The sequence below is a fragment of the Lygodium microphyllum genome, chromosome 3 (assembly GCF_053477565.2).
Source record: "Lygodium microphyllum isolate KBCC chromosome 3, Lygodium_microphyllum_v1.1.10, whole genome shotgun sequence".
Taxonomy (NCBI): Eukaryota; Viridiplantae; Streptophyta; class Polypodiopsida; order Schizaeales; family Lygodiaceae; genus Lygodium; species Lygodium microphyllum.
The window spans coordinates 40,218,345-40,290,433 of record NC_141137.1 but is presented as its reverse complement, the minus strand read 5'-3'; positions in this window follow the sequence as shown (position 1 = coordinate 40,290,433).

Genomic DNA, 72,089 nt, shown 5'->3' with positions numbered 1-72,089 from the left:
GGTGATGCGCAAACCACGGACGCCATGGGGGCATCCCGAGGCGCATAAAACCAAAAACAGGCACGTTCACGTGCGAGGCGAGAAACGTGGTCACACGGAAAAAAGAAAGTAAAATTAATAAAATCCAAACCCTTCATTGGATCAAAAATCCATAAAAACAAAAAATGTATCGAGAGACGAGGAAAAATGATGGAAATATGCAACATCGGGTCTGGGACAAAATCAGGGTGTTCACATGGGAAAAACGCACAAAGGAAACCCGAAAACACTCAAAAAAATTAATATAAAAAAATCCGTGTATCGGAATGAAGTGCAGAAAGAAGGAAAAGTGTGCAGAACAATGTGTGCGACAACGCTATCACAACAAAACACAGTTCCGATTGAGATAGGATGTGTTCACATGAGAAAAACCCCAAAAATGGGTCTGAAAAGAGACTCGAAAATTAATTTGGGAAAAATTGTACGTGAGAATAGCGGGCAATAAAAAGGAAAAAATATCTAGAAGAAAGGGATTCATAGGACTGGCGCATCAAAACTCAGTTTGGGGAAAATTAGGAGGGGTTGACGTGGAAAAACACAAAAATCACACCCGAAAATACTCCGAAAAATTAGTAACTAAAAATCCAACAGTCGGAAGAGGGGGAAGGAAAAAGAAAAAAGTGGGGGAAAGGCTGGCAGGACACGTCTGTCAAATCAAACAGGAATTTTGATGAAAATAGGCAGGTTCACATGGAAAAATGTAAAAAATAGGCACGAAAAGGACTCGAAAACACGTAAAATTAATAACGGATGAACCGTACCTCGAAAGGACACAAAGTAAAAAGGAAAAATGTCAGGGAGAAGGGGTAGGACATGCTTGACACATTAGATCTGGGTTCTAAAGCAATAATGATGCGTTCACATCGAAAACCGTCCCATTTATGGGAATTATTTTAAAAATTAATAACTTAAGAACCATCTGTCGGAACAAGGGTTGGTAAAAAGGAAAAATAGGCAGTTCAAAGGGACGAACAAGGCTGTAAGGTTGGATTGAGTTTTCAATGAACGTAGGGTCCGTTCGTATGAAAGAAGCGCAAAACCAAGAATAAGGACAAATGGTCAAGAAACAACCTTGAAGAAAGGGTGAAATAGAACGGAAGGGTGGGGAAGGGACCCCATCAAGGTAAAATGAAATCATGGCATGGATACATGATCAGAACAGGGTATATGCACGGGGGTATGCAACATAGGCATGTAGGGATGCGTCCCCACACTTAGGACCTTAACAGGAAGGGTAAACCGAACATCAAGGACATGGTACCTCACATTAGACCAACCACGACATCCCCATACTTAAGACATGACCGGTACTGAGAGACAGAAGGTGTAGGGTTAGAAAAACTTGGCCCATATTGCCGAGGAGAAATGTCGACTATTAAGGTTGCGTCTAGTGTCGTCGTCAGCTCCAGGAGGTAACAAGGTATCTTCACAGCACTCATCCAACGTCCTTTATGGCAGGGACCACATAGCAGCACCCAGGGAGGTAGCTGGTTGAAGTAATCACAGGAAATTCGTCAATGGTTGAAGGAATCACAGGAAACTCATGATCACTCAAATGGATTGAAAGAGTAAGCACTCGCCCCATTACGAACATCACTCGAGAAAATAATGATGAAAACCCAGAGCTCACACCCGGTTTAGAAATCGACAAGGGAATGGTGCAAAGAGAGTATGCCAGGGTGCACAATTGATGGTGCATCAGTGCGTCCAACCCGTCTGGCATAGGTGCAAGGAGAAAGGCCAGGGAGCCTTGCACTGCAGTGTAAAGAATAGAGTGTTGTGTTCTATGCTGATGGCAGAAATCCAGCCTGTGGGTGCATAGGAAAACGGGAACGTACCTTGCTCCAAAGGTCATAACATCCCTTGATCCTCACCTCTCGATAATTGATTGAAGAAACACCAGTCACACTCAGCCCACCCTCTGTCTCGCGCTCTGTTGAAAGATACAGAGGGAAGCCCTTTCCTGAAACCCATTGATGTAATCCTCACTGTCACTTGTGCAGAGGTTGTATACCTTGTGTGCAATTGATGGTGCAACTGTGCATCCCACCCTGTGCCGGCATATAGTGCAAGAAAGAAGGCCAAGGAGCCTTATGGTGCAATGCACATGAACAAATCGTGCTTTGTGTATTGAGAGGCCCATCCCGTGCATGCAACACTTTGTTCATACATCTCACCTCTCATTTGATTTAAAGGGAAAGACTAGTCACTCACCCCACCCTCTGTCTCACACTCTGATAGATACAGAGGGGCGCAGCCCATACTCACGTCCCCATCCTGTTAGGATGAAAGCTCACATCACTCAAGGGGTTGGTGATAAAGATCATGTCGGCTATTGTTGTCATGAGGATCTTGAAGACGAGGCATACCTAGGGAGGTAGCTAACAAGTCTCGTACTTCAATGATTTGTAAGAAGAGTCGTATGTTAAGAAGGGCAGACAAACTGATATTGCAGAGACATCGCACCAAGGGAGGTGGCTTCAAATTACTCGCTAAAGAGGTTCTGCTAGTGAGTCAGCTATCCTGAACTGCATGGTGTTACCACATTTTCCACAGTTAGCTTTCCGCCCAAGGGGGTAATTCCAGTTCTACAGGGAAGATGGCTTTTGTACCATACAATAACTAGAAATGGGTCGGTCCTGTAGCTGCCTTATGGGAGGTTTTGTACGCCTAGAGGGCCTCTATAAGTCGATCATCCCAGTCGGATGATGTGCAGCAATCGTTCTTGTCAGAATCGAGCAAAGGATGTGATTGGTGACTTCAACTTGGCCATTGGCTCTAGGGTAATAATGAGTGGACTTACGATGGTGGATCTTATATAGCTCAGTTAACTCCATGATTTTGTTAAGGAAATGAATACCTCTGTCACTTACCAACTCGAGGAGACTGTCAAAACTGGTGATAATATTCTCGTACATGAACAGGGCTACTTTTTTACCATCGTCCCGCTTCATGGCTTTAGCTTCACACCACTTTGTGACATTATTCGTACATACTAGAATGTATCTGTTTTGCTTCTATTTGGTAAGTGGATCAATGGGACCCATAAAATCAATCCTCCACTTCTCGAACGGTTTTAGGGGAAGAATGGGTTGCAGTGGCATGGCATTTGTTTTGGTGGGTTTTCCCATTTGCTGACAAGCATCACATCTCTTACAGTAATCATATGCGTCCTTGTGGAGGGTATAGCCACCAGTATCCTACTAATAGAGCCTTCCTGGCTGTCGCTTCTCCTGCAAAGTGTCAACCAACCACATGGTTCGTCATGGCATGCTTTCAATACTATGCCGATTTCATCCCCTCCAACACATCTTCGCAGCACTTCATCTTTGCCTTTCTTGTACAATGCACCGCCTAGCAAGGTGTAGGGGGTTGATTCTAACAAAAGCTTCTTCTTCTCACGGTTTGAGATGCCACGAGGATACTGTTGAGTTGCCAAGAGGTTGTCTATGTCTGCATACGAGGGAGTAATTGTTTCAACTAGAAACAAGGAAGCATGAGGAAGGTCTGGATCATCCTGTTCCTCTTCTTTTGATTGAGGGATCTGTGATAGATGATCAGCTAGGACATGGGAACGGCCAAGCTTAATGACTACTTCGAAGTTGAACTCCTAGAATAGGAGCAGCCATCTCAGCACTTCCCTTGAACATCGGCTTTGTTTATCAAGAAGGACAAGGCTTCATGATCCACTTAGAACTTGAAATGCGTTGACAATAAATAGTGTTGAAACTTCTCCAGTGCAAACACCATTGCCAAGCACTCAAGCTCTGTCACACTGTGTAGTTCCGTTCCCTATTAGTGACCTTTCGGCTTGTATAATATATTGGTTGATCTAATTTAGAGGGGCCCTTTTGACATAGGACAACACCTAGCCCTTAACTGATGCATTTGTGTGCACATGGAACTCCTTCGCCCAATCAGGAGGTTGTAAAATAGGTGCTTGGATAAGGCACTGTTTTAGGTTATTAAAGGCCTCTTCACAGTCATCAGTCCAAAGGAAATCTGCCTCTTTCCTTAGGAGCTTGTGCACAGGGGCTGCCTTGGTTGCAAAATGTGTAATAAATCTTCTGTAGTAGCCCACATGTCCAAGAAATCCTCTTAATTGCTTGAGGTTTGTTGGTGCTGTTAAGGCGGCAATCTTTTCATTCTTTGCCAAGTCTGTTGCAATCCCTTGTGCAGAGACAATATGGCCCAGCAAAACTCTTGATGAGACACCAAAGACACATTTGTCTGGGTTGAGAGAAATCCCATACTCTTGGCATCTGTCAAAACATTGCTCTAGGTGTCCCCAGTGCTCTCGGATCAAACTATAGACACAAAATTCATCAAGATACACCTCAATGAAATCATGAAGATGATTCTGGAAGGAAACCATCATTACTCGTTGGAAGCTGGCAGTAGCATTACAGAGCCCAAATGGCATCACTCTATAGGCATAGGTCCCCCATTCTGTGGTGAAGGTTGTTTTGGATTGGTCCTCTTTTGCAATTTGGACTTCGTTATATCCGTTGAATCCATCCAAGAGGGAATACAGCTCATGGCCTGCCACTGTGTCCAACAGTTTTTCTGTAAAAGGGATGGGGAAATGATCATTCTTTATCACTTTCGAAAGTCCACACATATTCGAAGTTTCCCGTTCTTCTTGGGTACTACCACAATGGGCGAAACCCATTCTTCTTGGGTACTACCACAATGGGCGAAACCCATTCACTGTTAGCCACCACGAGATAAATGAACTCTGCTTCAAGAAGTTTCAATAATTCGGCCTTCACCAGAGCAGAGTAATTAGGATTCATATGCCTTTGTCTTTGCCTTACAGGTTTGACATCGGGCTCTAGGTCAATATGATGTTGGCATACTGTGGGATCAATCCCCTTTAGGCCTTTATATGACCAAGCAACCACATCTAAGTTCTCCTTGAGTAGGTCTCGCAGGACCACTAGTTCTTCTTCTGAAAGATTGAGACCCACTTTTAGGTGACGTTCAGTATTGTCAGTATCCAAGAACGTTACTTGCCTTTCACCTTCCACTTCGCGGATAAATGTCCCACGGATTGCTTCGGGATAGAGGTCTGAATCTTTCAAGAGAGTAGTATCCTCGTCTATTGTTCCACTAGAATCAGTGTCCTCCTTATGAATAGATGACTCATTCGTTTGTTGAGGTTGCTGGTGGAAGGGTATCAGAGCTTTGTTTGCTTCTATGTGAGTTGTAATTTCTTCAGGACTTAGGGATTCATCTTTAGAGGATGCATCTAGGAATGTCACATAGCACGGACCTGCTGAGGCCGGGGCTCTAAGGGCTTTGGCTTCTGTTGGCAGGGGGCATCATCATTATCTTTTCTTTGGATTGAACAGTTAGGGTGATAGGAGCCACTGGTAAGCTTAAATTTTTTGCCTTTAATCCATTGCTTATACAGATTCTGCATACTTTGTGATCCATTGATCAACCCAAATGGAACCATGGTCATTCCATCCAGTATCCTGATATATTCGGTATCTGAGGTCTCTGTAGGGACATCAACAAGATCATCCTCTATCAAAGGGAATTCTTCATCTGCACTTTCATAACCTGCTTCATTTTCTTCCTCATCATTTTCATCCTCTTCCTTTGGAGGTTCTGTCTCTGTTTCTATAAAGGCTCTGTAGGAGAAGAACAGATCTTCTGCCTCTGCATCTGCTTCTGCTCCTGTTAGAGCTTCTGACTCTGCTTCTAGCTCTGGCTCTATATCTGTTACTATCTCTGTAACTGTCTTTGTATCCGCTCTGTCTCTGCTCTGTCTCTGCTCTGCCTCTGTATTGTCTCTGCTCTGTAATTATATTGTCTCTGTATTTGTACTGCCTCTGCTCTGTCTCTGTGATTGTCATGTAACAGGGAGAATAGTATATCCATGCTTCTATTTCACTATCAAAGGTGATTTCCAAAGTTAATTCTAGTTGAGGTAGGAGATATTCACCCATGGACAAGGATTTTGCTTCCCTTGGTAGTTGGCTTACAGTGCCCATTGTTAGGGACTGTGCCTCTGTTTTCTTAGGAAAGATTTGCTTAACAGCCTCTTCATCTCCTAATGTACCATCTGTTATCTCATTGGAGGAGTCAGTTATGACTTCGATGGATGTGGATCCATTGCCTTTTTGCGATCCATACAGCTTTAACACCGCTTTGTTGGGTCTTCTGCCTAGGGTTAGGGTTCCTTTGAACCAGTCCATCCTGGCTCTTGCTTCAAAAAGCCAATGTCTTCGCAACATCAGAGGGTATGAGGTCCCATAAGAATTTGGTTTGACCATCAGGTATGTCAGCCAATAGTCTCTTCCTACAAGGGCTGTTTTTATGTATGGGAGGATGCCCAACGGTTTGACTATTCTTTGGTCTGCCAATCTGATAAGCCACTATGTAGGGTAATTCCTTGCAACCCTAAGTCCTTCATTTTGACATTCGTCATTATGTTTACTAATGAGCCTCCATCAATCAATGCATCTGAAATAAAGCATCCTTCTATCCATACACTAATCTCTAGGGTTCCAGGATCTAGGAAGGCATTAGCCACATCTACTTTCTTTACAGGCTCTGGGGCCTTATTGGTCTTGGTCACTGTTGAAGGAGCAAACCTTAGTCCACGCCTTCTTCTCAAGATGCTTTTGAATAGCTGGGAGACAACATCAGCAACTTTCAAAAAGTTAAGTTTGGTTTAAAAGTGTCTAGGTCTTTGACCAAGTCATAATCTTTGATAGGATCCACAGGCTTCTCTAGCCGGCTAGGGAATGGGGCTACACCCATTTTCATTTTTCCTTTTTCTTCTAATAATTACAGCATCGGCACTTCCTCTGCTTCTGGAAGTGCTTCTGTATCATCTATCTCCTGGGCCTCTGGTTCTGTCTCTGGGACTATCTCTACAGCTCTCTATGGCGCTACAGTGCTATGTACTATACTGTATTGTTCTATACTGCTCTATCCCTTTGTAGGTAGGTTGAACTTCATAGTCTTGGTAGGAGAGTTATTTTCATTCTGAACCATTGGTTCCTTCTTCTTGGCCTTTACAGGGGTTGAACTGGGATAATCCTTTGCAGTGTGGCCTTCACCTTTGCATTGACTGCATAAGGGCTTATAATCCATAGATCGTCTAGGTTTTGGACAATTCGGGGAGATATGACCCTTTCCTCCACACCTGTAACATTCCACCTCTGATCTCTGACCACCACAAGACTGTCATCCTCTGTAACTTTGAGAGGGAAACCTCCTTGGACCGAAATTAGGACTAAACTCTCTAGGCTTTGGTCCAATATCATGTGTTGTCATATTGGATTCTAGCAAGTTGAATCTTGCATTTTCATCCTTCTGTCTTCGTTTATGCATCTCTTTCAAAGAGCAAATGTCCTCTGTATGGTTCTTTCGCAAACAGTAGGAACAGAAGGCTCCATGAATGGTTGGTTTCTGGGTACATTTAGTGGCTAAATATCCCGCTTGATGACACTTTCCGCACCATGTATTAGAGCACATCACATCTCTTCCAGCTCCCGCAGGAGTGGATATATTGGCAGTATTCACCTTTAGCGTCTGTAACTGCTTTGTAATCACATCTAGAAGCTCTTTCTTGATACTTGCAACTGAGTTGGATAAGTAATCCTTTAAATTTTCACCTCCTGAAGTGCTTGTAGTAGGATTTTGGGAAGCATCTGTGATTATTGCATAAATTGGTTGGGTCAATCCAGAAGGTCCTCTATTCTGGCTCTGATTCAGAGCTCCTGTTGAGACTTGGGGTTGTTGATTCGAGTTGATAGGGTTCCACTATTGTTGAGTCACCATTGGAGGAACTATTTGAGGCCACGGTTGCTATGGTTGAACCATCATTTGAGGAACTGTCATCTATGGTGACTACAGTGGATTAGGTGCATTATACTGCAGCACTGTTTGCATCTAGGGATAGGGGTAGGAAACTGTCCCTGGGATTGCATTTGGTGGGTATACCATTCTAGGCATGGGAGGAGGTAAGACTCCTCTTCCTGGAGTCATTGACAGCCTTGCTTCAACTTCATCATACAAACTTGCACCTTCCACTACAGCTTGCATATTGATTGGTCTTCTCAATTCCATGAACTTGCAAACTTTTGGTTGTAGGCCTCTAAGAAACACTTCTTTTTGGATTCCTTCATCCAAATGATGGTTAGTCCATCTCTTCAGGATGGATTCCATTCGTGAGAAATAAGCTTCTACTCTATCTCCAGAGGACTGACTTAGGTTCATGAACTCCTCTCGCATCTGCTCTTCTAAACCTTCATGCTTGAATTTAGTGAGGAAGGCCAACTTCAGGTCGTCCCATGTGCCAAAAATTCCTGCTACTTGTCTCTCATACCACTGAAATTCCACGCCCTTGAAAGTGGTGGGGAAGATTGCTGACCAATGCTCAGGGGTTCTGGCATTGTTAGCCACAAATGCTACCATGAACTCTGCTACATGAAGATCAGGGTCTTCATTGTACTCTCCCTTAAAGACTGGCAATGGGACTACATTTGTTGGCCTGTCATCAATATTTCTAGGACGAATCTAACTAGGAAGGGGACCTTGAGTTGCCATTGGAACTTCTGTAAAGAGTGCTTTTAGGGTGTCAAAGGAGGGTTCTACTACAAGCTTGTTCTTAGCTTTGATTTTTGCCTTCTCTCTTCTCATGTACCTCTGGACTCGTTCTAATGCTTGCCTCTTTATTGCATCATTCATCAGGGGGTTGGCTCCAACCAATTGGTCTGGACTCAATAGGATAGTATCAGAGGGGGCTTCACTCTTTGAGGGATTCTCTGGCCAACATCTCTTCTACTTCCTTCTTGTCAACATCTCTGAATTCAGCTTTCAAACCACTATAGAGGGGGAGATATTCCATTCTGAAAGTATCAAAACTCATTCTTCTTAGGATCGTTGTTGCGTCATTATAATAATGCCAGCTTCTGAGGGTTTCAACACTATATGTTGTGAAAAACACTTTGTCTACCAACTTCCAGTGGGTTGCTAATTGGACAAACAGAAGATTGTCAGTGCACCAAGCATCCCATGTATCTTGGTGTGGAGCATCCACGAACAAATTCCAACTCTTTTCCTTGTTTTCGTGAACCTCTACAGACCAAGACTCCTGAAGCTTCTTCACAATCTCTCACTTGATGATGTCTGGAAACTTCTCAATGAATGCCAAATCTTCCATAGATGGTCATTCTCTTTGTTTCTGCTCTTCAGTTTGTTCCCAAACAGTTTGCCACTAAGATGTTGCTTCAACAGGAAGATGAAATAGTCCACCACATAGAGCATGCATCATGATGGTGATATGTTTCCGCCATTGTGGGATGAACTTCTTGTGGAAAGTGGCTTTGATTATGAGAAATTCCAACTCTTCAGTGGAAGAAGGAACTTTGCAAACATCCATTGAATTCTCCTCTTCTTGGCAATGCCATTTCCTTCATTTTTAGCCTCTTCTGATGCTTGTTGATGGCAAGTTCCTCGGCTGCGCACCTGATGACACTCAAAAGAAGCATAAAAACAAGGCACAAAAGAATCCAAGCATGCATCATATTTTTATTTTTTGTCAAGAGAATAATACTACATTGTTACAAAATCACAAAAATACACACTTATATGAGAGGGCCACATCCACATCCACATCTATCATAAATAAATGGTATACACAAAAGTGTTACGTGCATGCATTTGTAAAGGGTAGGAATACTCAAAATTAAAGGCCAAAGGCCTTATGATATCAAATGTATCAAAGTTTCAAAGAAATAATAAAAATACGAAGGGGTGTGCTTTTTGGGGAAGAGGTGGGGTGGAGTGCACGAGTGGTTATGTGCCTCTTTCCCTTCTCTCTCTTCTCCAATTTGCATATTTTCTTTTTGGTGGTGCAAAAAGTTGTTTTCTCTTCTCTCTCCTCTGTCTTTTGTGCAGAAATTCCTCTTTTCCCTTTTGTTCTTGTATAATGGTTCAAGCTATGGATGAAGATGATGAAGATAACGAATTTGTTCATTATTAAGGGGAAGATTTATGGTTTCTTTTCAGTTTTGAGATGAACGGCTCAGCCATGTGCATAGATTTTGCACGCTTCTACCTTGGTTTCATGTTCATTTTCTGTCATGGGAGGGTTGCTGTTGGATTCTTTTGTGCCTTGTTTTTATGCTTCTTTTGAGTGTCATTATATTCCTCCCACACTGAAATGTGAAGCGTCCTCGCGAACCTTGTCAAAGAAGAACCACTTTCTAACATAAACAACTTCCAAAATTGTTAGTAATACAACTTCGATCATAATGCCTAGCCATGGTAGGGTATGGGACTCCAAACCATGACCACCAGAGTAAGGGAACTCTTGCCTTGGTTACTCCCACACTGAAAAACTTGTATACTTGTTCAAGGATAGGGTTCAGTCTTCCACATGGATCATGAGCACAACTCCCCCATCCCATGGAGAAAGAAGAACGGCTTCCTCCAACATGTAGCTCAAAAGACTAAGAGAAGAAAGGTACTAGTGTCTATAAATGGATATTCCTAGAGTTGTGTCTCATCTTTTGAAGACTAAGGGAAGCCATCAATGAGATAACGAAGAGAATGGGGAGTGCCCCTTGTTCAAATTTATTTTAATGGTAAATACTATTTTCATTGTAAAACTTTCTTTTCCAAATAGGTGGGGGAACAAGACCTTGTAAAAAGAAAATGTGAGCACAAAAATTCTTATAATTATGTTTGGTAAGGTTAGATAATATTTTAGTCTTAAGATTGTTAAACCTTATCTTTGTTTTTTCCTTTCATTATCATGGATAAGGGAAGATGGGAATATGCATGTGTTGTAAGAACATTTTGGAGAGAGAACTATGTTTCTGCAAGAAAGGAATCTAGTTAAGGGTATGAAAAGGGAGTGTATTGTCAAAAGATGGCTTGATGGGGAGGGAATAAGGAGAAGATGGAGGGATGATTTATGTTGATGCTACGTGGGAGACAAGGTCGATGATGGGGGCATGTGGAAGGAGGCATCACTAGTGGAATAACAAGATAAAACTACTACTATTATGGAATTGAAACGGGGTAGAAGGATGAAGGGAAATTACATGCTCAAGGGCATTTACTAGAGAAATATGTGGAAGGGGTTAGACCAACCATAGGAAAAGGGTCATAGTAAGTGTGGATTATTACATTTAATGTTTATATTAAAGCACTATTTTCATTTTTTAAATGATCATTTTTTTAAAAATGAAAGTAAAGTTTGGGAATAAGAAAAGAAAGAGGAATTGATGAAGATGCCCTAGGAAAAGGGGAAGCGGCACCAAGGAAAGGCCAATAAAATAATATTCTATGATCTATTTCTTCTTCTTCCTCCTCGTTCAATCATCTGAGAATAGACATTGACCATCTCTCCAATATTCATGCAATCTCATAAAGAGAGGAACTTAAGAGCTACACAGCAAGATCCAATTGTTGTGAGGCCTACGTCAGTGACCTGTTTTCCAGAAGGAACTGAACATCCTCCTCTAATGGAAAGCTTTCCAAGCCCTCCCCAAGCACTTGTTCCAACTGCAATAGGAGCCAACCTGACATCCGTTGCTTTCCTCCCTTCTAGACAGCGAGAAAGGTTGCCAACAGCCCAGTGTGATTGCCGTTCAACTCTTTTATCATGCTTAAGACATCTGAGATTAGCTGATAATACAAACTGAACTTCCATATCTCCTTCAGTGTGCTCATTAACTAATTGGAGGCACAATGTCTGCCTTTGTTTGCCCTTGAATGTGTTCCTGTGCATATGACTTTGAAGCATGAGCCAGTGCATGGACACTGAAGCACAAATGGCTCTATCCTGAAAGAAAAATATTTGAAGAAGTAGCTCATCTGGAAGATTGTTAATAAAGTATTTGTTGAAAATTTCATGCTGTCTAACAGAAAAATTGCAATTTGAAACTTTGACTCCCACACCATTGTGCATAGAAGCACTAAACTGATAGCAACCACCATGACCACAAGACAGTGGCCTGATTTCTTGAATTCTAAGAAAGAAGTCATCATCCTCAACCCACTAAGCTCTTTGGGGTGAATCCTGAACAGTTCTGGGGCACACCTGTCATATATAATTGCCATGGAAAGTATCAAATATCTCTAAGAGGTTACTTTGACCTGTGTTTGATGGGTTTGGCACCACACAGCCTCCCTGAGCAATTGCCCATTGCTTAAGATGCTCAGTAGCTTCTAATGGAAAGCAAGCCCAAAAAACATCCACAGGGATTTGTGGCTTCACACCCGCACATCCACTGACAAGCTATTTCTTTGCATTCTTTCTAATCATCTTAGATCAGAGCAGGCAAGGGCGTCATGCGGACCTTCTCTCTCTCTCTCTCTCTCTCTCTCTCTCTCTCTCTCTCTCTCAATATCTCTCATTGTTGTCTGTGTCCATATCCGTGTCAAGAAAAAGCAAAAGACGAAGACGAAGGAAGGGAGGTGAACGAGAGAGGGGCGTCGTGCACAACAGGGGGGCGTGGCATGAAGGCGTGTGGGAACCTCCTTTTCTCTCTCTGTCTCTCACAGTCAACCCCTCCCCTGGGTCGGTCTTTTCTTCTTCTCGCCTTGATGGATTTGTGTTCATTAGTTGGATATTTGGCCATATGGGAACCCGAAGAGTGGAAAAATCTTCTTCTTCCTCAATCTTCTTCTTCTTTGAATGATACATCAATGGGTGTAGCCTCTCACGGGGACGGCTTCACAATCCTCTACTCAATCCTCCTTCTGATGAGATTGTGTCCATGTCGATTGGGGACCCCTGAAGACTCATGATGTGCTATTTCTTGTTTCTTCTCACATCCCCAAACAGACAACTGAGCTCACAACAATGTGTAGAAGAGAAATCAGATATGCATGTGGGAGTTCCTTTTCTTCTTCTTCTCGTTCCTCTTGGAGACATGGAGATGCTGCACTACTATTTCTGCTACACGTCTTCTTCATCTTTCCATCCTTCTCACGGGCTTCCATCTCATCCTGCACTTTTAAAAAAACCCTTTTTGAGGTTTCTTTCTCTCTTGTTATGCCTCCTTTCTTTCTCTTCTCAGACTCTCTATCCCATCGCAATGGCTTCTTTGTAGTTCTTTAATCCTTCCTCTTCACAGCATGTACACCATACAACTATATGATCCTCTTCTATTTCTTTGCCCTCCTGAAATGCAAAATTCCATTGTCTACTTATCTTCTTGTACTTTGGGACACACAATTTCTTCAATGCTTTGCATCAGATCTTCAAGTCTCTCTTTTTTTTCTTCCTTTGGTGTTTTGAGATCATCTTCTTCCCCAGCTACACACCAAAATGATAGCAACCCTCCCATGGCAGAAAATGAACATGAAATCAAGGTAGAAGCATGCAAAATCTATGCACATGGCTGAGCCATTCATCTCAAAACTGAAAAGAAACCATAAATCTTCCACTTAATAATGAACAAATTCGTTGTCTTGATCATCTTCATCCATAGCTTCAACCAATATACAAGAACAAAAGTTAATAGAGGAGTTTCTACACAAAAGACAGAGGAGAGAGAAGAGAAAACAACATTTTGCACCACCAAAAAGAAAATATGCAAATTGGAGAAGAGAGAGAAGGAAAAGAGGCACATAACCACTCATGCAGTCCACCTCGCCTCTTCCCCAAAAAGCACACCCCTTCCTATTTTTATTATTTCTTTGAAACTTTGATACATTTGATATCATAAGGCCTTTGGCCATTAATTTTGAGTATTCCTACCCTTTACACATGCATGCATGTAACACTTTTGTGTATACAATTTATTTATGATAGATGTGGATGTGGATGTGGCTCCCTCATGTAAGTGTGTATTTTAGTGAGTTTGTAACAATGTAGTATTATTCTCTTGACAAAAAATAAAAATATGATGCATGCTTGGATTCTTTTGTGCCTTGTTTTTATGCTTCTTTTGAGTGTCATCAGCGTCCCCCATGGCTAGACGTGGAACCCTTCTCAAAGGGGGATTGTTTTGTACCGCCACGAGGAGCTTTGGACCGGCTCTGATGGTGAGAGGTCATTCCATGAGGAATCCATTAGGCAGGAGGAGGCGGGAGTGCCAGGGGGCTCTGGCTGTAAATTTCTCGATCGCTCTTAGGAACTGCTTGACCCTCACGCGAATCAGGATGTGATCCTGGAGTCCCTGGTACTAGTAAAGGGATGAAAATCTTAGAGGGTTTACTTTCTTCTGCACAGACAGAAGGGATTTTCTAATGAACGGAGGTTTTGTCTTCTGCATAGGCACAAGGGAAAAAACATTGTAAATAACTTTTGAAAAATAATAAATAAATATGTTTGGCCAAAAGATTGTTTTTCTCTATCTTTGTGTTATGTCGTAAAATTACGCAAAGCAACCTATGATAATGGGTTAATTAACGAATAAGGCACATTCACATGGAAAACCGTCTAATTTACGCAAAATGCGTCAAAAATTAATATCTCAAGAATCGTGTGTTGAAACAGGGGTTGGTAAAAAGGAAAAATGGGCAGTTCAAAGGGACAAACAAGGTTGCAAGGTTGGATTTGGATTCTGATGAATGTAGGATGCGTTCATATGCAAAACATCAAAACAAGGGATAAAGGAAAGTAGTGAAGAAACGGATACAAGGGTGGGGTAAAATTAGATGTGTGGGTGGTAAAGGGACCCCATGAGGGTAAAAAAAGGTCATGGCATACATGCATGATCAACTGCGGACATATACAGGGGGTATGCACATCAAACGCGCAGGGACGCGTCCCCACACTTGTAACCTTAACGGACAGAGTAAAATGATTCAAGGTAACCTAAGACTCATCAACCAACTGGACTTTAACGTCCCCACACTTAAAAAATTATATACACTTGCAATCATAAAGATAGGGTTAGAAAAACTTGGCCCGTTTCACAGAGCATTGCAATTGATGGTTGATGTCAGGTCCTGTGTCGCAGTTGGCTCTACAGGAGGTACCAGGATGTCTTCATAGCATACATCCAACGCAATAGGGACCACGCAACAGCACCCGAGGTAGGTGATTGATAAAGCTTGTCTAGTAGGTGTCATGGATGAAGGATAGTCTCTCCGCTTGCAACACTCAGATGGGAATGAACAAACAGTCACTCACACCATTACGATATCGTGATGTTATGAGGACACAGTGTGAAAAAGTATAGAATGCATCATCATCCGGACTTCTCTATTGATCTAGAGAGTCAATGTGATCTAAGCCATTAGTACTAGTGCGAGTTGCATGGATTATCTAAAAATACTAGATTTTTGGATAATTTTAGTCTATTTTCACGATTTGGGAAGTTTCCTGGCAAGCTTCAACAACGGTGGATGGGCCCGTACAAGGTACTTGCTATCAACCCTAATGGCTCTGTTCAGGTGCATTGATGGCTCTCATGATCCCTACCTGATTAATGACTATCGCCTGAAGAAGTGCTTCTCTCCTTGGGGATCTTGACAATCACAGTCACCCCATCCTTTCCCCCATTGGCGTGACGCTGTAATTCTTCTAATACTACTTCTGATAGCTGTTCTTCTGCCTCTCTTGAAGAGGTGCATACAACCCTCTGTTCCCTCCGGCCTATCTTCTACCCCTGATCTCTTATCCTCTATTTTCAATCAGCTTGCGGTGGAGAGAATGGTTCTGACAAATGATGTTTCTACCATTTCCCTTATGAAAGCAAAAAAAAAAAGAGAGAGAGAGAAAATATATATATATATATAACTATTATGGGAGAAAAGGAAGAAATTTCCTATCATAGTAGGCCTCGTTCGAAGAAAAGGTAGAAACACCCGTGGGCGGGAAGCTGATTCTGGAAAAGATGGTAACACCCCGTAGTTCAAGATAGCTGAGTCACTAGCAGAACCTTTCCAGAAGAAATTTAAAGCCATCTCCCTTAGTGCGCTATCTCTGCAATATTAGTTTGTCTACCCTCCTTAACAAACAATCTTTCATACAAATCATTGAAGTACCAAATGTGTCAACTACCTCCCTAGATAGGCATCATCTTCAACACTCTGGTGACAACAACAACCAACCCGATCTTCAACGCCAATCCCTTGAGTAATGCGAGCTTTCATCCTAACAAAATGGGGACGTGAGTATGGAATACCCTTTGTATTTATCAAAAGAGTGTGAGATAGAGGGTGGGGTGAGTAACCAATCTTTCCCTTCAAATCAAATGAGAGGTGAGATGTGTGAATGGAGTGTTGCACGCAGAGTTTGGGCCTCTCAATGCACAACACAAGATCTGTTCCTGTGTACTGCACCATAAGGCTCCACGGCCTTCCTTCTTGCACCGTATGCCGACATAGGGCAAAATGCACTGTTGCACCATCAAATGCGCACATGGCATACAACCTCTGAAGATTATATCAATGGGTTTCAGGAATGGACTGCCCTTTGTATCTTTCAATAGAGTGTGAGATAGAGGGTGGGCTAAGTGTGAGTGGTGTTTCTCCTCAATCAATTCCAAGAGGTGAGATTCAGGGATGTTACGACACCTGGATTCATGTACGTCCATGTTTCCCTATGCACACACGGGATGGGTCTCTGCCGCCATCATAGGACACGTCACTCTATTTTGTACACCGCACTACAAGGCTCCCTAGCCTTCCTGCTTGCGCCTATGCTAGACAAGGTTGGACGCACTAATGCACCATCAACTGTGCATCCTGGCATACTTTCTCTACACCATTCTCCTTGTTGATTTCTAAACCGGGTGTGAGATCTCGATTACCATCAATACTATCTCGAAGAGTGATATCCGTTGTCGGAGGGGCTTTTGTCGAAAGGTCGAATCCACCGGGGATCAGAAGTAGAAGGAAGTAGAGATAGGAGATGGAAGAGAAGATACAGAATACCCAAGTGGTAAACACGACAAAAACAAATCACAATGAATTGAAATAATATTTATTGAAAGAACTTGGAATCTTTGCTCTACTCAGAAGTAATCTCCAGGCATTAGTTCTCTTGGAGCTCCTTCGTAGACCACACTATAACAAAAAGGCCTCATAGACGCACTTTTAGACGCGATTTTTGAATATAGAGAAAATCTTACGGGCGCGTCTATTTGCACGTCTACCCTGTTGCATCTATAATCGCATGTATGAACGAATTTACATGCAAAAATAGACGCGCAATAGACGCACATATACACGCATGAATACATGCACATAATAAACCAAAATTTCTATTTATTTAATTCATTTTACGCGTCTATTAGCACGTCTATTTGGCAGTTAGACAGGCATATAGACACGCTTATAGATGCGCTTTTACAAGCACCGGTAGACGCGAACGGAAAACAAAAAATCTCATTTAAAAAAAAAAGATATTTAATTTCTTTTTAAAATTTGAATTATGGAGCGCATGTATAAGTGCATGTACTCTGCACTATAGATGCGCGTATAAACACGCATTTTCTGTAATTTAGACGCACGGATAGACGCGCAAAACAAAATTGGACCCATACATCAGATTGTGCATTTGAGAAAAATACCATGTATCTTACGGGCACGAGAATTAAAAATAAAAGTCCATGTATTCATTATAGATCAAAAGTATTTACATGGGAAGTTTAAGTGCTTGCGACCTAAAGCGTGGCCGCAAGCAGTAGGCTCAAAGATGGATCATACATATACAAGAAAACAAGGCCTCATGAGGAGGTATGGTGCTCCTCTACGAATCTGAAGAAGAAACATCTTCGCTAGTACCATCATGGCTACTAGCGTCGCTATCCCCCTCCTCACTATGCTCCACATCCGGGTTCACCTACACACACAAAAGATCAAGGTTGCTTACATAGACATGGTGGAGAAAAAGTTATAATTAGCTATACTTTTAATAGGAAAGTAAGAAAAACATACCTCCTTTGGCTGTCGAATCCTCATGGCCTGGTTGTATTGGTCCTCAGTGATGAGACCCTCCTCATAGAAGTGAAGCCATGTGGCTGTGCAGTTATGGCCTCGATGGTAACCTACCTCTCTAGGAGTAGGTATCCTACCAACGATAGTAGTCTGCAAAACAATTATGATATATACAAACAATTATGAGTCACAATATATTAGAACAAATTATATAAAGAATTGAAAGAAATATAAATTTTAAAAAACTAGAAATCAAAATATACTTACAAACTCTGCCTCCCACGACTCTCTGCGGCCCGATCCGTAATGCGACGATCCCATGGTTTCCATTTGGATCCGTCGCGCCTCTGCGTGTTGGCGACTCTTCACTTTCTCTGCTGCTTTCTTCTTGGCTTTCTTCCACTCTATGCGGTGGTACATATGTGGTTGGCTATAGGCTCCACGCCCCTCCTCCTACCTCCGCAGTGAGTCCCTAGCACGTGTCATGAGGTTGGATCTTTTGTTGTGAAGCATATCCCTCACTTTTGTGCGTCCCCAATCATCCAAGAATCGCTGACCCTCAAGATTTGGGTACCTTCTATGGACTGCCCTCAACACCTCCTGGCATAAGCCGCTTTTCTGATTTTTAAAGGCAATGAAACAATCTTTATACGTCACATGCACGATGCTCCTCATGTATGCCATTACATCCCTTCCTTCATCATCATGGAAGATGCCACCAACATCTGTAACTCTATAGTACTGGCGTACAAGCTCCTCTACGTGATCTACTGGTGAGGGTGATCGCTCGCCACCTCCTAGGCAACCCCCACACAAGCCTCGTCCTCCCCCTCGACTCTCCCTCCTCCCTCTCTGTCGACTACCCTTTGCCTCATTGGATGCACGTGCTTCTATAGATACACATGCTTCTGCAGATGCATGTGCTTCTGCAGATGCTTGTGCTTCAGCCCCGATGCACGTACATGTGCTGCACGTGGAGTACCTGCATGTGGAGTACCTACATGTGGAGTTTGGGAAGTAGTGCTAGGCAAAGATGTCAGAGGCATTCTAGACATGACACTGAACACCTCGTCCGTTGTGGGAGAGTGGACAATGTGTGTCTGGTCACCTCTCCCATGAAGTCTTTCCTACTAGGAAAACCTCCAAAAAATTCATTGACCCCCCTGCCAAACGAGGCCAATGTATCATTCATGCGATCCAAATCCGGGTCATTGCTAGATGAACCAGGATATGACATCTGCAAAAAAAACATAGGAAAAAGACAAATTTGTTTGCATACAAAAAATCATATATTACCTACATTTTCAAAGAGCTTTCTTTAGACATTAAGCATAAAACTTAAGTGCTAATGCTTCTCATAAACAAGAAAACTGATAAACACAAACATGGGATTGGTCACATTCATCATTGCAAAAATATATTGTTTTTAATCAGAGCTGGGAGAGCTGGCACATGTATAACTGTGTCTAAATTGCAGGTTAGACGCGCTCTCAAACGTGCTCCCAAACTCAACCTTCCATTCAGTGTATCTATATTTACATCTGAGGTGTAGTACAGACGCGCTGTAAGACGCAAATTCCAGGTCAATCTGCGTGCGCGTGTATCATGGCGTGTAGATTGACCAGCACACGCGCTCTAAGACGCGCCCTTAGACGCAATGAGAGGAAACATTTTTTCGCGTCTATACCTGCGCCTACACTGAAATGTAGATGCGCTATCAGACACGCTCAGTCGGCTCATTTTAGCCCGATGACCGCCATTCATGATTTACAAAATGCAATACATAATGGAATGAGAAATCCTAAATACACAGACAGAGCAGAGAGAGAAAGAGAGAAAGAGAGAGAGAGAGAGAGAGAGAGAGAGAGAGAGAGAGAGAGACTCACCTTGGGTGTTTGGTGTGGCAGGTGGTGGCACTTCTTCCTTCTCCTTCTTCCTCTCCTTTGTAAGTTACCCTCCCTTGATGCTTGCTTGCTTACTTGCTTGCTGCTTCTTCTTGTTCTCCTCTCTCTTGTTTTCTCTTTCTTCCTCTCCTTGGCTTTCCTTTTTCCCTTCTTGTGTGTTTGAAATGAAAGAAGAGGTGAGTCATGAGGAGGTGAGGCATGAAGAGACTGCATGTCAGCTAAACTCAAGCTTCAGAACCGCAAAAAACGCAAGAAAGGAAAGGTGTAGTTTGAAAAGAAATGATTTAAGTATGGTTTGAATTTTGATGTGTGTGTCTATTTTTGCGTGTATATGCACGTCTATTGTTTTGGTAGATGCAAGTATAGACGCGAACATAGATGCGAAAATAGAGGCTAATATAGACGCGTACGTAAATGTGGATATAGACGTGCATTTAGGATTTATCATAATTTTTTGTTTTTAAGATAAGTTTTGATAGTGAATTATTATTATAAGTTTTAATGTATTTATGATGATTTTTGTGTATTTAAAATTGAGATCTTAGAATAACTAATACGCTAGGTTTAAGTTTTTATGTAAACATATGAATGACAAATATTTTGATGTTGTCATGAATTAGGTTTAATCATGTCGTCGTCATCACCTAGTGTGATGCATGCTGATCAGTCAATGAGCACAAAAATAAACAATTCTCAAATACATCTTGACAGATATGTGAGCTCGAAGGAAATTGATCCAAACACATTGCAAGATGCTTGAGTATTATCTGTTGAGGTGGTTTGATTGGTGGAGGAAATTTTTTCTCGATCCATTTTGACTACTCAATTACATTTACTCGTACATTTGATTGATGAGATCGCACTTTGTGGGGCAGTTCATGTAAGGTGGATGTTTTTTCTTGAGCACTTCATGAAAACCTTGAAAGATTTTGTGAGGCAAAAAGCACGGCCTGAGGGAAGCATGGCTGAGGGTTGGTTAGTGCAATCATCCCTTGTTTATATCTCTGAATATCTTGCTGCAGTGGATCCCTCTCAACCACGACTATGGAAAGATGATGAAGACTTGAGGATGACCTCTATAGTACCTCAAGGAAAAGGAATGAGTAAAGTGCTAACAAAAGAAGAACTTTGTAAGTTAAATAGTTTTTGTGTGCTCAATAGTGATGTAATGAGAAAATGGGTGACACTATATAATGAAGGAAGGGCAAGAAGAAAAAGAGAAAGACAAGAATTTCGCACTAGATATGGACGTAATGTCTCATTTTTAGATCATGTAAATGCGCTCCCACATCATATTGATATAGATTGGTTACATGAGGAAATGGAGAGAATGGAAAAAGAGGAGGAAATTAATATATCTCAAGAAGATTGGGAATAAGCACGAGGTTGCTTATCAAAGGTGACACATACTATCAATTAATTTGTTTCTATAAGTTTTATTTTATATAAATAATTGACATGTTTGATCTTTTATCTTTTACTACTAGTGCACATTATTCAATGCACTTTGGTGTGAGAGTAAACATATTCGAACTCAACGTATATATGAAAAGAGAAATACCCAAGATTGTGGTGTCCTTGCTCACTTTGAGGATGCCAATAGTACCATGGAAGGTTATTGTGGCTTGATCCAAGATATTCTGAAGCTTGAATTCAGACGATTCTTTATATATGTACTGGATGTGAAGTGGTAACAAATGGTGAGCATTGCACAATCAGACGTCATCCAAGTGGTTTTATAATCATTGACTCTACAAAATTTTACCAAAACAAGAACGACACATTAGTACTACCTCAACAATGCGAGCAGGTATATATGGAAAGGCTAATTTTTTCATATGTATACATGTGATACATATACACAATATAATAAGTATTTAAGTTTCTTGCTTTTTTTTTTCAAATACAGGTTGTGTATCATCCAATGGTAAACAATAACCGATGGTGGCATATCATCCCTATATCTAATCGTTCAAAACCAATATATGGTAATATTACCGACATGGAGATAGCATATGACAATCCAACAATTAATGATGATGTGCATGATGACACCATAATGGATGATATGCGTGATATAGTACAAGATGAACCTCGCGAGGATATTCAAGGAAACGCAGAAGAAGACAATAATGTGATTTTTTATGATATTGATGAAGTTATTGAGCAATATAGCAACACATCTGATAGTGGGATAGACTTATTTGTTTCGTTACCTCTTGGTAACATAGACATAGAAGTAGATAGTCTAGCAAGGGCTGATCTCATTGAAGATGATATGGATCATTCACTGTAACATACTTAATTTGCTTAATGATTCAATGTGTATTCCTAATTCTATGGTTTTTATCATGCGCACACATGCATACTCAAAAATCAATAGTCAAGTTTAAAGCTAAATTGAATTTTCCATAATAAAAAGAAAGTATTTTTTATCTTCAAGTAGAGAAATTACGAGATACATATTGCAATGCTTGCTACTAATTGTAAGGTTTCTGTCGCTTGCCGCTAATTACTTATATCAGGCTTGTCAACTAGAGGAACTGCCATTCATTAGAGAGCAATGAAAAAGTAATTATTAACTCTATTTTTTTAATTCAATGATTCAATGTGTATTCTTAATTCTATGGTTTTTATCATGCGCACACGTGCATGCTCAAGAATCAATTTCAGGTGGTTAAATAATTATTAACTTTGTTTTTTAATTATGTGAATTCCAATTTTAGGTGGTTAAATAATTGTGCATCTGCTGGCACGTCTATATTGGCATCTATTTGCTGGATATATAGACGCAAAATTTGCGTCTATTTACATGCACTTTTACACGCACTTATAGACGCAATGATAGACGCGCCTGACTTTGCGTGTCTATGTCTCGTTTCTGTTGTAGTGCCAAAAACATGGATCAGAAAAATAAGGTATTTTTCTGCTGTCCGGAACCCAAATCTGATGGCTCCATTGGCTTTGAAAGGGGGATAAAACCCTAAGACACTTGATCACAGATCTCCCAGATCACTCCTTCTTCTTCTTTCAATTCAATCTGTAGTTTTCAGCATGTTTATAGCGATCGTGACGCTCGCGATTTCGTCAATCTGTCCTTCTTGTGAAAATCCCTTAATAACTGGCTGAAAAAACAACTAGCTTTTTGCATGCCATCCTAATCTAGAAGCTTTTTCTAACTTTTTCAGATTTTTATAATAAATAATATAAAAAATAGATTAAAATTATCCAAAAATCTAGTATTTTTAGATAATTCATGCAACTCACACTAGTACTAATGGCTCAGACCACATTGATTCTCTAGATCAATAGAGAAGTCGAATGATGATGCATTCCATACTTTTTCACATTGTGTCCTCATAACATCATGACATCCACCCCCTCTGAACTTGCACATTCTCCGATATGTGCCAAAATCCTCATTGCCATTGGATTCTGAGTTCTCCTCATCCTCTGCAACCATATCCTTTACTTCTTCATCTTCCATATCTTCCTGACTAGCCCTTATATCATGGCCACTATTTTCTTCCAATTCTGGCAACTCATAAGCAATAGATTCTCGCCTTTTGAATAATTTTATTCTTTTCCCTGCTATCGAAAGTTTTATGGTTGTCCCATCCAGCTCATTTAATGCATAAGTAGCATTATCAAATACTTGTCTTACCACATAGAGTCCAAACCATCTTTTGGAAACTTTACGCATGGCACTATGCTGGTTATCTAAACTTCTATCATAAACCAACACCCAATCCCCATCTTGTATGGTTCTTGGTCTCAGTCTATGTCTTTTGTCAAATCGTTTCTTGTTCTGTATCCTTGCTGCCCTTAACTTTGTAGTTGCTACCTCTATGTCTTCTGACTTTTCTTTCCAACTGTATAATGCAAAAGGCCAATAACTCCTCTCGATTCAACTCCTCCTCCCAAGGTAACACACTCCATGTGACAGTCATCTCTTCTATCAGTATGATAGGTTTTTGACCATACATCAATTCTGCAGGCATATATCTTGTAACAGCACTATGAGTTGTTCTGTCAACCCACAAAGCATAAGGGAGCAATCGTGGCCACTCTTTTATCTTCTCTCCACATGCTTTTGCCAATGCCTTCACAAAAGGTGGATGACCTCTTTCACTTTTGCCATTTCCTTCAGGGTTATAGGCTGAAGTTAAAGCAAGCTTTATCCCCAACCGTGCAAAGAAATCATGAGCTTCATCTGCATCCAACTCACCCCTATCTGCTGTAATTTTTCCCACACAGCCATATCGACAAAATATCTCTTCTAAGAGAAAAGTACATACGGAATTTGTCATCTTAGTACGTAGAGCTCTCCCTTCCACTTGATTAGTCAAGTCTTCACGAGCAAGCACAAGATACCTCATTTGCCAAAGACTTGTAGGCATTGTGACCAAATCCACCACCCACTTAAAATGAAGAGACAATGGATATGTGGGTTGGAATCCATCCCGATGTCTCACATTTGAATAGATTTGACATGTCGTACGTGTTTCCACAAAGTGAGTAACATCCTTATACATACCCTGCCACCAATATCTTTCTTTGATCTTTGTATAAGTACCCCAAACACCTCTATGACCAGCCTACAAACTTTCATGAAATTCTTGCATTACTTTTACTTGTGAAGCTTTGTCACCCAAAACTCGCAATGGCATATCCTATTTCTTTTTAGCATATTTCCATAAGTATCCATGTTTTAAGAAAAATCCATAGGCTTTCCTCTTGATCTTCTTAAACTCCTCATATGACCATTCATCTCTCTTTGTTAATGTACTAAGATATTGATCAATTCTCAGCCATTCTCCTACATATTTGTCTTTCAAAAACACTTCTACACAAGATGCAAAACATCTAAAGTGTCTTCTCTTTGTTTTCCAGGCTTATGTTAATGCTGTAGCAACACTTTGTATTACTAAGTTCACTTTTGCAACATCATTTCTAGCCATAACAAAGTCATCTTCTTCCTCCTCATCCATCATCCCATCTTCATTCTCATAGCGTGCTCGAGATAACATGTTTGCCACTGGGTTATCTCTTCTTGCAATACGTTGAAATTCAGGGTTCAAAGATTTGATGTATGCAATCCACCAGAGCATAGCAATATTCGGGGTAGCACAACTAGTAATCATACCCAATACTGGCAAACAATCAGTCTCAATGACTACATGAGCACCCATAAAATACTCATTACATTTAAGGGCTGTCACAATTCGCCATAATTCTCTTTTTACTTGTGGATATCTTCTCTGTCATTCAGTCAACACTTTTGCTCCAAAGCGTATTGCATACCTTTCCCCTTCCTCATCATCTTGCCCAATTTCCCATGCAATCCCAATGGGGCTTGTATCAACCGTAATAATGATAGGCTTTCCATGTGAATAGTCAACCTTTCTCAACGTAGGAGTAGATTTTAAGAGTTGCTTCAATTTCTTCATTGCTTTCTGATGCTTCCTTTCCTAATGAAATTTTTGACCTTTTCGTAGAAGCTGATAAAGAACATCGGCTACATGTGTAAAGTGAGGAATCCATATCAAATAGAACACACATGCACCCAAGAATCTACGCACCTCTGATACATTCGTGCATATATCTCGCATTCTATCAATCCCATCTATTTTTACTGGTGATGGCCTTCGCCCATAAGGCCCACACATATGCCCAACAATCAAAACCTCCTCAACTCCAAAGATAGACTTTTGTCTAGAAAGAGTTAAATGCACCTCTTCTAGACATGTCAAAATCCTCTCACAATCCACAATATGATCTGCAACAAACTATCTACATCCATGAGCATCCATCTCTTCATTCTTTTCATCCACTGCACACCCTTTGATTGGAACATCATCCAAGAAGGGCATAATCAATTGTGGTATAAAATCCCTGAGTACCCTATTCATAGCATTCGTCATGTGTGCCACTGAGTTTGTTGCACCTTGTGGGAGAGTATACATCCGTACTAACCCCAAATGAGTCTTCATGGTTGTGATATCCCTACTTTCAATTACAAGATAAAATTGATCATACCGCGAGTAAAGATCACCCAAAGAATAGATCGCTCTACCTGCAAAAGCCTCTGCAAATTCATCAACCACATGACATGCACCCACATTTCTTATGGTCACTTTATTGACCGGTTGCATATCTTGAATAAATCTCAAAGCCCCATTTTTTTTGGGCACAGTAAACCAACGATTTGAGTACGGGGCTGAAGAAGGCTCCAAGATCTTCATGTGAATCTTTTCATTTAGCAAATCCATCAGCTTTGGCAAGTAAGCTTTAGGCACTGGAATATGCATCAAGTTCCATGGTACATGTGGCACAGTAAATATGACCATAGGAGAGATAACATTTGGATTCACACAACCTATTTCACTTGGTTGAAATGCAAATGTCTTCCCATGACTAGCCAACATCTGCATAAAACAGTTTCTCTCAGCAGGTAAAAGAAACCCTTCTGCACCAACTTTCAATTCCTGTAAAGTTTCAGATGTAAATTGATGACCTATATCTGTAGGATCCCATAAGCTTGGATGCCTTGACACTTTTTCCTACATGCTCTCACTCTCTAGTGGAAGTGGCAAAGCAATTGGTTTCACCTTTTTGTCAACTGTCTTATACTTTGTCTCCACAAGTGCTTCAGCCCATTGTAATCCTTCCTGTTGAGCAAACAATGCTATAACAACATACATATCCAAGGAACATACGGACAACACTCTGTTTTTCAGTCTCATTTTTTGCATGTATAGTTGCTGAAATTTCAGCCATAGTGTCAGTAATATTCAGCCCATAAAAGATGCCTGAAATGCCATCATTTTAAGCTAGCATCCCCAATGATCTCAGTTTCTTAATAGCCCATTTCATAGATATGCGTTCAGCCCTACACATAGCTTCCATAGGCTTAAACCAACATGAACTGTTTGCTGTAAACTAAGAATTACCAATAGTAAATACATGCTTCATTTCATCAAGAGGCGAGTACACCCTCTGATCAGCACTACTGCAGCCCCGCATTACAGCAATGCTTAATGAAAATCCAGGTCTTTGAATTTCCTTGCATTTGGAACCAAAGGAGACTCTCGAAGCGTATCATGATTTCTAGGATGATTAACACAAACTGTAAGAAATTGGATTGCTTTCCTCCCATCTTTGCTTCTGACTCTTGCATAAGTAGAACCATCATCAAGCACCTTTGTTTCCATACGCACACCTGTAATATAGGGTTGTCCCAAAATCACTGCATATGAGGAATTATGTTGTACAAAGAAGTGTTGCTCTTCGTGTACATCACCAATTGTCACTTTTACATTAGGACATGCAGCATAGAGCTCCCCTCAAGAATTATTTACAGCTCTCATATGACAACCATCATCAGTGTCCACATGCCATGCACCATTTTCATACAATCCCCGCTCAATGACATTTATCTCAGACCCATGGTCAAGTAAAGCAACACAAGGAGTTTCATGCTCCCCTATTTTCACTACTGTTTCAGTGGTAGCTCTAGCCCAATGATTTCTTGTGTAGTGACTTCGAGGAATAAATCCTAGAGTCTCTTCTCCATATTGTTGCATTTGCCTTACTCCACCATGCATATTGCTATAAGACAATGCATTTTCAGCCACTTTCTTCTCTTTTCCACTTGCTGTCCATTGATTAGTAGCATCCTGCATAGACAATCCTGTACTTACTTCATACTCATATTCAGCCCGAATACCCAACAAACCACTTTCCTCTTCAAATTGTAGCAATGCACTAGTGGTATCACCAAGAAACTCAATGATCTCATCATGAAATTCTCACTTGGCAATGCCAAGCACCTCTCCCAAGGTAAATTCCACCCGACTGTTTAAGATCTGTTCTTCAAGAACCTTCTTAAGATCTGTGGCTGTCTCAATGTCAGGTTGCAGCTTATATCCTGGCTGTTTGCCCTTCTTTTTGCCCTCTTGTTTGTTATCTTGTTTTTGCTTTTAATTGACCTCTTCCATATCATGCTCGGGAGGTGGCTAATTTGCAGCTTTAGGCTGATCCATACTTCTTTTTGTCATTCTTTTAGATGTCCCTGCAATATCTTCATCTCTTTTTCATTTTTCTTCCACAAGTACATCCGTGTTTTGTACCTTTACTAAATATGCATACATTGAATATGCATCTACCGGTGATTCCCAACCAGTTATGCCACGAATGTCTTGCCCTACATGAGACATTTCACTATAAGTGACCTTTCTCTTTTCAGCTGCATGTAAAGCATGTGTCCATATTTCAGCCTTTGGACCAACCATCACTTGGCCATGCATTCTATCCAACTGTAGACCAAAAGTAGAAGCATGTACCACCGCATAAGCATTTCGGACAGCCAAGTCTTCCAACAACTTCTCCATACCTCCCTTTCCAAAATTCAAAACAAGAGGCAATCCCATTTCTTGTGCATGGATCTTGCCATCTTTCCAAAAGATAAGCTATCATGCCAAGGCCTCCTGATAGGCAGCACAATCCTTTCTCTCGTGCTACAAACTGTCACACCACATACATCTTTTTCCAGGCTTAGGGGCTGCCCATTCCCTTTCCTCTTGTCCTTTTTCATCCAATTTTGCAACCTTCAATTGAAGATCCCGCATCCCTTTGACCAATTCATCTAAGACATCTTCCCTAACAGAGGGAACAATAGCAGGTACATCCATAGGGTAAGCCACAGAAGCATATGGCTTACTAGATACTTCAACTGTCTTACCTGTAACAGTGGGCAAGCTAGAGACATGCAATCTTTCTCTTCTTCTATGTTTCTTCACAAGTACAGTAACAGCTTCCTTGACATGTTGCCACTCTATTTTCAAACCTATCTCTGTAGTCAAATCCTCCAACAAATCATCAAGCTTCTCTTGAAGCTCAAGATCAGCTGCCTGTAGAAACAATTCAATTTTTTGGCTTGCAAGAGCTTGTTGTTCTGCAAGATCCAATTACTCAAATCTACTTTCAAATTCTCTTAACAATTCTGTAGCCACAAGACCCTTATTGGGTTGTATAATCCACTCCTGAAAAGTCTTGCACGTAATCAAACTGGTGTCCTCAATGTAAAAGTCTTCCCTGGGTGTCTTCTTGAAGGCTACCCAGTCAACATCTTGCAAGTATGATTCAGTAATCCGTCCATGCAGATTGAGCCACTCCAAAGAATTCCATCTTCTGAGCATAGGTATGTACATATGCAGATACATTCCTGCCATTGAATAACTTCACCCTCACACTCAACTGCTTGCAAAGCATTCATCATAACACTTTATGTTTGAGCTGAAGCTTGCATCACCTATTGTTGTTGTTGTACTTGCATAAGCATATTCATATTTTGCACCAACTGTTGCAAAACATCAGTGGAGATTGTATTTGAAGATTCTCCCATCTTATCTTTCCTTCTTCTGTGACAACCCTTCACGTTGGGTTCACCAATGTCGGAGGTGTTTTTGTCGAAAGGTCGAATCCACCGGGGATCAAAAGTAGAAGGAAGTAGAGATAGGAGATGGAAGAGAAGATAGAGAATACCCAAGTGATAAACACGAAAAAAAAAATCACAATGAATTGAAAGAACCTGGAATCTTTGCTCTACTCAGAAGCAATCTCCAAGCATTAGTTCTCTTGGAGCTCTTTTGTAGACCAAAAACATGGATCAAAAAAATCAGCTCTTTTTCTACTACCCGGAATCCAAATCTGATGGCTCTGTTGGCTTCGAAAGGGAGGTAAAACGCAGGACGCCTGCTAACGGATCTCCCAGATCACTCCTTCTTCTTTCAGTTCAATCTACAGTTTTCAGCCTGTTTATAGCTATCGCGACATGTGCGAATTCGTCAATCTATCCTTCTTGTGGAAATCCCCTAACTGGCTGAAAAAGCAACTGGCTTTTTGCATGCCATCCTAATCTAGAAGCTTTTTCTAACTTTTTCAGATTTTTACAATAAATACATAGGCCAGAACAAGCTCACCTTCGTTGAACTCCTTGTGTTTGATGAATGGGACCCAGGAAATCAATCCCCCACTTCTCAAACGGCTTTAGGAGAAGAATAGGTTGCAGTGGCATGGCACTTGTTTTGGTTGGTTTCCCCATTTGCTAACAAGCATTGCATCTCTTGCAGTAGTCGTAGGCATCCTTGTGGAGGGTTGACCACCAGTATCTTACTAATAGAGCTTTCCTGGCTGTTGCTTGTGCTGCAGAGTGTTCACCGCATGGTTCGTCATGGCATGGTTTCAGTAATATGCCGATTTTGTCTCCTGCAACACATCTTCACAACACTTCATCTTTGCCGCTCTTGTACAGTGCTCCATCTAGCAAGGTATAGGGGGACTGATTCCAACAAAAGTTTCTTATTGTCATGGCTTGAGATGCTAGGAGGATACTGTTGAGTTGCTAGGAGGTTGGCTATGTCTGCATACCATGGAGTAACTGTGTTGACTAGAAACAAGGAAGCATCATGAAGGTCTGGAACATTCTGTTCCTTTTCTGTAGTTTGAGGGATCCGTGATAGATGATTGGCTGGGATATGGGAACGGCCAGGCTTAGTGACCAATTCAAAATCAAACTCTTGGAACAGGAGCAACCATCTCATCAATTCCTTTCACATCTACTTTGATCATCAGGAAGGATAGGGCTTCATGATCCACATAGAACTTGAAATGCGTTGATGACAGTAGATAGTGTCGAGTGTAAACACCATTGCTAAGCACTCAAGCTCTATCACTGTGTAGTTTCGATTTCGGTCAGTTACTTTTCGACTTGCATAATAGATTAGTTGATCTAATTTAGAGGGGCCTTTTTGACATAGGACAATACCTAGCCCTTCAACTGATGCATCTGTGTGCATATGGAACTCCTTCGTCGAATTAGGAGGTTGCAAGATAGGTGCTTGGATGAGGCACTATTTTAGGGTATTAAAGGCTTCTTCGTAATGATTAGTCCAAAGGGAATCCACATCTTTCCATAAAATCTTGTGCAAAGGGGTTTCCTTGGTTGCAAAATGTGCAATTAATCTTCTGTAGTAGACCACATGGCCAAGAAAACCTCTCAATTGCTTGAGGTTTGTTGTTGCTATCAAGGCTGCAAAATTCTCAATCTTCGTTGGGTTTATCGTAATCCCTTGTGTAGAGACAATATGGCCCAAAATAACTCCTGATGAGACACCAAAGATACATTTTTGGGGGTTGAGAGAGATCCCATACTCTCAGCATGTGTCAAATCATTACTCTAGATGTCCCCAATGCTTATGGATTAGACTATAGATACGTAAGTCATCGCGATACACCTCAATAAAATCATGCAGATGATTTTGGAAGGTAGCCATCATTACTCATTGGAAGGTGGCAGGAGCATTACAGAGCCCAAAAGGCATCACTCTATAGGCATAGGTTTCCCATTCTATTGTGAAGGGTGTTTTGGATTGGTCCTCTTCTACGATTTGGACTTAGTTATATCCGCTAAATCCATCCAAGAGGAAATAGAGCTCATGGCCTGCCACTGTGTCCAACAATTGGTCTGTGAAAGGGATAGGAAAATGAACATTCTTCATCTTCGAGTTGAGCTTTCGAAAGTCCACACATATTCGAAGTTTCTCATTCTTCTTGGGTACAATCAAAATGGGCGAAACCCATTCACTATTAGCCACATGATAAATGAACTCTGCTTCAAGGAGCTTCAATAATTCAGTCTTCACTAGAGCATAATAATTAGGATTCATATGCTGTTGTCTTTGCCTTACAGGTTTGGCATCAAGCTCTAGGTCAATGTGATGGTATACCACTAGTTCTTCTTTTAGAAGATTGAGACCCACTTTCAGGTGACGTTCAGTACCATCAGTATCCAAGAACGTCACTTTCCTTTCACCTTCCACTTCGCAGATAAATGTCCCACAGATTACTTCTAGATAGATGTCTAATTCCTTCAAGGGAGTAGTACCATCGTCTAATATTTCACTAGAACTAGTGTCCTCCTTATGAATAGATGACTCATTTGTCTATTGAGATTGCTAGAAGGGTATTAGTGCTTTGTTTGCTTTTGTGTAAGTGGTGATTTCTTTTGAACTTAGGGATTCATCTTCAGAGGATGAGTCTAGCAATGTCACATAGCACGGACCTTCTATAAGCCGTGGCTCTGATGGCTCTGGCTTCTGTTGACAAGGGGCATCATTATCCTCTTTTCTCTAGAATGAATGGTCAGGGCAACAAGAGCCATTGGTGAACTTAATTTTTATACCTTTGATCCATTTCTTATGCAAATTATGCATACTTTTGTGGTCCATTGGTCAACCAAAATGGGACCATGGTCATTCCATCCAACACCTCGAGATCTTCAGCCTTTGAGGTCTCTCTAGGGACATCAACAAGATCATATGCTATCAAAGAAACTTTTTCATTCGCACTTTCATAACGTTCTTCGTTTTCTTCCGCATCATTTTCATCCTCTTCCTCTTGAGGCTCTATCTTTGCTTTTGTAGAGGCTTTGTAGGAGAAAAACTGATCCTCCGCCTCTATGTATGCTTCTGCTTCTGCCTCTATCTCTAGCTCTATCTCTGCTTCTATCTCTACTTTGACTCTACGATTGCCATGTAACAGGGAGAAAAATACATCCATGCTTCTATTTTGCTATCAGAGGTGATTTCAAAAGTCAATTCTAATTAAGGCATGAGGTATTCTCCCATGGACAAAGACTTTTCTTCCTTTAGTTGTTGGCTTACAGTGCATACTGTTAGGGACAGTGCCTCTGCTTTCTTGGAAAAGATCTGTTTAACAACCTCTTCATCACCTCTGATGTACCATCTGTTACTTCATTGGAGGAGTCTGTTATGACTTCAATGTATGTGGATCCATTGCCTTTTTGCAATCCATACAATTTCAACACCACTTTATTGGGTCTTCTGCCTAGGGTTAGGGTGCCTTTGAACTAGTTTGTCCTTGTTCTTACTTTAGAAAGCCAAGGTCTTCCCAATAGCAGAGGGTATGAGGTCCCATAAGAATTTTTTTTAACTACCAAATATGTCAGTCAATAGTCTCTTCCTACAAGGGTTGTTTTTACATATGGGAGGATGTCCAACTGTTTAATTCTGCTTTTGTTTGCCAATCCGATAAGCCACTGGGTAGGTTGCATTCCTTGCAAAACTAGATTCTTCATTGTCTCATCCGTCTTTATGTTTACTGATGAGCCTCCATCAATCAATGCATCTGAAATAAAGTATCCTTCTATCCATACACTAGTCTTTCGGGTTCCAAGATCTAGGAAGGCGTTAGCCACCTCCACTTCCTTTGTAGGTTCTAAGGCTCTATTGGACTTTTTTATTGTTGGGGGAGCAATCCTTAGTCCGCATCTTCTTGTCAAAGAACTTTTGAATCTTTTTCGGAAACTGGGGGATATCATCAGCAAAACTGTCGAAAGGTTAGGTTTGGTTTAAAGGTGTATAGGTCTTTGACCAAATCATACTCTTTGATAGGATCTAGAGGCTTTTCCAATCGACTGAAAAATGGGGCCATATCCACTTTTATCTTCTCTTTTTCTTCCAAGAGAGGCAACATATGCACTTCGCCTTCATGAGGAGGGACTTCTGTACCCTCTATTTCCTAAACCTCTGGTCCTGCCTCTGCAACTGTCTCTGTAGCTCTGTGTGGCTTTGTCATACTCTATACCTCCTTCTTTTGGATTGCATTGTTCTGTTTTTCCCAAGGGAGGTTGAATTTCACAGTCTTGGCAAAATGAATGTTCTCTTTTGAAACAATGAGTTCTCCTTTCTTTGCTCGCATTATTGTAGCCACTTCCAATTCCACCAAATTGGAAGCAGGTTCTTGGGTCTTCTGTTGGGTATCAGAAGTAGATTTCACACGGGTTGGACTTGGACAATCTTTTGCAGTAGTGTGGCCTTCTCCTTTGCATCAGCTGCATAAGGGCTTGTAATCAATAGATCTTCTAGGATTTGGAAAATTCGGGGAGACATGGCCCTTTTCTCCACATTTTTAACATTCGACCTCTGATCTCTGACCACTGCCAATAGACTATTGTCCTCTGTAACTTTGAGAGGGAAACCTCCTTAGACTAAAATTAGGACCAAAATCCGTAGGCTTTGGTCCAATGTCTTGCATTGTCATTTTGGATTCTAGCAAGTTAAATCTTGCATTTTCATCTTTCTGTCTTTGTTCGTGCATCTCTTTTAGAGAGTAGATATCCTCTATATAGTTCTTTCTCAAATAGTATAAACAGAATGCTCCAGGAATTGTTGGTTTTTGGGTACATTTAGTGGCTAAATATCCTGCTTGATGGCACTTTCCGCACCACGTATTAGAATGCATCACATCTCTCCCACCTCCCGCAGGAGTTGATATATTGGCAGTATTCACCTTCAGCGTTTGTAGCTACTCTATAATCACATCCATAAGCTCTTTTTTCATACTTGCGATTGAGTTGGATAAGTAGTCCTTCAGATCTTCCTTCCTAGAGTACTTGTAGTAGGGTTTTGGAAAGCTTCTGCTATTACTGTATACACTAGTTGGGTTGATCTAGAGGGTCCTCTGTTCTGGTTCTAATTTAGAGCTTCTGTTGAGACTTGGGATTGTTGATTCTAGTTGGTAGGGTTCCACTGTTGTTGAGTCACCATTGGAGAAACTATTTGAGGCCATTGATATTGTGATTGAACCATTATTTGAGGCATTGTTATTTGCGGCCACTGTGGATTAGGTGCACTGTATTGCGGCACTGCTTGCATCTGGGAATAGGGGTAGGGAACTGTCCCTGGGATTGCATTTGGTGGGTATACCATTGCTGTATGGGAGGAGGTAAGACTCCTCTTCCTGGAGTCATTGACGACCTTGCTTCAACTTCATCATACAATCTTGTACCTTCCACTGCAGCTTGCAAATTGACTGGTCTTATCAATTCCATGAACTTGTGAACTTCTCCTTGTAGGCCTCTGAGGAGCACTCCTTTCTAGATACCTTTATCCAAATGATAGTTAGTCCATCTCTTCAAGATGGATTCCATTCATGAGACATAAGCTTCTACTCTTTCTCTAGAGAACTGACTTAGGTGCAAATGGGATGACCTGAAGTCGGCCTTCCTCTAGATACCTGAAGGTGCAAAAGAAAGGGGGAGAAAACCAAGACTTTAGTTGATGTTAATTTTGTTGAGTTACAAGAGAAGAAATCCCTTCTCAAACAAATTAAGAAAGAAAAAGAGAATGAGAAAAAAAACCAATTTTTTGTCGTAACATAGATAAAATGGAAAATGATAATGGTCATGATATTCAAGATCTCGAGGCGTATCTTAATCAGCGTGTCCCGTGTCCTTACTCTCAATGCAAGTTGGCAATCATACGAAAGTGTCGCTTATCTATAGAACACATACAACACTTTGATGAGTTTCAATAAGACATCATTGATTAGGTGATCTCAGACTTTGAACAAATGGTAAGAAAAATGTGTATCAATCATGAATTATACTATTTTCATAAATTATTTGAATATCATATACAAAAACGTTAGACGTGGTTGCAATATTTATACAGGGAGGTGATGTCTCATCCTAAGGAGGAATGCACCTATTGATACCAGTAAGAAGAGTCCGTGGTCATGTGATGGATGAAGTGCTTGAGCCAATCCACAATTTGGAAGCATGACTGAGTCTATACCGTCAATACCAAAGGAGACATGTAGCCTTTTAGAGTTTCCTACAATCTTGGAGCTTGAGATGGAGGCAATGATCGATGCATTGATACCCATGGATACCGAGACATTTGATCCACTAAGAGAGGAAGCATCCATACCATTATATGATGGGTGCCAAGTATCTCACCTCAAGACGCTGCTTGCACTCCTAAGTGTGTACAAGTTGTCAAATTTAGTATAATGGATCTCAGAGAAGGAGATCAAGAAATCCTCTATTGAGTCCGCAAGGCGGGGAGCAATGGAGATGATTTATCTCTTTGAGAAGTACCTACCTGCTAACATGCTTATGATACAAACCCACCTCCTAGTGCATCTTGTAGGTGAAATGGAGATTGTGGGACCTGTCCATATGCGATGGATGTTTTTCTGGGAACGCTTCATGAAAACTTTGAAAGGCTTTGTGCGACAACGAGCTCGGCCAGAAGGTAGCATGGTTGAAGGTTGGTTGGTGTCTGAGGTGTTAGTACATATTTCAGAGTGGCTACCAATGGTGGGTTCAGACAACAGTATGCTATGGTCACTGAAGGACAATGATAGATTGACTGGAGTTGTGGTGGTTGAAAATGGGGTAGAAAAAAGGATGGATATTGCAATGGAGGAGAAAGTGAATCATTTTTGTATGTTGCACCACGTATCCATGGAGACGTGGATTGCTAGGTATGAGCAAGCCAGGTTAGATCGGCAAGAAGCAGGGTCTGAATTTTGATGCAGTATGTGCCATTGAGTGATTTGATATCCCAAGGACATGGAGGAGATGCAACGGTTTATCTCTATGCAATGGTTACATGGAGCTTTGATCGTAGCCTCTTGCAAAGGGGTGGAGGTCTCTATTGAGAAGTGAAAATTCTCGAGGGGATATAATCCAAAGGTGACCACATGTAATATAAGCTGTCATATCTAGATTTTATATGTGACAACTAATCTAACTGTTTCAATGTACAATACAAAATATACAGTGCAACGTGGTTGCGCGGGCGACATTTTTACATCGAGCTCATCGACAGAATGCGCTCCATAACAGATTGTAATATCATGGCAAAGTTGGAGTGAGAGAGCCAACGACAAACCATGGATCCAAGCATTGTTATAGATGAGATGGAGTATTTTGGGAACTTGCAAAGTGTTATCACGATGGATTAGCGTAGCTTCTCCATGATCATTTTCGACATGCACTGGTTCAAAGTGGTACTAGAAGGAGCTAGGGCAATCGTTTGATGAGGCCCATGTGGATATCTTGAAATAGATTTAGAAAAAAGATGGACGGATCTCACGACATGTTTGTATTGCCGGCCCATTGTGAATAGGTGCATGAACTATTTTTTAAAACTTTATTACAACATGGTATATATCACAAATGTTGAGTCTCTCTTGTATGTAATTTTCTATCCAAACCCTCAACAACCTCGATGGTGGTATGTTGTGCCTTCAACTCCCTGAAGTGCGAGAGTGTATGATGAAAGCAATGTTCCCAGTGTAGATGAGGGTACTATGAAAATGGAGGGGTTGATATTGCAAGGGGTGGAGGTCGAAGATGGCTTGGAGTGTGTAGAGAAGGCAGAATTAGGTAATGATGATAGAAAGAGAGGAGGCCAAGAACTCTTTGAGAATAAGGTGGACTCATCCTTTTGTGGTGACCTATCTATCAACCTTCTAGTCTATGCAGAGTTGTGCCAGGAGATTGACATGGGAACATAGGCTACATCATACTTGCAGCATCCGCCTATACAATTCATTGATGAATCACTTATAAGGGTACTCTAGAATATTCATTTTAAGTAATATCATTTTTTCAAAGTTATATTATCGTGCTTTGCTTGAATCTTTATATTGACTATGCTAACATCACTTTTTATCTGTGTAGGTAACCTTTGAAGATATTTTGGAGAATATGATGAGTCAAGGGATGAACGACGAGGAGTTGTAAGATATATTTACATGTACGTCTCCATATCAAATTGCTCGATTCAAAGATATGGTGGACCAGGAGCTATCTTGGATACCATCATGCCATTGCCATTCCGTTGAGATCTACATTGGCATGATTTGATGCTTAGATTTCTAGTAAACGAGGTCCATGCTCCAAACTTGGACCAAATAGAGAGATTGGTTCTAGGGGATACTGCAGACTCCAAAGACATGGATGCGGTGAGCCAACTCGAGATACATGTGCTACTCCTTGCTCTTGTGCAGGTTCGAGAGAGGGTGCCTCAAGTGGTTGTTGTGGAGGTACTAATGCAGTGTCTTTGTCTCGTCGTTCTGGTGAAGTTGTGTCACCCCAAGGATTTGTCACACTTGTGGGGTTGTCTACTCTAGTGACTCTAGCTTTTGCTTAGCTGCCAGCAAGTTGCACCCCTATGGATGCTATTCTGAGAGATACCACCCCCATGGGTACACTAGATGTACACGGGTCCTAGTTTTTCCTAGGAGCACGATCATAGGTGGGAGCGGATACATCTTAGACATACTCGAGAAGGGTATGGATACCTTGTAGATGACATGACAGGAGCTGTGATCATGAATGATGAGGGAAGGAGGGTGATGGCTTCTATGAGAGAGTTGTTTCAACAAGTTTTTCGGCATAACATCTCGGACCATTGGAAGAGCATACCCGAGGGAAGCAAGGGCTACATAGTAACATCCTTGTATGAGGAGTTTCTAGTACCCACCATGGTAGATATGTTTTCCACAGGCTGGATGATGGATTGCATGCACATATCAATAACTTTAATCAGCATGCCAAATCCTGAACTTGTTGATATCCAAGCATCATTGTTATCAGAGGAAAAGAACCTAAAAACTAAGGAAGAACCAAGTATCTCTAGAGATGAGCATGCATTATATGTTGGCAACAGGTACAAAGGCAAGAAGGATGAGCTCTTCTGTGACTTCTGTAAAAGGACCGGACACACCGAGATGTTTTGCCATGCAAGAAAGAGGTCCCAAAAGGCCTATCTAGTTGCAGTCAAAGATGAAGAAGAAAATAGAGCAAAGAAAGAAGAAGAAGAAGAAGACCACCGGGAGAAGGACAAACCTCATCAGTCCTTCTATTCAGATATACTTTTTTTGTTTTGTATTTCCTAGTCCTAATGTCTCAAACATAAACTTGTAAACTCCTCAATTATCCTTGTACTACAGCATCTGTACACTTTGTAACTTGTGTAATAGTTGCCTACATTGTCATGTCAACATGAGTTGTGTCTTTATCTTCCATCCTCCATAGCTTCCACCTTTGTCATGCTCTAGATCCTGCATCTTTGACAGGACTCTATTTTTTTAATTCAATGATTCAATGTGTATTCTTAATTTTATAGTTTTTATCATGCGCACACGTGCATGCTCAAGAATCAATTTCAGGTGGTTAAATAATTATTAACTTTGGTTTTTTAATTATGTGAATTCCAATTTTAGGTGGTTAAATAATTGTGCGTCTGCTGGCGCGTTTATATTGGCATCTATTTGCACGGATATATAGACGCAAAATTTGCGTCTATTTACACGCACTTTTACACGCACTTATAGACGCAATGATAGACGCGCCCGACTTTGTGCGTCTAACATGCACGTCTATGCCTCGTTTCTATTGTAGTGTCTTGCAGTAGTCATAAGCATCCTTGTGGAGGGTCGACCACCAGTGTCTTGCTAACAGAGTCTTCCTGACTGTTGCTTCTACTGCAAAGTGTTCACCACATGGTTTCAATACTATGCCGATTTTGTCTCCTACAACACATCTTCACAACACTTCATCTTTGTCTCTCTTGTACAGTGCTCCGTCTAGCAAGGTATAGGGGGACTGATTCTAACAGAAGTTTCTTCTTCTCATGTCTTGAGATGCCAGGAGAATACTGTTGAGTTGCCAAGAGGTTGGCTATGTTTGCATACCATGGAGTAACTGTATTGACTAGAAACAAGGAAGCATCATGAAGGTCTGGATCATTCTGTTCCTTTTTTGCAGTTTGAGGGATCCATGTGACAGATGATTGGCTAGGATATGGGAACGGCCAGGCTTAGTGACCACTTCAAAATCGAACTCTTGGAACAGGAGCAACCATCTCATCAGTCGTCCTTTGACATCTGCTTTGTTCATCAGGAAGGACAGGCATTGATGACAGTAGATAGTGTCGAAACTTCTCCAGTGCAAACACCATTGCTAAGCACTCCAGCTCTATCAATGTGTAGTTCTGATTTCGGTCAGTTACTTTTCGACTTGCATAATATATTAGTTGATCTAATTTAGAGGGGCCCTTTTGACATATAACAATACCTAGCCCTTCAACTGATGCATCTGTGTGCATATGGAACTCCTTCGTCCAATCAGGAGGCTATAAGATAGGTTTTTGGATGAAGCTCTATTTTAGGGTATTAAAGGCTTCTTCGTAATGATCAGTCCAAAGGAAATCCACATCTTTCCTTAAAAGCTTGTGTAAAGGGGTTTCCTTGGTTGCAAAATGTGCAATAAATCTTCTGTAGTGTAGCCCACATGGCCAAGAAAACCTCTCAATTGCTTGAGGTTTGTTGGTGCTATCAAAGCTGCAAAATTCTCAATCTTCACTGGGTTTATTGTAATCCCTTGTGTAGAGACAATATGGCCCAAAATAACTCCTAATGAGACACCAAAGATACATTTTTGGGGGTTGAGAGAGATCCCATACTCTCGGCATGTGTCAAATCATTGCTCTAGATGTCCCCAATGCTTATGGATTAGACTATAGATACATAAATCATCGCGATACACCTCAATAAAATCATGCAGATGGTTTTGGAAGGTAGCCATCATTACTCATTGGAAGGCGGCAGGAGCATTACAGAGCCCAAAAGGCATCACTCTATAGGCATAGGTTCCCCATTTTATTGTGAAGGGTGTTTTGGATTGGTCCTCTTCTACGATTTGGACTTAGTTATATCCGCTAAATCCATCCAAGAGGGAATAGAGCTCATGGCCTGCCACTGTGTCCAACAATTGGTCTGTGAAAGGGATAGGAAAATGAACATTCTTCATATTCGAGTTGAGGTTTCGAAAGTCCACACATATTCGAAGTTTCTCATTCTTCTTGGGTACAATCACAATGGGCGAAACCCATTAACTATTAGCCACAGGATAAATGAACTCTGCTTCAAGGAGCTTCAATAATTCAGTCTTCATTAGAGCATAATAATTAGGATTCATATGCCGTTGTCTTTGCCTTACAGGTTTGGCATCAGGCTCTAAGTCAATGTGATGTTGGCATACCACTAGTTCTTCTTTTAGAAGATTGAGACCCACTTTTAGGTGATGTTCAGTACCGTCAGTATCCAAGAACGTCACTTGCCTTTCACTTTCCACTTCGTAGATAAATGTCCCACAGATTACTTCTAGATCGATGTCTAACTCCTTCAAGAGAGTAGTATCATCGTCTAATATTTCACTAGAACTAGTGTCCTCCTTATGAACAGATGACTCATTTGTCTATTGAGATTGCTAGAAGGGTATTAGTGCTTTGTTTGCTTTTGTGTGAGTGGTGATTTCTTTTGAACTTAGGGATTCATCTTCAGAGGATGAGTCTAGCAATGTCACATAGCATGGAACTTCTATAAGCTGTGGCTCTGATGGCTCTGGCTTCTGTTGACAAGGGGCATCATTATCCTCTTTTCTCTAGAATGAATGGTCATGGCGATAAGAGCCATTGGTGAACTTAATTTTTATACTTTTCATCCATTTCTTATGCAAATTATGCATACTTTTGTGGTCCATTGGTTAAATAAAATGGGACCATGGTCATTCCATCCAACACCTCGAGATCTTTAGCCTTTGATGTCTCTCTAGGGACATCAACAAGATCGTACACTATCAAAGAAACTTTTTCATTCGCACTTTCGTAACATGCTTTGTTTTCTTCCTCATCATTTTCATCCTCTTCCTCTTGAGGCTCTATCTTTGCTTTTGTAGAGGCTTTGTAGGAGAAAAACGGATCCTCCGCCTCTATGTATGCTTCTTCTTCTACCTCTGTCTCTGGCTCTATCTCTGCTTCTGTCTCTACTTCTGACACTATGATTGCCATGTAACAGGGAGAAAAATACATCCATGCTTCTATTTTGCTGTCAGAGGTGATTTAAAAAGTCAATTCTAATTAAGGCATGAGGTATTCTCCCATGGGCAAAGACTTTGCTTCCTTCAGTAGTTGACTTACAGTGTGCACTATTAGGGACTGTGCCTCTCTTTTCTTGGGAAAGATCTATTTACTAACCTCTTCATCTCCTGATGTACCATCTGTTACTTCATTGGAGGAGTCTATTATGACTTCGATGGATGTGGATCCATTGCCTTTTCACGATCCATACAATTTCAACACCACTTTATTGGGTATTCTACCTAGGGTTAGGGTGCCTTTGAACTAGTTTGTCCTTGTTCTTGCTTCGAAAAGCAAAGGTCTTCCCAATAGCAGAGGGTATGAGGTCCCATGAGAATTTCGTTTAACTACCAAATATATCAGTCAATAGTCTCTTCCTACAAGGGTTATTTTTACATATGGGAGGATGCCCAACTGTTTAATTCTGCTTTGGTTTGCCAATCCGATAAGCCACTGGGTAGATTGCATTCCTTGCAAAACTAGATTCTTCATTGTCTCATCCGTCTTTATGTTTACTGATGAGCCTCCATCAATCAATGCATCTGAAATAAAGTATCCTTCTATCCATACACTAGTCTTTCGGGTTCCAAGATCTAGGAAGGCGTTAGCCACCTCCACTTCCTTCGTAGGTTCTGAGGCTCTATTGGACTTTTTTATTGTTGGGGGAGCAATCCTTAGTCCGTGTCTTCTTGTCAAAATACTTTTGAACCTTTTTCGGAAACTGGGGAATATCATCAGCAAAACTGTCGGAAGGTTAGGTTTGGTTTAAAGGTGTATAGGTCTTTGACCAAATCATACTCTTTGATAGGATCTAGAGGCTTTTCCAATCAACTGGAAAATGGGGCCATGTCCACTTTTATCTTCCCTTTTTCTTCCAAGAGAGGCAACATATGCACTTCGCCTTCATGAGGAGGGACTTCTGTACCCTCTATTTCCTAAACCTCTGGTCCTTCCTTTGCAACTGTCTCTGTAGCTCTGTGTGGCTCTGTGGTACTCTATACCTCCTTCTTTTGGATTGCATTGTTCTGTTTTTCCCAAGGGAGGTTTAATTTCACAGTCTTGGCAAAAGGAATGTTCTCTTTTGAAATAATGAGTTCTCCTTTCTTTGCTCGCATTATTGTAGCCACTTCCAATTCCACCAAATTGGAAGCAGGTTCTTGGGTCTTCTGTTGGGTATCAGAAGTAGATTTCACACGGATTGGACTTGGATAATCGTTTGCAGTAGTGTGGCCTTCTCCTTTGCATCAGCTGCATAAGGGCTTGTAATCCATAGATCTTCTAGGATTTGGACAATTTGGGGAGATATGACCCTTTTCTCAACATTTTAAACATTCAATCTTTGATCTTTGACCACTGCCAATAGACTATTGTCGTCTGTAACTTTGAGAGGAAAACCTCCTTAGACTAAAATTAGGACCAAAATCCTTAGGCTTTGGTCCAATGTCTTGCATTGTCATTTTGGATTCTAGCAAGTTAAATCTTGCATTTTCATCTTTCTGTCTTTGTTCGTGCATCTCTTTCAGAGAGCAGATATCCTCTATATAGTTCTTCCTAAAATAGTATGAATAGAAGGCTCCAGGAATGGTTGGTTTTCGGGTACATTTAGTGGCTAAATGTCCTGCTTGATGGCACTTTCCGCACCATGTATTAGAATGCATCACATCTCTCCCACCTCCCATAGGAGTGGATATATTGGCAGTATTCACCTTCAGTGTTTTTAGCTACTCTATAATCACATCCATAAGCTCTTTTTTTATACTTGCGATTGAGTTGGATAAGTAGTCCTTCAGATTTTCACTTCCTAGAGTACTTGTAGTAGGGTTTTGGAAAGCTTCTACTATTACTGCATACACTGGTTGGGTTGATCTAGAGGGTCCTCTGTTCTGGTTCTAATTCAAAGCTTCTGTTGAGACTTGGGGTTGTTGATTCCAGTTGGTAGGGTTCCACTGTTGTTGAGTCACCATTGGAGAAACTATTTGATGCCAATGATGTTGTGGTTGAACCATTATTTGAGGCATTGTTGTTTGCGGCCACTGTGGATTAGGTACAATGTATTGCCGCATTGTTTGCATTTGGGAATAGGGGTAGGGAACTGTCCCTGGGACTGCATTTGGTGGGTATATTATTCCTATATGGTAGGAGGTAAGACTCCTCTTCCTGGAGTCATTGACAACCTTGCTTTAACTTCATCATACAATCTTGCACCTTCCATTGCAGCTTGCAAATTGATTGGTCTTCTCAATTCCATGAACTTGTGAACTTCTAGTTGTAGGCCTCTGAGAAACACTCCTTTCTAGATACCTTTATCCAAATGATGGTTAGTCCATCTCCTCAGGATGGATTCCATTCATGAGACATAAGCTTCTACGCTTTCTCTAGAGGACTGACTTAGGTTCATGAACTCCTCTCGCATCCACTCTTCAAAACCTTCACACTTGAATTTAGTGAGGAAGGCCAACTTCAGGTCATCCCATGTGCCAAAAACTCCTACTGCTTGTCCCTCATACCATTGAAATGCCGCACCGTTGAAAGTGGCAGGGAAGATTGCTAACAAATGCTTAGCGGTTCTTGCATTGTTAGCCACACATGCTACCATAAACTCTGCTACATGAAGATCGGGGTCTTGATTGTACTCTCCCTTAAAAATTGGCAATGGGACTAGATTTGGTTGCCTGTCATCAATATTTCCAGGACGAATGTGACTAGGAAGGGGACCTTGAGTCGCCACGGGGACTTTTTTAAAGAGTACTTTTATGGTGTCAAAAGAGGTTTCTTCTGCAAGCTCGTTCTCCACCTCGATTCTTGCCTTCTCTCTTCTCACGTATCTCTGGACTCGTTCTAACGCTTGTCGCTTGATTGCATCATTCATCAGGGGGTTGGCTCCAAACAATTGGTCTGTACTCAACAGAATCGAATCAGAGAGGTCTTGAGTCTTTGGAGGATACTCTGGTCACCATCTCTTCTACTTCCTTCTTTTCAACATCTCTGAATTTAGCATTCAAACCACTAGAGAGGGGGAGATATTCCGTTTTGAAAGTATCAAAACTCATTCTTCTTAGGATCGTTGTTGTGCCATCATTGTAATGATGCCAACTTCTGATGGTTTCAATAGTGTATATTGTGAAGAACACTCTGTCTACCAACCTCCATTGGGTTGCTAATTGGACAAACAGAAGATTGTCAGAACACTAAGCATCCAATGCATCTTGCTGTTGAGCATCCACGAACAAATTCCAACTCTTTTCTTTCTTGTTTTCATGAACCTCCACTAACCACGACTCCTAAAGTTTCTTCACAATCTCCCACTTGATGATGTATGAAAACTTCTCAATGAATGCCAAATCTTTCGTGGATGGTCTTTCTCTTTGTTTCTACCCTTCAGTTTATTCCCAAACAATTTGCCACCAAGATGCAAGTTTTTGCTGCTTCAACTGGAAGAGGAAATAGTCCACCACATAGAGCTTGCATCATGATGGTAATATGTTTTCGCCATTTTGGGATGAACTTCTTGTAGAAAGTGGCTTTGATAATGAGAATCTCCAACTCTTCAGTGGAAGAAGAAACTTTGCACGCATCCATTGAATTTTTCTCTTCTTGGTAATGCAATTTCCTTCATTTTCAGCCTCTTCTGATGCTTGTTGATGGCAAGTGTCCCCGGCTGTGCACAAAAAACATGGAGCCTCAAGAGAGAAACCAAGGAAAAGGGGTTTCTATTGCAAGAAAATCTATATTGTAACATCAACAAGCTTTTATTTCATTCTTTAGAGAACCACAACAAGGAAAAGAACAAATCTTCATGCAGCATCATAGTAGATATCTCCCATAGATTTAATAGAATCAACCATAATCTTCAACATCTTCACAGAATCCATCAATAGAACAAGGAACACACAAGAATACACAATTTTTTAATAGAAATAATCACATAGTATTCATTTTCATTGTCTTCATAGTTCTCTCTCTATCTCTCATAGTAGATACATTGTTTTTAGGCATAGAACTGAGTTCCTCTCACTTCTCCCTCTCACATACTCTTTATCTCTCAATAATACATCATTGCCTTACTAGAATACTCAACAATGGCCCTCAGTTATCCTCTCTTGGTCGTGGATAAACCTTCCAAAAGGTATGTCAGATACGAAGAGGGACCAGAGACATCATAATGTCATGTGCGATCTAGCTTCTGTTAATGTTCTTCTGTAACCTTCTGTGAATCTTCATTACCTACTTCTTCACTTCAATTAGCTTGAATAGAGATTTCATTTATCATTTCCTAAAACAAAAAAACTTCTCAAAACATCCATACATCCAATATAACACTCAATAGAAATGAACAGAACAGACCAGAGAGCAACAGAAATACAAAACAACAGAACCACATAACCTTATAGAAGATCAACAAAGACCATAAAAACCAAACCAAAACCAATTCAATCTTTCATAAACCTTTCAACACGACCTCAACCATCTCCCAAAATATTCATTCAACCATCTCAACTACTAAAACAGAAGCAAAACAGAAGAAAATCAAACCCTACAAAACCAAACAGAAAAATTTATAGAACCCTATAGAACAATATATCCTCATCAAAAACCATCATAAACCCTTCAAACATACTCAAACCATTCCAAACACTTCAAAACATCTTCAAAATCAAACAATCCATCACCAAAAACAACCATTCAACAACAAAAACAACAAAAAATCAACCCAAAAAACATATCATTTTAGCACTCAACAATGCTAACCTCAAAGAATTCAAAATCTGGCTTCGTTAATCTAAGTGACTATTTTCAAAATGCAAGAGAGCTCAACTATTTGAATTTCTTCCCCTAACACCACCAACTAGCCACCTAGGAAGACCTCATACAAAAATCCACATCCAATCCCCCTTCATTAAAAAAACTTATTTAAACTGAATGATAGATGCTTTAAAAAATATGAATTTAAAACTCAAGAGGATACTAGACCAAATGTCCAATGATCTTTAAGCTTGAAATTTTTCTCTATCCTTTTATAAAAATTTCCAACTTCATGAATTAGAGATGCCACCATTGATGCTATTGTCTCCACAAAGAATGTCAACTACTTCTCTCTTTATCATTGCAACCTTCATAAAGAAGTGAGGTTCAACTTAAACGACACACAAGCTACCTATACAACAATCGTGCTCTTGTTTAGATCATGGTGGCTGCACTCAGATTTGGCCAACCCTTTTGCAAAGAGAGCAAGCCACAACAACATTATCATGGTAAAAATGGCCATGATAAGCTAACTCTTCCTTTGAAATATTCTATTCTTCAAGAGCTAGCCACCTCTCTACAATTCTTGATCATGATCATATCCATGCCACAAAGTGCTTGACTACAACCATTCATGCATTGCTTGAAAAATCATGGAAGCCTTTGAAGCATACCCAAAAAACATAATTGACTTTGTTTCCTCTCCCATGCATGCTATCTTTAAAAAATATCAAAACATGCTAGCCAAATTGGGGTTGCAATTGAATATATTTCGTTGTGTTGGTTCTAACGAAGTAGAATACAAATTTAAAAAATGGAATGTCAAATATAGCTCCTCATAATTATATTATTTGTCTAATGTCTTGATGCTTAAGCATTCCATAATGGGTTTTAACAACAATGAGTAGGTAGAGCTTATACGACGGCCTTTCGTCTTTTTCAAACAATCATAACTTGCAATACAATAATGAGCGATATAGTGACAATCAAACAAGGAGATGTGACTAGGAGTGTGGAAGTTTTGCTCAACCTAGAGCTAGTTGAAAATGCTCTAGGGTTGGTGGATAAGCCAAAAATAGAGGCCAAAGAGAGATGTGTATGGCATGCTAAGGATAAGTAGCAAGTGTACATGAATGATGGAGTCAACATAGTAGACATCCCTGAGCCTATTGTCAGGTTGCAAGCCAAGATGGTGCATGCTTTCTTTTCTAGCAAAAGGTACAATGCATTCATGAACATAATAGGGATACCATTGCAACCAAGGCCCTACACGAAGTAAATCTGCACTCCTATGTCTGACCAACAATCTAGGTATCAACTAAAGTACTGACATGAGTCCTAAGAGCCATGGGCGAAGAATCCCCAATTGATGAGGCTCAAGTAAAAAAGGAAAAAACCTGCATTCAAGGCATCAAATGTGAGTTTCCTAGGAGTGCTAATAGTACTAATACAAGAGGCTGTGGGGGGAATGGACAGAGAAGAGGAAGAGGAGGAAAGACGAGAATAGTCACCGATCCATGAGTACCACTCATCCATTCCAATGAGCCCTCCCATATCTTACTCTCTAGGGAACCTTGGGGAAAAAGAAGCTAATGGGATTTCGCAAGAAGAAGTAGAGCAAGTAGTTAAGAAGAGGAAAGTTGACCAATAAACTCAACAACCAGGAATCTCAAGCAAGATAATGGTAAGCAAGCAGGGGGCAAGGCTCAACACCATCGAGTCATGAGCACAAGTAAAAAATTATGCTAAAGATTCCCATTAGGAAAACTAAATCTTATACCAATGAAGAAAGCAAAGAACTATATAGGATTGAAGAAGAGTCAAGGGAGCTCGAAGAGGAATGTAAAAAGAGATAGGAAGAGGAGGAAGAAAGGTTGAGATGAGAGGAGGAGGAGTACATGAGAAGAGTGCTAAATATGATTGTAAGGATTGCAAAACTACGAGATTGTGAGACTACATAAGTGACATATTGTTTTTTATTTTAGATTAGTATACTAGCATGGACAAGTATGTATTTCAGTATAATCTTCTTTGATAAAACACCACAAAGCTCTCAAGACTCGGAGAACTTCAAGAGCTACATAAAACTTATATCATCGGAGCATAAAACATAACCACATGAAAAAGTATTTCCATTCCCAAAGAAATCTATAATTTCATTACTTCTATTGTTGTGAAACCTTCAAAGTTTCCACTAATTCAAGTCACATATTCAGCCTTGAATAGCAATATATGATCTTTGCAACATACCAATCCTTCAATCATCAAAATTTTCATTTTCCTTCTATAACTAATGAAAAATATATGATACATTGTATAAACCATCGTCAACATAGAACAAAATAGCATTTCTATTGTTTCTCTTGCTAACAACAAAATCTCTAACAAAAGACTATACTTATCAAGCTTCCTTCAAAACAAGAGAAAGAGAAGAAGAGGCTAAAAGAAAAACCTTATTGTAATAGTCAGAGAATAGAGGAACTATACGAAGATACTTCATCCCACAATTCATTCTTTACATCTCCATCTACTCAGAAAATCACACAAGCTTCTATTACATGTTGCAAATCTCTTCTCCTCATGCTGTGTTTCTTTCTTTGCTCATTTCTCCCTTTCTTTTCTCTTTTATTAAGGTTCCTCCCCCATGTTAAGTGACAAACATGCTATTCAATACTTAAAATTTCCACTCAAAAATCCCAAATACCATAGTGAGACCACAAATCCTATTAACACGATCACACTTTTCACAATAGGAATGCTTTTTAAAACTAAGTGATAAAAATATCTAACATATATGCAAGTTTCCGCTTAAGACTCCCATCCATTGATACGATTCCCACTATGAATAATCTCCAAAAAGTCAAATAGCATTTCCACTACTTGTGAGTTTGTTTGCATGCAATGACAAAGAATAAACTCTGAAAAGTCAAATAACATCACCTATACCTACAATTGTTAAGGCATTCATGCACAGAATTATAAAGCATAGACCATGCATCTGCTCCTTGTAGACAAGTAAATACGCCAAGAAGTTGACCATATACTTGTGGAAGTTACTATATGTAGATCCTCTACATCACATGCATTGAAGTCTTATTTATAAATATTCTTATTAGTAAAATTTTTAAAATAAAATATAGCTCTTTTCTATTCAATCTTTAAATAATCCCTTTATATTACACCCATTTGTATGTAAAAAATGTATAAAAATGGTATTTTAAAATTACTTTATTTTGAACCCACTTGATGGACACATATATTCATGAGTAACTTACTGGAGACCCTATATAAGCTATGGATTGAGGATAGTAGTGTATGTTTGTTATATATAGCCTACAAATTCTTTTATTTCTTGTTTATGACAGCACAAGAATACATCAAAACCCTCTTTCGATTGCAAAATTAATGCCTTGGATAATAGACTACTTGCACCCGTCTTTCTTCTTTCCAAAGCTTGACAAATCCCTATAGTAATTGAAAGAAAAGCAATTTAAATCTCTGTTATGCCAGCATAAATCACTATTTTGAACACCCCTCATTAGTCATAAGCTTCCTCCATCAAGCCTTTATATCCAGCTTAAGAGCAAGCACTCCATATATCGTTGATATGAGCTCTCCTTTTCTCAAGTTTTCATGATTGAAGCTCCCCTTTGATGTAATAATCTTATTGCCATGTTTCATATAGTAACCAAGCCTATCCACACTAAAAATATCGCGCCCATTTTCTTCTCTTTGCTACTCCACATTTTTTTCTCCTCAAAGGTCTCTCTTTTTTCCATTTACTCTTGGTCTAAATCCCTATTTTGGACACCTTTTGAGCTTGTTGTCCCATGGCACTTCTCATTTGCATGATCATGGGCAGCTCACAAAGTCACCTCCTTTCATGATATAACTTATATTCAAAGTATGTATGTACATATGTTCATGTGCTCATATGTTTAATTGGGTGGGAGGAACGATTGAAAATAAATGTAATCCCCGCTCACCCTTTAAAAGAAAGTCATATTTAGTTTTTGAATACGGAATTCCTTCTCCTTATACCACATAGACTTGGGAACCTTCTAATTAGTTTAGATATTTATCAATTTGAAATAACTACCTTAGAGAAAAAATTTCAACCCCATGAAAAATGAAACGCTATCGCCTCCTCTATGATGCACTACGAAATGCTTAAATTCGATTCCAACGTCGCAATTATCCTAGAAAAGGTTGACAAATGTGAGCGGAGAGAGAGAGAGAGAGAGAGAGAGAGAGAGAGAGAGAGATTATTTTCTTGTTCTGTGAAAAGTAGAAGAGAGGCCATTCAACCGTTACAATAATAGTGCTGAGTCTGTTTGTGGGGTATGCGTGTGTTGAGCAGCTTCTTGAGGTGATCAACCGCTCGGATCGAGTTGCATGTATACACAAAGTTTTTGGGGGCACCAATAATTCGGGATGGTAAAACGTCCCTGTATGAAGTAATATTGTTCCCGATCTCCTCTGATTGCGAAATGCGACGTCGGAGGCAAACGCGGCCGCTTACATGCACTAAGCACAAGCTTGTTTGGAGACACTGCGCGCAGAAATCACTTGATAGTCATATTGTAGCACCTACTTCTACAGGCGGCGGCACTAGTCGGCCTGCACCGACCCGGCCTCTTGCGGGCCCAGACGTTGTGATCATCGATATCAATGCTACATAAGAACAAGAACACGACGGAGGTGACGACGATCAAGAAGGAGGAAGCAGCAAGGAAGAAGAAGCCGCTGCCGCCCCTTATCATCGTCGTCGCCGTTGTAAGATTTGCAGCAGCGACGGCAACGTCAGACCGCTGCTACAGTACCGGTACTCCCTTCTTATGCGACGAAGAAGCAGTACTGACGTTGATCTCAATTCCTAAGCAAGGAAGGAAGGAGCGGAGCTTGCAGCGTCAGATTAGTATAGAGGCTCAGTGCGCTCGGCGGCCCTTTGTAACGTACATACCCTCCTGTCGATATAAATATTCGGCTTGCTTGACTCGATCAACCTTAAACACATGCAGTTTTCCTCTCTCGCGCTTTGACTGTGACTTCGTATCTCCAAATCCTCTCCATTTGTCATCGGCATCTTTGACTTTTTGCAGCATACGCCTTGAATCATAACGCGTACCTTTATCCGCTTGTAATTCCGGGAGACTTATGTTGAAAGCCACGAGGAGAATTATCCGCAGTATACGTCTTGAAATTTGAGCCCTGAAATTTGAAGGTTGCAACATTTTTCAAAGGAGTTTTTCCTAGATGGAGTTTGACTCTTGGAACCTAAAAATGATTTTTTAAATCAGTGATGATGATTCTTTAGGTCATGAGATTCTTAAATTCCTCACTCTCCATCATGAAAAAAAGATAAAAAATAGATGCATTCTATAAAGAGATCTAATTTTAGTATTTCTCTTTCCTCTCTCCTCTCTTCTCTTGTTTGTTCTCATGGATTGGTATATGAGTGAAGGGGATGGGCTAAGATTAATGATTTTGGTTGTGTGATGATGCAAGGGTGAAAAGGGATGTAAATCAAGGTTGAATGGATTGTCAACGGCCATTAAAGAGCCACAACAAGCCTCCAATTTTAAAATATGTACGTCATAAGGTGTGATTTCATAAGTAAGTCGTGATTTCATCGTTTTATGATTAGTTTTGGTTGGAAATTGTTGGAAATGATTATATTTGATTATACATGTTCTGATTGATCAACCACATTGAAGAAATCACAAAAAATCAATCGTATAACAATTTTATACTAAACACGCCACTACAAGATATAGATCTTATACCGACGTTTAAAGCGACAAAAATACAAAATATAAAATTTGCCCCTATCGTCACAAAAAGCATCGTTATTAACAACGCCATAGAAACGTTGCTTTTAGCGTCGCTATTGGCATCGCTATCAGCGTCACGACGCAAGCAGTAAATTTGCGACGCGCATAGCGACAGCAATAGCGACGTAAGCAGTAAATTTGCGACGCTAATAGCGACAATAACAAGGATACTTTTTTTTTTGTGGTAGGATATAACACTGTGTGCTGTATGAGAGCCATACAAAATAGTTTCTACACTACTGTATACAAAGCGTTTGCAAACAAAAAGAATGTATATTGACATCATAAAACTGATACATGAAAAAAATACATGATCGCATAAAAAGCGATTGGTACAATCATGACAGGATATCACTAATACATAGAAAATGTCTACATAGATTAGGCGACTAAAAAATAAAGGTGTGTGAGCTCCAAGGATCCAAGGGCGAGCTACAAATCCTCGTCCCCTGAAAGCTTGTCCCGCCGCAAAGGAGCATCGAACGGACTCTGCAGAAAAAGAAACAATACATTAATCCACCATACAATAATGCATTCAAATATCTCATGGTAACTACGGACAAGAAAGATGAGTGACTTACAGGGCCGCCGCGTCTATACAATCGGTCGATCAATGCATTGAGACCGTGCCTCTCTACATATTGAGTCTCAAGGCCTATCGGATCGCGATTTGTAATGGAGTGCTGCAAAGAAAACAAAATGCTAACTGTTAGAAACATGATTGTTAGTACAAAGAATATTTCAAAAAAACAAACAAGGAAAACGAAAGAAAAACTTACAAAGTCCTCCAAATATGTCATGTGGTCGCCACTCCCAAGATGATGGACCACTCCAGCCTCAAAACATGCCCTCGCCGCCTCGCGCTGCTGACTCCAATGTCTTGGAGAATCTGTAGCCTCCTCCCTCAGTCGGCGCCAGTCGTTTGCATCTAACCACTCGGGCTTTGTAGCCCCACTCTTGATTGCCTTGCGTGCATCGGATCGTCATGTGATATGTATGCACGCATGCAATCCATCTTTCAGCCCGTAGAGAATTTATCTATTGCGGCTGACATTGGAAACTTCTCGTGCAAGGATGCTACTATATAGTCCTTGCTCCCCTCCGGTATGTTCTTCCAATGATCCAGGACGTTGTGCCGAAAAACTTGTTAGCACAACTCTCTCATGCGAGCCATCACCCTCCTCCCCTCATCATTCATGATGATGGCTCCTGACCTACTATCGACCAGATATTCATAACCCCTAGGAGTCTACCTAAGATGGGTCCTCTCCTATCTGCGTCCACGATCTTAGGCATATTCAGGAGACCCCTCTACATCCGGTGTACCGACGGCGATAGTCTCTCTCGGAGTGGCACCCAAAGGGGTGCCACCTGTTGACGGCTGCGCAAAAGCCAGAGTAATTGGAGCAGACGTCCCCACAGGTGTGACAAATCCTGGAGGTGATGCAGCTCCAGCTGAACGATGAGACGGAGACACCACATCCGTGTCTCCATAGCAGCATCCCCCCTGATCCCGATGTACTCCCTCCCTCTGGCCCAAGTCGTGAGCATCGAGATCGTTTGCTCGAAGCCGAAGCATCCGATCGAGCTGAAGCAGATCTAGCAGAGCACCCTAACGAAGAACGAGACAGCTCCTGGTCTGCCATCTCTCTGAATCTCGTGAGTTGGTCTGGAGACATGCGTTCGAAGATGTCCTGCAACTCCTCATCGCTCATCCCTCGACTCATCCTGAAAATGTCACCTGCACAGATAAAAAATGGTGTTAGAATAATCAATTTAAATTATACAAAGCACAGTAATATAAATCATTTTTAAAAAATCTCTCTTAAAATGCATATCTTATGTATCTTTATAAGAGATTGGTCAACGAATTGAGTAAGTGAATGCTCCAAGTATGAAGTATCCTATGGTCCCATGTTAATCTCCTGACACAGCTCCCCATATACTGGAAGATTGATAGACATGTCACCACAAAAGAATGAGTCCGCCTGGCTCTCAAAAAATTCTTGGACTCCTGTATTTCCATCATTGTTAGCCGATGCTAGCTCCAAGCTTTCGACGGCCTCCACCCCTTATAATATTGACCCCTCTATTTGCATATTATCTTCATCTATGCTCAGAACATCGCTTTGATCATATACTCTAGTCGCACTTCGGGGAGTTGAAGGTATAACATACCACCATCGAGGTTGTACGGGGTTTTGGTGTGCAGATCGCACGCTGTATGCTCGCGTAGTGAATGCCGGAAGGTCCCCAAGAACAATGAACTCTACTTTTTGTACAAGTTACAAGGTAAAAAGCATGAACGACAAGAGCAAGAGACCAATTGGGTGCAATCTCCCCCCATCCCTTGTGTGAGCACTTCACAAAGCATGTATTTTATCTATATTTCATCTTCATGCTCAATAATAGCCCAATTTACAAAAATATATCAAGCTTTTAGCTTTTGAGTTTGCTTTTACAAAAATAGGAATAAAGCTAATGGGCGGTGCCCAAAGAGTCTGGCACGCCCAATACAATGTCCAAATAGAAATAACATAACCGTGCGCATGGGCGCATACAAAATAATAAATAATCAATGCCTCAATAAACATGACAAACTATAGACGTGGCGCCTATCAAAATATAATCCATAGATCGAATACTCGCTATCCTCCAATGCTTTTCTCCGCCACTGTTGCTATCTCTACACATCAATTGAAGCATTCACAATCGTTAGTAAAATAATACAATTAAACCGACAAAAGTGAATACCTAGCAGTCTTCAGCTACATAAATAAATCAACTGGTTAGAAATAAATCCTAACCTTAATTTATTATGAGTGCGCACTCAAAACTCATAAACGTTTATTAATTTAATATGCATTTTGCGGAATCACCCACTATGGAATCACCCATGTACACACTAAATTAATAAAACGCCTGAAAAGGACAGGCATCTCCATCAACTTCTCGTACAAAGAATCCACTTTGTGTATGAGCCCCGATCATCAAAGTTTACGGAATCCACCGTAAAACCTCACGGAATCCACTGTGGCACGGAATCCACCGTGGAATATGACCATAGCGGGTGATTCCGCAAAATGCATATTAAATTAATAAAACGCCCGAAAAGGACAGGCATCCCCATCAACTTCTCACACAAAGAATCCACTTTGTACTTTGTGTATGAGCCCCGGTCATCAAAGTTTACGGAATCCACCGTAAAAGCTCACGGAATCCACCGTGGAATATGCCTGATGGCATCAGGTTTGGATAGAAGATTACTTGTTCACAAACACATACAAAGCGAGCTCAAACCATTGTGACATAAACCATGTCGTAATACAATTAGCAAGCAAATGACTTCATGCACCTGTTCACAATGGGCCAGCAACACAAAGGTGTCGCATAAATCCGTCCATTTTTTTTCGGAATCTATTTCGAGAAATCTCGATGGACCTCATCGAATTATTGCTCCAGCTCCTCCAAGTACCATTTTGAACCACTGCACATCGAATAGTATCATGGAGAAGCTACAGTAATCCACCGTAATAATACTTTGCAAGTTCCCAAAATACTCCATCTCATCCACAACCGTGTTTGGATCCATTCCTCATCACTGACTCTCTTTCTCAAACCTTGCCATGACACCACAGTCCATTGTGGAGCGCATTTTGTCAATACACTCCACGCGAAAATGTCGTCCGCGCGACCACGCTGCACTATATATTTTGTACTGTACATTGAAATACTCAAATTAGATGTCGCATATAAAATTTAGATACGACAGATTCTAAACCCCTCATCACCTTTGGACTACATCCCCTCGAGAATTCCCACTCCTCCATTGAGACCTCTGTCCCTTCGCTGGATGCTACAGTCAAGGCTCCAAGCAACCATCGCATTGACATAAACCGCGGCATCTCCTCCATGCCTTCGGAATATCGAATCGGTTGATGACACATACTACGTTGGAATTCAGCTCGCACTTCCTCTCAATCTTGCCTTGCAATCTGGTACTTGGCGAGCCACGTCTCCATGGAGGCATGGTGCAACATACAAAAGCGATTCACCTTCTCTTCCATTGAGGCATCCATTCTTTTTTCTACCCCATTTCCAACCACCACATCTCCAGTCAGTCTATCATCGTCCTTCAGCGTCCATAGCATTTCATTGTCTGGTTCCACCGTTGGTAGCCATTGTGAAATATGCACTAACGCCTCTGACACCAACCAACCTTCGGCCATGCTACCTTCTGGCCGAGCTCGTTGTCGCACAAAGCCTTTCAGGGTTTTCATGAAGCACTCTAGGAAGAACATCCATCGCATATGGACAGGTCCACAACAATCTCCACTTCGTCCACAAGATGCACAAGAAGGTGGATTTGTATCGTGAGCATGCTAGTGGGCAGGTATTTCTCAAAGAGACAGACCATCTCCAATGCTCCCCGCCTCGCGGATTCAATAGAGGACATCTTAATCTCTTTCTGTGAGATCCATTGCACCAAAGTCGGCAACTTGTAAATGGCCCCACAAATTTATGGAGTAAGGCATTCTGCGATTGCGATCGGTAGGACAAACTGCCACAAATGAGAAAGCATTATGAATAATGGCCACTTTCCAAATTGCAAAACGCCCATGCTAATTACAATCCATTCGTAGCACAAACCTGACATATCTTATGCCAATTATGGGATTTTAGCCCCGACAATTGGTTGTCTTTAGAAAATGCGGACCTGAGAGAACGCATCATGCCCATCGGAATGCGGATAGACTTGATTACTTGCTTCACAATGCACTCTTCTTTAGTGGAAAAAACCCAAGGAGCGCAAGGAAGCTGCACGCGACCATCAGCACTCGACTGCGGCCAAAGCGCCTCCATCTTACCTACCTCCTTCAAATCCATTCGTGCCCCCATAGTGTCTCTCTTTCCTGTGATGTGGTTCCATAGCAAGCTACCCACATTCTTGAAAATATGCATGGGATCCAACAAGTGGTTGACCTGTAAGTGGGTCCAATATGGCAACTTGTAGAAAACTGAGAACCGTCGCATTCCATTTGGATGTGATTTCACGTGGACCATTTTCAGCTCGTACCAGCTTGCGGCGTTCATACATGTTGGAGGTCGTCCAAGGAAACCTTCCTTGAGTTCACGATCCTCCGGCAAGAAAGCGGCGTGTCCTTGATATACCATCTTCTTCATGGTTCGTGACCTTCGGGAGTCTAACTGTGGCCCACACAATGGACATGCATGATAACCTGAGGTAACCAGACCTGTTCCGACACCACGATCTAGTGAATACTTGATTGAATGAGATAAAATATAGATATTACCAGCGAGAATGGAGGCCTGCTCACCTGAGCACTCTCCCAATCCCGGAAGGTCATGCATCGTCCACCTGAGAATGGCTCGAATATTGGCTGACCGCCGACCATCGCACCTGCTCATATCTTGCACAGTGACCCCCTCCTCCCACAAAATCTTAAGCTCATCGACTAATGGTCGAAGATATACGTCCGTATTTTTTACTTTGTAGCGGCCTGGGACGAGCAAGCTAAGGATGAGATGTCCTTTCTTCGTAGAAAACCATGGAGGGATGTTGTAGTTGACAAGGACTATAGGCCACACACTATAAGAAGTTGAGCGCAGACCGAATGGGTTCACGCCATCCATTGCGAGACCGAGCTGAATATTCCTTGGCTCTCGCGCAAAGTGTGGGAAGGTAGAGTCAATGTGGCTCCATGCGTGCGAATCCGTTGATATTCGTTGAACTCCATCCGTGGACCTATTCTGCACGTGCCACGTTGTCAAGCTCGCCATGCTGAACGTACGAAACATGTGGTTTATGCGGGGGATGAGCGGAAAGTGTCTGAGAACTTTTTGAGGGATGGTTTGCCCTTGCAAGTTCTGTCGATACCTGTGAGCACCACACTTTGGACATGTCTCCATAGTCTTGTATTCTTCTCGAAACAGTATGCAATCGTTGATACATGCATGGATGTTATTGTAGTCCATGCCAAGCTTCCGTAAAACATGTCGTGCATCATCACGAGACTCAGGGATGGTATTTGCAGGTGGTAATATATCATATTTCAATAACCTGAAAAAAATTACAAAACACCTTGAAAAAGCATAAATGTTTATAATAATAGTGTCAAAAAAAAATCAATGAAGCCTATGTGCAAGGTACCTAAATAACTTGGTCACACTCGTATCGCTCCACCCGTTGTCGAAGGGTTTCGAAAGCAATGTCGCGACTTCAGAAGTCCTTGATAAATTTCAAGATAGAAGATCAGTTCTAAAATAAGAGATAACAGTGATAAAAGATGGATCAATGGATCATCTTGTGTTAGATCTTTTCTATTCAAAGCCGTGCACAGTTGAGAAGTACAAGGTTTCAAAAATAAATTCTTCCCAACAATATGAAATCCAAGTTCAAGGAGAAACTGAATCTGAAAGTCATAGCAGCAGAGATGTATTCATAAACAATTTGCCAAGGATTTTGCAATTTATGGCCACACTTAGGAAAGCCTGAGCTTACAAGTTGTAAAATGACACCTTCCCATTCTCAGCAAGAATTAGACCTTTGTATACAAGGTTTCTGAAGGTTGGCTTATTAAAAAGTGCAGTTGTCAATATCATAAGTGCATAGAACCAGTCAGGGTCTGGTCTAAACTCTCTGTCACTATGTTACTTGATATGAATTCACTGTACATCCTGTATACATTCAGCATATCCAGGTAGATAAATGATATTTGTGTAAGGAAAGGTTATCCAAGCAAAAATAGGGGCTGCCACAATCTCGAATACAGGATCCAGTATGTGAGCCATTGTTGATCATCCTCCTTCGACTCGCTTTCGATGGCCTAGACTGATGCATACAAAGGATAGAGAAGCATCAACACTGTATCAACTCATTGGTCTGGATTTGCAGTAGATCTACAGTAGCTATCACACATATAAGCTTCCACAACATTTCACTAAACAACACAGAAATGCCAGTCGAATCCCGTCTCATTCTGTCTTGCTAACAGAGAATTTCTGGAAACAATCCTCCTCTTTCGTGCAATTCCTTTGAATCTTGTTGAAGATGGTATTTTTAATGGTTGCGCCGTCTCCCTGGAATCCACAGTCAGAGACTGTGCTTCTAAACTCATGAATTTTAATCTCGATGAACAAGAATATGGCGTGAGGCTAATAGGTAGCAGTCTTCTTCAGCTGTCCGTCTTCTTCTCCGCTATCTACAACAGCTTTTTCTTTACACATTGATCTCGGCACTCCTTTGTAGCCACATCCACCAATAATTTGATCCTCGTATTATGCAGCAGCATCCGCCTTTCTCGCCACCCCTCTGTCTTCAACATAATGATCAGCTATACAAAAAGTGATGTTAGAAAGGTTTCGAGAGGCCAACGGCATCGACAATCTCAGAGTAGCATTCAGAAGGTGATTTGCAGACAAAGCAATGTCATATGATGGACCAGAAGTTAACGTAGAGCTCTAAGTCTGTAACAGAATAGCCTTCATAAGTATTTTCTCATTAATTTTGACATTATTGAACGTCCTCTCGATCTCTTGAACTATGTGGCATCTGAACCGTTCAGCCAACGGAGCTTTTTCCTCATCCAATATGGCATTCCCCAAACCACAGCGCCAACGCCCATGACAATCCTTAATTGTTTCAGCGTTTGCATCATCTGTCTTCCATTCAATTCTTTCCTTTTTCTCCTTCTCGGTTTTTTCTCTCCCGTCCACCTCTCCCCTGTTCTCTAGCCCTCTCTTTCTTTCTCCTTTTCGCTTGCCTGTTTTTTTTCTCTTGCTTTTTCTCCCCTTCAGACTAATAAAGCGGCCCAAATTGGCTTTTCTCCTCACCAAAAAAGTAAAGCGGCCCCAGGGCAGACTCTGAATTTGCTTCCTAGCTGTGGTCCACATTTAACATATACATCCATCAATGCATTCCCAAGTACACTATTTCCTCCCAGCAAACCCCCTCTTACAATTTCAGCATGTATTATTTTGCCTTTTTCAGCTGCTCCTATGCTGCCACAGCTAATTCTGCTTTCGATTGCAGTCAAATTTGTGACAAATTGCAAGCACACCATCAATATGAAAATGCTTTGCAAGATACAAGTTGTGGCCGTCATCCATATCCTTCCTAAATTGCACCCAATCATAAGCATGGGGAGCCAATATTAGCTGCACATCATTTAGTTGAAGCTGAAACTGGTTGTAAAAAGTAAAATACAGCGTTTCCTCAAAAGTATCTGTGCCTCCACTAGTGGATGCTAGTTTGGACTTTCCATATTCTCTTTATGTGACCAATGCAGCTTTTTGCAATCCTCCAAGAATATACTCTTTGACTGTTTTAATTATTTCAACGTTGCAGTACGCATCACAACAGTTAGTTGACTACCAAAAGAGTCTTCCAGATTTTGTGGAAATATAAGAACTAGACTCTCTATTTGAATTTCCATGCTAATATGTCTTCCCATAGCCACAAGCTTTCAAGCCACGCACATAAATAATAGCATCCTGACCGATACTTTTGAGTATCATCTCATCAAGGAATTCCAATACTTCTCTATCATAGCCATGTTCAGCATATCCTGTCATAAGTGTCGTCCAGGATACGACTTCTTGATCTGACATATAGTCAAATACTTCTTGGGCTTTTCCAAGCATACCAGATTTTGCATACATGTCGACCAAAGCATTATTGATTAATTCCTCTTGCTCCAAACCCTCTTCCGCGTAGAACAAAGTATAAACACAACAACTAAATATGTACAAAGTATCAAATCCCACACACAACTTTTGGGTGGTTTTCACACCTCGAATGCGTAGCAATACGACATCCACCCCCTCTAATCCTGCGCAAATTCCGGATGGGCCAACTACCCATGATCATTATCATCAAGATCCACAAACAGATCAATCTCTTCATTATGCATTTCCGGTATATCAACAAGATTATCCGTCATATCATCTGTCTCTTCCATTGGAGTTTCTTCTCATTGCTCTTCCCTTGCAAATTCTTCCAATGCATAATCTTCATAATCTCTTTTCTTGAAAATCTTGATTCTTTTTCTAGCAATAGGCACTCTAAGCACTGTCCCATCCAATTCTATCAACTCATATGTTGCATTATCAAAGACATGTTTGACGATGTACGGCCCAAACCATCTTTTCACCATCTTCCGAAGTGCAGTATGCTAATTTTCAAGGCTGCTATCAAAGATTAATACCCAATCTCCCTCTTCTATTGCTCTAGGCTGCAAGCGATGCCTGCTATCAAACCTGTCCTTATTTCTTAGTCTAGCAACCTTCAACCTATCAATAGCTAGCTGAATATCCTTTGGTCTTCTCTCCAACTGCCGATCCGAAGAGCTAAGAGCTCCTCTCTCATCAAATCCTCCTGCCAAGGTAAAACTGACCAAGTCAAAGCAAAAGTCTCAGTCGGCATAACCGGTTTCTGACCATACATCAACTTTGTGGGCATATATCCTGTGGTAACACTGTGAGTCGTACGATCAGCCCACAAAGCAAATGGTAGAAGTCTCGGACATTCTCCAATCTGTCCTTTGCACGCTTTGGCTAATGCTTTCACTATCGGCGGATGCCCTCTTTCACTCTTCCCATTTCCCTTTGGATTGTATGTTGTGGTTAGAGCCAACTTGATTCCTAGTTGAGAGAAAAACTCCCTAGCTTCATCTGCATCCAATTCACCGCGATCCGCAGTGATCTTACCCACACAACCATACCTGCAGAAAATTTCTTCCAATAAGAACTTACACACTGCACTAGTGGTCTTCGTTCTCAAAGATCTGCCCTCAACATGATTGGTAAGATCCTCTCTAGCCAAAACAATATATCTCATCTACCATAGACCCATAGGCATAGTAACCAAGTCAACTACCCACTTATAATGAATGCATAGCGGATAAGTCGGACGAAGCTCATCTCGATGACGCACTACCGAATACATCTGACAGTCCCTGCAAGTCTCAACAAAGTGAGAAACATCTCTATACATGCCTTTCCACCAATATTTCTCCTTGATTTTCTCATAAGTAGCCCACACTCCTCTATGACCAGCCCAAGGACTCTCATGAAACTCCCTCATCACCTGTAACTGTGTCCCTCTATCGCAGACAACCCGCAAAGGTAATCCACCTCTTTTCTTTGGATGCTTCCAAAGAAATCCGTCCTTGAGAAAATAACCATAGGCTTTCCTTCTGATCTTCTTGAACTCTTCATCTGTCCATTCATCTCTTTTGCTTAGTGTACTAAGGTACTTGCCAATCTGCAACCAATCTCCAACATAAAGTTCTTCTATGAAAGCCACAATATCATAGACATGGCAAACATGATCAACCATAGTGGCTGAAATTTTTGCATCATCCTCTTCTGCAAATAGCATCTCCTCATCATCATATCTGGCTCTAGACAGCATATTTGCCACTGGATTATCCTTCCTTGCTATGTGTTTAAATTCTGGATTTAATGACTTGATGTATGCAATCCATCTCAACATGGCTATATCCGGAGTAGAGCAACTCGTAATCATATCAATCAATGGCAAGCAATCTGTCTCTACCACAACTGAAGCTCCAATAAAGTACTCCTTGTCACATTTGAGAGCCGTAACAATCCCAAGTAACTCCCTCTTGATTTGCGGATATCTCCTCTATCTCTGGTTTAGGACTTTCGCCCCAAACCGAATAGCATACATGTTTCCATGCATCATCTTGACCCACAGCCCAACCTATGCCAATTGGACTAGTGTCAACTGTCAATACAATAGGCCTTCCGCAATTATAATCCGCTTTCCTGAGAGTAGGAGAAATCTGCAATAACTTCTTCAATTTCCGCATGGCTCTAGTGTGGCTCTCATCCCAATAGAATTTCTGCCCCTTTCGAAGCAGCTGATATAAACAATCTGCTATGTGTGCAAAATGGGGTATCCAAATCATATAAAACACACAAGCTCCAATGAATCTCCGTACCTCTGAAGTGGTAGAACAATACTCCGCAATCTTGCCTATAGCATTCACCTTATTAGGTGAGGGTTTCCTGCCATAATATCCACACATATGTCCAACAATGACAACCTCATTCACTCCAAAAATAGATTTTTGCCCTGATAGTGTCAAGTTCACTTCTTCTAACCTGGCCAAAATCTTCTCACAAGCTGAAATATGATCAGCCACAAAGTATCTGCATCCCTCCTCATTTAGACTCTCATTTTTCTCTTCTTCTGCACACCCCTTAATGGGCACATCATCCAAGAAAGGCATAGTAAGTTGAGGTATGTAATCACGAAGGACCTTATGCATGGCATTCATCATATGCGCAACAGAATTAGTAGCACCTTGAGGCAAGGTACACATCCTAACAAGCCCAATAGGAGTTCTCATGGTGGTTATGTCCCTACTTTCCAAAGCCAGTTGAAACTGATCATATCCTGAATACAAATCACCTAAAGAATAGATGGCACGTCCAGCAAATGCTTCTGCAAACTCATCCACAACTGGACCTATACCAACATTCCTGATAGTAACTTTGTTCACTGGCTGCATGTCCTGTATAAATCGGAGAGTACCATTCTTCTTTGGAATTGTAAACCACCTGTTTGAGTATGGTGCAGATGAAGGCTCAAGAATTCCCATCCTGATTTTCTCATTCAATAAATCAATAAGCTTTGGCAAGTGTGCTTTAGGCACTGGAATAGGTCGGAGATTCCATGGAATATGAGGAATAGTAAAAATGACCATAGGAGCAGCAATATCCGAATTCACACATCCAATCTCATGCGGGAAAAAAGCAAATCCCCTTCCATGTCGCTCAAGCATCTCCTAAAAGCATTGCTTCTCTGTGGGTAGCAAGAAATCACCATTTCCAATTTTCAATTCAACAAGAGTCTCTGCTGAAAATTTATGGCCAATATGCTCCGGATTCCTCAAAATTGGCTGTTTGGCAGCCCTCTCTATTTGTTGATCACTGTCAGGTGGAAGCGGTACAGCTACCGGCTTCACCTTCTTATCCACAGTTTTGTATTTTGTGTCAACCCTGGCTTCATTATGCTCTTCTGCATTACTCAAATCTTGCTGTAAATCAGCAATTCTGCACTCCAATGGCTGAATATCCTTAGCCCTCTGCTCTATGGACTGCATAGAAACAGCCCTAAACTCTGAATGCTGAAATATTTCAGCACAGTAAACTCTGTTGGCTGAAAGTTTTCAGCCCTCTATGTCTCTGTAAGCTGATCATAATCAGCCGAAAACTCTGTTTGCTGAATTTCATCAGCACTCAACACTTTTTGCTGAGTCATCTCAGCCTTTGACTCAATCTGTGACACAAAATCTGCAATTTCATGAAACATGTCCAGGGATTGCACTAATACATTACTATGACAACTCTGCATATCAGTTTTCAGCATATCTTCCATCTCTGTCATCGTATCTGCACAAATTATACTGTCATACATCCCATCTATATGCTCATCATCCTCTAAAATTCCTGTATTTTTCAAAATTTTCTCCTTCTTGCATATGTACTGCCTGGCAGCTCTAGGAAACTTAGAAGTCTTCTGATAGCTCATTGAACTGTTTGCTGAAATCCCAACAAAACCGGAGGAGAAAACATTGCTGCCAGGAGGCGAGAACTCCAATCTCCTCTGCTCTATACCACCGTCGTCTCACGAAACAGCGGTACCTAATGAAAACCCGAATGTCTCACAGTGGGTAAAGGTGCATCTCTGAGAGTATCTCTCTTTCTAACATGGTTCACACACAGAGTCATAAACTTAACTGCTCTCATGCCATCTTTACTGTGAATCCGTGCATAAGCAAATCCATCATCCATTACCTTTGTTTCCATGCGCATCTCTGTGATGAATGGCTGTCCAAGAATTATGGGATAAGAGCATGAATCCTGCACAAAGAAATGGAAATCCTCCTCTACATCTCCAATAGAAACCCTGACACTGGGACAGGCAGCATACAAATCACCTGCAGTATTGTTAGCGGCTCTTATACGCCACCCATGCTCTACATCCATAGGCCATCTGTTACTCTCATAAACTCCACGAACTATGAGATTAATCTTTGAACCATGATCCACCAAAGCAACATAAGGCACCTGTTTCTCTCCAATTTTCATCATCGTCTCTGTAGTTGCCCTAGCCCAATGACTCCGCGAAAAGTGACTAAGTGGTATCAAGACAGGCTCATCAGTTTCAGCATAATGCATAGGCTGAACCCTCTTCTCTATCTGCGGAAAAAAAACAGAAGCATTCTCAACCATAACCTCATCCTCATCCTCATCCAACTCCCCAATCCAAACTCCCTGTGTATCAGTGGTAGGCAATACATGTCTTTTCCTCTTCAGGACCTCCTGAAACTGATCTTGAAACTCTCTTTTCGAGATGCCCAAAACCTCAGAAATAGTGAAAGTCACCTCACTACCAAGTATCTTGTCATTAAATATTTTCTTCATGTCCCTAGATGTCTCAATATCGGACATCAATCTAAACCCTGGTTGCTTTCTCTCTCTAGGCTCTTGCCTCTTTTCTCTCTTTTGAGCATCTTCCATCTGTCGTTCTGGCCCTGGTCTCAAAGACGATCCTGTAGTAGGTGGAGTAACAAACTCACCCCCTCTAGTCTTTTTAGTTGCACTTGGATTTTCTTCATCCCTCTTACGCTTCTCCTCAACAAGTACATCTGCTCCCTGAGACTTAGCTAAATAAGCATAAATAGAGTACCTGTCAACAGGTGAATCCCAACTTGTCTCTGATCTGATGCTAGAGCCTGCACTAGTCAAAACAGTTTGCTGAATTTTTTCCTTGTTTGCAGTCTCCATAGCATAAGTCCATAGTGCTGACTGAGTCTCTGATCCCTTCTCAATCTGGACTCCATATGTAGAAGCATCACCTCTAGCTGTCACATAAGAAGTACGCGCAGCCATGTCATCCACTAACTTCTTCATTCCGCCTTTACCAAAGTTGGTAGCAAGCGGAGCTCCTATTTCAGTCAACCAAATCTTACCATCTTGTCCCCAAAATACCAAATTCTTCCTCCTTGCATCCTGAAAAGATTCACAATCCCTGCAATGCTGATGGTCCGTACTATCACACCAAATACATCTCTGATCTCTCCTAGGTGCATTAGGAGCACTCCTAGGTGCAGTAGGAGCACTAGAAGAAATAGTAGGCGCAGTCGAAGCACACTGTTCTTTCAATTTTCCCACCAACTCCACTTTAACTGACTCTAGTGTAAAATCCATTATGCCTTTGATTATGTCATCAAGAGAGGTAGGCACCAATGGAGCGGATGGTTTTGGAGCAGAAGGTGCAGGCATCGGCCGTGGAATAGGAGGAATAGGAGGAGTGGAAACAGTAGGCACTGGCATAGGCCAAGAAACTGGCTGAGGAGGAGAAGAAATAATAGGAGCAGAAGACGGTGTCAGCGTCATAGAACCATTCTGTAAGCGGGTCTTCCATATCCTCCTCTTGGTCAAAGTCGAGACTGCATCCTGGGCATCCTGCCAATCCGTTTTAAGACCCATAGGCTTTGTGCGATCCTCAAGAAGCTCTCCCAATTCTTCCTGAAGAGCAGGATCTGCAGCTTGCAAGAAAAGCTCAACTTTTTCAACATCCAATGCTCTTTGTTCAATAGCGTCAAGCTGACTATACCTCTCTTCAAATTCCCGAATCAACTCTGAAGCAGCTAGACCTTTGTCTGGCATGTAGACCCACTCTCGGAATGACTGCCGAGTAGCCATATCAAAGTCCTCAAGGAAATACTCTTCTTTCACGGCCTTCTTAAAATCTTGCCAATGTGAATTTTGAATAAACAGATCAGTCATTTTTGCCCTCAAGGCGGGTGTGACAAGACGAAGGAAGTACTTACTCATAAGTCCAGCTGGAACTCCAAAAAATCCCATCTTGATCCCATATGTCTTCAAATATGCTGAAAAATTACGGCCATCAAATGACTTCTTCTCATTCTCAACTGCTTCAATCGCCTTAGTCGCGCTGTTTGCATTCTCCTACTCCGAATATAGTTGCCTTTGCTGAGACAACTGCTGTTGATGCAATCGCTACTGTTGCTGCATATACAATTGTGTCGGCTGATTTTGAAGCTGCATATACATGGACATGTTCTGCAAAATTTGCTTTAGATCATCTGTTGAAGTACTTGACGTAGCAGTCATTGATGGGGCTGAAGTAGAGGACGCAGCTGGAATTGTAGAAGAGGCTGAAATAGATGCTGAAGTATCTCCCATCCTGAAATTTCTGTGACGCTTTCACGTCGGGTTCACCAAAGATGTCGAAGGGTTTCGAAGGCAATTTCGCGACTTCAGAAGTCCTTGATAAATTTCAAGATAGAAGATCAGTTCTAAAATAAGAGATAATGGTGATAAAAGATGGATCAATGGATCATCTTGTGTTAGATCTTTTCTATTCAAAGCCGTGCACAATTGAGAAGTACAAGGTTTTAAAAAATAAATTCTTCCCAACAATATGAAATCCAAGTTCAAGGAGAAACTGAATCTGAAAATCACAGCAGCAGAGATGTATTCACAAACAATTTGCCAAGGATTTTGCAATTTATGGCCACACTTAGGAAAGCCTGAGCTTACAAGTTGTAAAAGGACACCTTCCCATTCTCAACAAGAATTAGACCTTTGTATACAAGGTTTCTGAAGGCTCGCTTATTAAAAAGTGCAGTTGTCAATATCGTAAGTGTATAAAACCAGTCAGGGTCTGGTCTAAACTCTCTGTCACTATGTTACTTGATATGAATTCACTGTACATCCTGTATGCATTCAACATATCTAGGTAGATAAATGATATTTGTGTAAGAAAAGGTTATCCAAGCAAAAACAGGGGCTGCCACAATCTCGAATACAGGATCCAATATGTGAGCCACTGTTGATCATCCTCCTTCGACTCGCTTTTGATTGCCTAGACTGATGCATACAAAGGATAGAGAAGCATCAGCACTGTATCAACTCATTGGTTTGGATTTGCAGTAGATCTACAGTAGCTATCACACATATAAGCTTCCACAACATTTCACTAAGCAACACAAAAATGCCAGTCGAATCCCGTCTCATTCTGTCTTGCTAATGGAGAATTTCTGGAAACAATCCTCCTCTTTCGTGCAATTCCTTTGAATCTTGTTGAAGATGGTATTTTTAATGGTTGCGCCGTCTCCCTGGAATCCACAGTCAGAGACTGTGCTTCTAAACTCATGAATTTTAATCTCGATGAACAAGCATATGGCGTGAGGCTAATAGGTAGCAGTCTTCTTCAGCTGTCCGTCTTCTTCTCCGCTATCTACAGCAGCTTTTTCTTTACACATTGATCTCGGCACTCCTTTGTAGCCACATCCGCCAATAATTTGATCCTCGTCTTATGCAGCAGCATCCACCTTTCTCGCCACCCCTCTGTCTTCAACATAATGATCAGCTATACAAAAAGTGATGTCAGAAAGGTTTCGAGAGGCCGACGGCATCGACAAGCTCAGAGTAGCATTCAGAAGGTGATTTTCAGACAAAGCGATGTCATATGATGGACCAGAAGTTGACGAGCTCTAAGTCCGTAACAGAATAGCCTTCATAAGTATTTTCTCAATAATTTCGACATTATTGAACGTCCTCTCGATCTCTTGAACTATGTGGCGTCTGAACCGTTCAGCCAATGGAGCTTTTTCCTCATCCAATATGGCATTCCCCAAACCACAGCGCCAACGCCCATGACAATCCTTAATTGTTTCAGCGTTTGCATCATCTTTCTCCCATCCAATTCTTTCATTTTTCTCCTTCTCGATTTTTTCTCTCCCATCCACCTCTCCCCTGTTCTCTAGCCCTCTCTTTCTTTCTCCTTTTCGCTTGCCTGTTTTTTTTCTCTTGCTTTTTCTCCCCTTCAAACTAATAAAGCGGCCCAAATTGGCTTTTCTCCTCACCAGAAAAGTAAAGCGGCCCCAGGGCAGACTCTGAATTTGCTTCCTAGCTGTGGTCCACATTTAACATATACATCCATCAATGCATTCCCAAGTACACTATTTCCTCCCAGCAAACCCCCTCTTACAATTTCAGCATGTATTATTTTGCATTTTTCAGCTGCTCCTATGCTGCCACAGCTAATTTTACTTTCGATTGCAGTCAAATTTGTGACAAATTGCAAGCACACCATCAATATGAAAATGCTTTGCAAGATACAAGTTGTGGCCATCATCCATATCCTTCCTAAATTGCACCCAATCATAAGCATGGGGAGCCAATATTAGCTGCACATCATTTAGTTGAAGCTGAAACTGGTTGTAAAAAGTAAAATACAGTGTTTCCTCATAAGTATCTATGCCTCCACTAGTGGATGCTAGTTTGGAATTTCCATATTCTCTTTATGTGACCAATACAGCTTTTTGCAATCCTCCAAGAATATACTCTTTGACTGTTTTAATGATTTCAACATTGCAGTACGCATCACAACAATCAGTTGACTACCAAAAGAGTCTTCCAGATTTTGTGGAAATATAAGAACTAGACTCTCTATTTGAATTTCCATGCTGATATGTCTTCCCATAGCCACAAGCTTTCAAGCCACACACATAAATAATAGCATCTTGACCGATGCTTTTGAGTGTCATCTCATCAAGGAATTCCAATACTTCTCTATCACAGCCATGTTCAGCATATCCTGTCATAAGTGTCGTCCAGGATACGACTTCTTGATCTGACATATAGTCAAATACTTCTTGGGCTTTTCCAAGCATACCAGATTTTGCATACATGTCGACCAAAGCATTATTGATTAATTCCTCTTGCTCCAAACCCTCTTCCGCATAGACAATCTATAAACACAACAACTAAATATGTACAAAGTATCAAATCCCACACACAACTTTTGGGTGGTTTTCACACCTCGAATGCGCAGCAATACGACACTGTATTTTGCTTGCACACTTAAGAGTGTAAGCAGTGTCTTCAACCGAGATACTCGGCACCCATCATATAATGGTATGGATGCTTCCTCTTTAAGCGGATCAGATGTCTCAATATCCATGGGAATCAATGCATCATTCATTGCCTCCATCGTAGGCTCCAAGATTGTAGGTAGGTCTGGAAGGTTGTTTGTCTCCTCTGGCATTGATGGTATAGATTGGCCTTGTGAGTGGTGGATTGGCTCCTGCACTCCATCCATCGCACGCCCATGAACTCTTCTAATTGGCCGCAAAGGGTGCACTTCCCCTTGGGACGAGACATCACCTCCCTGGATAGATAATTTGCCAACAATACCCAATCTTATTGTGTATGGTTTTCAATTAGCTTGCGAGTACAATGCATGATTGATATTAACTTCAAATTACCATTTTCTGAAAATCTGCAATCGCCTGATCAATGATCTCAGATTGAAACTCGCCAAATCGTCGTACATGTTCTATAGACAATCGGCGTTTTCGTGTATTTGCCAACTTGCATTGAGAGCAAGTACATGGGACACACTGATTAAGATAGGCCTTGCGATCTTGAACAATAATACCTTCTTCGTTTTCCATCTTATCTACATTACAACAAACAAGGCTCAAATGGATAGCTTTATGGAGATGTATATCAAGTTGCAAGTTGACCATAAGCTCTTGCTTGAGAGGTTTTAGCCTGTGCAAGAGATTGAGAAGCAAATTTTGTAAAACATTGTGGTTGATATTGATGCATCCATGGTGTTGAAATATAAACTTCAAGATATAAGAAATGCTTTACTGATTGATGTAAAGAATGCATTGGACATAGTAGTTGAGAAATTTATTGATGTTATATCTCGGCCATATACCATGCTCAAGGATTTGTTTGTCCCGGTAGATAATTATTCATTATTGTAAAAAAAAAAAGCATTGGTTCATAAGGTTCATGAGTCGAAGAATAAATGTTTGGACTTGACTAAAAGATTGGATAATGCCTTAGATGCTAAAAGGAAAAGTGATGAATATGTTACTTCATCATTGTAACAAAAAGATTGGTGACAAGGATGCTATGATTAATGAAGTTCTTCACGAGGTAAATATAGAGTTGAAGGGGATGTAACACGATTATTCTTTGGGATTTAGTGGTGATCAGTCAATTATTGAGGTGTCTTCTTGTGCAACCATTATACCTTATATACCTAGCTACGGTCTCTAGGTTATGTACTTTGAGTATCTTAGAGGGGTTCTACTAGGATTACTTATACAACTGCACTAGAGGGCTTTGAGTATAAGTAATCCATTTATGAGCATCATTGAGGATCTCTTAGTCTAATAATAAATCAGTCTCAACAAAAAGCATCTTAGTAATGTGGTTTTTTTGTCCTAGGTCCATGTATAAAAATTAATGCCATCTATGAAATTTATCAACTATAGTAATAAAATTTGTTTCAATCAATTCTACTCATAGTCATAACATTTGAAGAAAATATCCTATGCTCAATTTAAGGGATTCTTCTTCTATAGCAATACTTTTGGATTCATTTTGATGAAGTACCATAATGACCATTAGCTAGGGTATCATTTTCTTTTAGTCGTTCCGTTGACTAGTTGGCATGATTACTAATTTGTTATGCCTATAAAGTTAATACAAAAACAATGAATTATGCATATCACAATTAGATCCCCTACTTGGACATTATGAAGGATATGACCAATTCTAAGCCATCTGAAAGAGTCACCAATGTACGTGGCCCAAGGCAAAGCACATTGCATACCATTATCGATAAGTCTATTATCGTGCATCTTAAATCTCCTAATTAGACTTTATAAAGTGTATGACTAGTTTTTAGCCCTCTTAAGGAGTTGATGTAATGGTACCCATAAAAAAAGCAAAGTGCATACCATGACCATAATCATGGATATGTTATCGTTCCAATATATACACACACA